Genomic DNA, 60,562 nt, shown 5'->3' with positions numbered 1-60,562 from the left:
AGTTATTTATGCGGAAAGATATTTTTAAAGTCTCACTACTAATTTGTTATAAATTACACAAAAATATACAGAAACTGATAACTGTCAAGTACCAAATATGATACCGTGGCATTTTATCTCACTGTGAATACAAGTCAACATCACTCTCAAAGGATCGGAGACAATGAAGATTCAAACACAAAACAAATTATTTGTGTTCACAATGAGAATTTTTTTACATTTTACGTGCGTGCGCGCTATTATACTCTCTGTAATTTTGTTAGTGTAATTTGTAGCAAAAAATGTTATACGAGACGTTAAGAAAAACATGGGACCTAATTGAAACTCTATGGTCACTCTAGTTTGTTAGTACCAGTGTAAATACATATAAGCTTATATTTAATAGGAGCTTCATACAGCAAAATATAGTCGCTCTAAATCACTAACAACGATAGTTCGCTATTAATCTGGTTTCAGACTTGATTTGTGAAACAATGGACCCAGCGTAACATTCCAAAGTTACAGCGCCCTCTACCCTAAACATAAGGCTTCAATAATTATAACGTGGTTTTTTGTGTGATTTTGAGGGTTTTTCTTGTTTTTATGCGCTTTTTAGTTCCGATGTTTAACTGAATGCAACGCTACAATCCCTGTAACATTAACACAAACAGATGGAAGCAATTCAGATCTGAATCACAGAGTGGGGGTGGAATTTTTCTGTTAAATTACACTTTACATGCCAAAAATCGGACATTTTCTAACTCCAACATTAATTACAGAGCCTTCAAGACCCAAGAAATGGCTGACTTCGACTACAACACATTGATCATACTATTTATATTGCTGATGCGTTTTATACATATATACATGTAGACAACGAGTTATTTATATTTATAGCTCAGTAGAAGGGGTACCGGTATTGTTGAGAGGGACACAATATTTGTCACAAATACAGACACTCTCTCACTCTCACTCTGCTACCCATACCATTATTTACATACACGAAAACAACTACTGGATCTATCAATTTAACAAATCATTGAAAATGACATACTCCCCGCTATGATTGGGTTTTAAGGAACTGGCAGTTTATGTTGCCATTTTCAAACCTGGTTAATGTTGTTTGGCCTCATATGGTTGTTTTTGATATCACTACTCTGCTCAAGTTATGGCTTTGGACAGGGAAAATTTGCAAACAAAATGGCTGCCAGACAGTCATATCGGATTGTATCATGACGAAAATGGATATGCACATGTATGTCATAGAACATTGTGCTAGTACCAACTTTGAATGAGATCTGTTCAAGCATGTCTGAGTTATGGCTTTGGACAGGGAAAATTCACAAACAAAATGGCTGCCAGGCAGCCATATTGGATCGTATAACAACGAAAATCTATATGCACATGTATGTCATAGAACAATGTGCTAATACCAACTTTGAATGTGATCTGTTCAAGCATGTCTGAGTTATGGCTTTGGACAGGGAAAATTTGCAAACAAAATGGCTGCCAGGCAGCCATATTGGATTGTATCATGACGAAAATCGATATGCACATGTATGTCACAGAACACTGTACTAATGCCAACTTTGAATGAGATCTGTTCAAGCATGTCTGAGTTATGGCTTTGGACATGGAAAATTCGCAAACAAAATGGCTGCCAGGCGGCCATATTGGATTGTATCACAACAACAAAGAATATGCACATGTATGTCATAGAACACTGCTAATACCAACTTTGAATGAGATCTGTTCAAGTATGTCCGAGTTATGGCTTTGGACAGGGAAAATTCGCCATCAAAAGGGCTGCTAGGCAGCCATATTGGATTGTATCATAAAACAAATTGACGTGCATATGTATGCCATAGTATGTTGCCCCTGTACCAAGTTTGAAAAATACCGCCAATGGCGTTGTAGCACAACTGCACATTTTTTAAAAACGTTTATCCATATGGTAGTCCATGCTAACAAGAAGTGTTCATTTGTTGAATGACTATCCAGTTGCCTATCCAAACATGTTGCTATCTTTACTATATATGCTATCATTTGGCTGTTGCTATGGGCGTCGTCATGTTGTTAGATATATTTGCATACATTTTTGTATGTTTTTGTTCACTTGTGTATGAATTCCTGATATTATCTTTGCAATATGCGTGATCATATGGCTGTTGATATGGGCGTGGTCTTTTGCTAGGCATATTTACATACATTTTGAATGTTTATTCAATTGTCTATTAATCCGTTGTTATCATTGCACTATATGTGACCATTTGGCTGTTGCTATGGGCGTGGTCTTATTACTAGGCACATTTGCATACATTTTTGAATGTTTAGTCATTTGTCTTTCTATTCCTGTTATCTTTGCAATATACGTGATTATTTGGCTGTTGCTATGGGCGTGGTCTTGTTGCTAGGCAAATTTACATACATTTTTTGAATGTTTATTCAATTGTCTATTAATCCCTGTTATCTTTGTGAAATACACAACGGTTTGGCTGTTGCTATGGGCGTGCCATTGCTGCTAGGGTATTTGCATACATTTTTTGAACGTTTACTCATTTGCCTACCAGATGTTATTTGACCAAAATATACTGCCATTTGGTTGTTGCTAAGTGCGTGGTCATGGTCGCTAGGACCAATTTCCTCAAAATGTTTTGAAGAAAATCTGCAGAATTTTTTCGAAACATCTCACCAAGTTTGAGTCTCGGTGACCAAGTACTTTTTGAGATATAAGTTTTTGACCAAAAATCACATTTTTTGACCCAAATCACACCTGTGACGCGATCATTTTGATTTGAACAATTTTCCAACTAGACACCCAAGGTAATGGACCCACCAAATATCATGGTAATCAGTTCAGCGGTTTTTGACTTTAAGTTGTTTACACACACACACACACACACACACACACAGACAGACAGACAGACGCCGGGCAATCCCTATAGCACTACTGGTCCTCAGTTCAGTTGAGCTAAAAAAATCAGTCCAGGCATCTCCAAGAAATGGCTCTGATTGGACAGACGGACACACAGAACCCAATCCATAAGTCCCCGTCCGGCTAATTATCAGGGTGTAGAATATCAAAATAATTATGTATTTCTTCTACAGCACATATTCCAGAATTGGGTGCCAAGTGAACCTAACCATATTTTATAATGGGGGTCGAGATGACAAGTGTTTGGACAAGACTTTTCCAAACCAGTCTAAGCAACACCTTGATGTAATGTTCGATTGCCTTAATTATCTGGATGAATAATGAGCAATGAAACTTTTCTGGTTTATTTCTATTACAGAAATTTATTTACAATAAAAAAGGGGGAAATAACCCAACTAGTACATTAAGTCACCAAGGCTGTTTTTTCTTTAGCTTGCGTTCACAAATGACTTTTTCAATGATCATTTTTTGAAATATTTAGTTGTCATAGTAATAGTCCACATGACCATTTACGACACTTTTAAATCACATTAATGTATAGAATAAGTGACATCCCCCTTCCCCGCCGCACACACATCATCCACTCCCCTCATAGAGGTGTCTTTCTGTAAAAACAAGGTCACCTCTACAATCCGAACAAGTACAAATTTCTTTAGTAAAAATGTGCACTGGTGTAATACATGTACATGATCAGGAATGTCACACTGCAACTTGAATGAAAATGACCCTGCACGTTACAAACAAGCCGAAACAGTCTATTAACATAATGACCTAATAAATAAATGTAAAATACAGCCACTTTTGTACCATCTATATGACAATGCTTGACCTACGGCGTCATTTCCATTTCCGATGTGATTGTTAAGGGACCAAGATTTGTCAACTTCGTTACACTATCCAAAATTTAGTGAGAATACATTTGACGACCTGTGAATCTTCGATTTCAGATTTGAAGCCACAGGTAAAAAAATCTCAATTGAAAGAGCTAGTGACAGTAGTATTTAAAATCATAAAGTAAGACAAACGATTCTTTCTAGGCCTCTGCACTAGTTTGATTGTCATTAAATTCTAATTTGACCGTGTCATTGATGTTGACAGCCGGTGAAGTTGAATAGAGTGTATTATCAAATCCCACAGGTCCTGGAAGGTCACTGTTGCTGGTTTTTGGTGGCATGGAGTCTTTTCTAAAGAAGAACAAGGCGTAAATCACGGCTAGTACAGCTACAATGGCTACCAGTATGCCAATTATGATTCCAGCAATGCCACCTCCACTGATCCCTGTAATTTTAAAAAAAGTCAATGATTTATCATGATGTCATTACATTAGTTCATTTCCAATTCAATGTTCGTAATATATGATAAGAGTATGTACAGATGCAAGGACCACACGAGTATCAATTTGATAATATTTGATATAGAATATGAAATGCAGGGCTTAGAGGAATAAGTGACATGATACCTAGAAGTCTCTTGTCAAAATAATGCATTGTAAATAAATATACATTGTAAGAAGTTGTTAAATGTATAGTAAGACCCCAGCAGAAACATTTTGACTAGAGGCCATCTTTACAATTAGATTATTCTATTTAATTACACATGATGAGATCTGCTCGTTTGACTCTCACGAGACGTGGGAAAACATGGATTGTTATAGCATTTACTATACATCTAACCTCTCTTACATCCTTAAGTCAACTGCCACTGTTAGTTTAATGTAGAGAGAGAGAGAGAGAGAGAGAGAGGGAGAGAGAGAGAGAGAGAGAGGAGAGAGAGAGAGAGAGAGAGAGAGAGAGAGAGAGAGAGAGAGAGAGAGAGAGAGAGAGAGAGAGAGAGAGAGAGAGAGAGAGAGAGATTGAGAGATTGAAATTGAAACTCTATAGTCACTCTGGATTGGTAGTATACCTCTCTTGGTCATAAGCAATTACAGTTACTGACCTGATGATTGTTCCTCAGGTTGTCCATCGTCAGGTAGAGTAACCGCTCCATTTCCTAAATGTGAAATGTACAATTTATCCCATTTACATTATATAATTATATATGCATAACATATCAACTGTTTATGAATTCATGAGAACTGTAACTCATATGCATGTCTAAAGGTTTTTCCAACATTTCAGTACATGATATTGGTATGCATAGTTATAATCATGTGTTATCAGTTACTCTTGGTAGAATACTTCGATATATCACATTGCATTACAGTATATAAAATTACATTAAATTACATTATATTTCAATACATTTCATTGCATTGTCTTTTAATTATATGTATATTTGTTTTGGGATCCACATTTATAGGTCTTCGTTACCTGACTTTTGTCAAAGTTAAATAAATTAAAAAAAAAAAATTTTAAATTGCATTACAGTACACTGATTACATTTCATTATGATACATAAAATTACATTATTGCATTACATAACATTGCATCATATTATGTTGAAGTGCACACATACATCACATTCAAATCATTACATTACATAACTCCACACTACATTACCTTACACAGCTTCACACTAAGTTGACATTACATCATATTTCAATACATTACATTACACTGCATTGCATTACATTACATTACAGTACAGTACAGTGAAAATTACAATGCCTTTACATAACATTATTGTATTTTATATTAAAGTGCACAACTTTACACACCATTACAATATTTCTCTGGATGTATTGTATATAATTAGGTATTATCAGATACGATCAATAGAACACTTAAAGTTAGATACATTAAACAATCTTTACATAATATCACATTCAAAGCATTGAGGTAGGACAAGTTTCAACTCACCTTTCTGTCTTTTACATATGTAGCCAGACGTAGTATAGCAATCATTGTCGTTCCACTCACTGGAGCTATGATACATCTCACCACAGTCTTCTCCGTCGTTAGCGTTATTAGGTTCACCTGGTGCCCAGCGTGTGTAGTCTAGTGCCATACCATCAACCCATCGGAATCCACCTGTAAAAGTATACAGAAATAACTATAAAAGCATGGATGCCAGCGTGGCATGGAATCATCTCAAGATTTGATGAAGGTAGCACTAGACTTAAAGACAGGCTAGGTTAATAGTTAAGTCGGGACTCAATTCCGACATTGTCCCTCACGTCAGTATCGCGTCCCATACAGCGTCTGCAAAGACTACACCAGACCATGGTGTAAGGGGACTAGACTAAGAAATAACTGATTTACGGTAACGGGTTGATAATGGGTCCTCAGGCTTTTACTGCAGCTAATGACTTATTAACAACACATATGAATTCATTGTAACCGTGAGTCTGAACTCATGCAGACCCGGGGCCATGGCTTTGGTGCACTGTCAGACCACGTGGCGCTAGACTAAATTATGTAAGAATGCATTACGTTTGTCCTTCGCGGACCCATGTATTCAACATATGGTAACACAAGCGATTGTCTAAAAGAATTCTGTAAATATGTATTCGTTCTAACCACATGACTGTTGTTACTGCTTTCTCGTTGTGTGACCTTGACAAAAAGACGTTGTATGTCAAACTTGGGACCGTTGGGTCTCTGTGCACTCGATGAACGCGAGATCCTTTTGTTGACTCGAGCACTGGCACTGCCATTGTTGCAACGAAACTGATGTGAGAACCGAAATTGCAGTTGCTCGGTGTGGGTGGGCGCGGCGCTGGTCGAGGGTTTGCTCTCCTCCTTGGCTGGTGACAAGGTTGTCTGTCTGATGTGAGAGTGGCTGACTGGACGTGGAGCTAGTCTAGGATACTGATTATAGAGTTCATCTCAGACCATCCCGTATACAGTGGTGTATAAATAGCTCTTCGTGGAGAGGTTGAACCCATGCATCGCGAGCTCTGTACTGTGCTGTGCGAGAAATGACCTCGAGGCTGCACATACATGACGTATATATGTTCATGAATATTTATGATTTAACACGAGTGGAATATTCCTGAGCCGCTTGGGTACATACCCCGGCACCACAGGCACTCGAATCAATGTTTATGATTTAAAAATACGTATGTAAATAATACACTCGGCACGATACATGTAACTGTAAATGTACAAGCTAATAACACGACGTCAGGAATTGTTCACTATATATACTGATATTAATTTTTATAATGATGATAATCCTGCTATAACAGTAGATCTAGAATACACTTAGAGACGAACCGGTCATCATAGTTCATTTACATATAACTTCTAACCATTCAGCATGCATGGAGCATCGATCACATGATCAATGAATATTTTCCTATGCCAAGTATTTAGCGATGGATTGTTTTCTGATATTTCTACAGTATTGTCTCATGATTTCGTGCGGTTGACCGGGAGTAACATTTGAAGTCGGCTAGGCTACGCGGTAACCTTCAGACATCATAGTAGATAAGTCACATGGGGTTTATTTTCCCGCTATTCCCAAATATGGAATACGATCGACCTCGACACGTACAGAGCCTCGTAAATTTAGATGGGCAACGAGGGGATCCGCCCAAAGTATATGGTAGCTCTCTTTTGATTGGGTCAACTAGTATGTTCACATACTACTAGTATGTTGAATGAATATATTATCCATCAGAATAACAATTTAAATTTCTTTTAAATCTTCCTTATAGAAAATGAGGATTAAGACATGTAAGCTAGAAACTCGTTTCTATAATTAGGTATTGAGTACGTACGAGTAGAAACAACAGATAAACAGACTGAAAAATCAGCCGTTGTGGGCGCTCTTGTCATGCCGTTAATACGATAGTGGAAGGGTAGATAAGCACAAACCGACGACGTACCCAGTATTTACTTTAATACTGTCTAAAAATTATAAAACAATATACAGAGGCACTGCGCTGGTGGCATCAGCATATGTACAAGAATTACCTACCCCAGTGCATAGCAGTTCGTCCATGGCTAATTTGAATAATTTTAGTTATCTTAAAATTACAGAAGTCGCGCGATATGTAAGAGGTGATGAAAGTGACTTATGGTGACTAACAAGACATCAACTAAAGCAACTAGGATAAAACCAGCCTCGCCTTTGTTCCCCTTAACTATCGGAAAGGCCGTGCGACTTGAGAACAGACTTCAAACAGACTCCCCCTACCTTCATCATTACGCGTCAGTCCCAACCAAACGTTCGCCTTTTGATCAGATATGATTTTCTCCACGTAGTTGTTCTCATCTTCATCTCCAATTGTTATTAGGTAACCACCTATCTTGTCGCACTCAAAAGCCGCCTCAGCCCAACTCTTGGAATCCAATATACCATCAATGTTGTAGCAAGCTCTATGGTATTCAGTCCAACCACTGCTATTTCCGAAATAACAACTGCCTTCCACAGGAGCTGGTGTTGTTGGTTTATTTCCTAGTGTTAGAAGGACGAACAGGTAAGAAACAAAACCCATGGATTTGTTATATATTCCAAGGAACACAAAAGGGGACCAAGAGCTAATGACGCCACTTTTTGCATGTTCACAGAACACAATACGTAACGAAACAAGTTTTATGTATCATGTCATAAGCAATGGGTTTAAAGTGTTCATGTATCGCTTTATTATTAGCTTCGTCGTCGTCGTCGTCGTCGTCGTCGTCGTCGTTGTTGTTGTTGTTGTTGTTGTTGTTGTTGTTGTTGTTGTTGTTGTACAAAATTTCACAATATTAATACTCTGAATATTCACAGAGCGATCAAGGGCAAAATTTATACTCTCGCCTTATGTGATCAGTCAATTTTAGGTGATCATTATCAATATAGAACTCTCCTTCAAAGTTCCTAACACACTTTATATTTTTCATGCAAGAGAGCAACTCTATGTGCCTTGCTTCATTGCTTTAGAGGACATGGTTATGCGATAGAGCGCTTCTAAAAATGTCCTACGACCCTATACTTCCAAGCATGTTTTCACATTTCCTAGGTGATAAAACTATTATGTAAAATTTTACAATTTGGAAAAACAATGGAATTCAGTATTATGAGTTCTATCTGAGATCATGGCGATTTTGTAACCATAGAGACAGCTTACCAAGGTAGTATTTGCAGACAGCAGGTATCATATTACTACATTTGGTATCATCCCATCCACCGGTCATTGTCATCTGTACACATCCTTCACCTGTGCTATAACTAGGTTCACCAATAGCCCACTTGGTGTAAAAGACTGGAGATCCATCGGACCAACCGTATGTTCCTATTTGCTGAAAAACATAAACGAATACTATTTTACAAGCGACAATACTGTTTTTGCTTTTGCAATCGTTTCAAATGAAAAAAAAAACATGGGCAGATGTTATTTTAAGGAGTGCGACAAAAACTGTGACGTGGTTCATATTAGAAGAGAACAATTATTCGCACAAGATACATACCATCCTATCTCGATCCCCCGTCCCATCATTTTATTTATTTGTGTATATGATGAAATGCAATTTTTAGTATTGAAATTTTGACCTAAAAATTCGAGGCAAAGGTCGAACATAAATTTAAGTCATATTTGACAATACAGCGATAAATATTTTGATTAAGTGCGCCCGACTTTGTTTCTGAACTTTTGCACAAATGGTGGATTAATTAACTAAGTAAACCTATGGTCACCATTCAGTAAACAATATATATATATAAACAGAAACATGATGTATGTGTATTCCCTTTGTTCTGTACTACCTTTGAACAGAATTTGAAAGAAATTGGTCGCACAAGCACCACCCGAAAGGGGGGGGGTAAAATGCTGGAAAAGTAATCAAAATCATAATCATTTACCTCGAGGTCATTCAACCCGATCCATATCTGAGAATCAATTTCAAACATATGTGTTTCAATATAATACTGTTCATAGATATTTTCAATACTGACGAGATCAGACTCATCACTAACACAGGCTTCTTTAGCGCTATTCCATGTATAGGAACCAGTCAGTTTTTTATAACATGAATTATAGTAATATTCGTATCCCGCTCTACAAGGATTGACAGCTTGTGTCGGTGCTGGGTAGGATGGATCTGTAAAAAATCAATAATAACAATGAGAAATGTGAGAGACAGATAAACACAGTTGTCATCGTAGGCCACAAAAAGATCAAATATTTCTGTTTATGTAAATGTAACATTTAAAGCGTGTTTTTTTCTCTCCAAATTATTAATCACCAAGATACATTTGAACAGTTTCTCTGTGTTACCATGATGACCTCAATGTGCATGTAAAGACAACATTCCCTATTTAGTGATTTACAACTTCTTGTCAAGGACCCATTCGAGGATGAATATATATATATATATATATATATATATATATATATATATATATATATATATATATATATATATATATATATATATATATTGTTTAAGCCTTTGCTAGAGCGTCATCTCCTACCTTTGTAAGCTTGGCAAACATACCCACGAGGATAAGTACAGTCTATATCATTCCATTTTCCATCGTTGTCTTGAAAATACATCTCAACACAGTTTTCTCCCTGCAATCGATAACAAAAAGATAAAAAATATAAGGGGTGGGATCAATAGCTCTTGTAGGAGAATAAACTAAATTCGTTTAGATAGGCCTCAGACCACCACCACCACCCCCACCACCACCACCACCCCTCTCACCCCCTTCATTAACTAAAACTGAATTTTTTTTCAGAGGGCACAATCAGTTTCAAACCAGTATGTAGTAGTATGCAGTGCTATGTAGTGAGGAAATAGTTTTTTTGTTGTTGACAAGTTACTTTTAATTGTAATGCCATGCATTTACTATGCGCAAATTCTTCCCATTTCTCAATTTCAAGTTATCTTTTTAGAAACATATTTGTATATAGGGTCAGATCCATTAAAGTAAAATCGTTTTGTAGGATAAGAACTAGAATGGCTCAAATCTCCCTGCCCATCCCCACCCCCAAATTAAAAAAATATATGTAGTTTTATCTTGCATCTATTGATCTCGCCCCTAATATGAGATATTTAGTTAAACTGAGCACTAAGTAATAGACTAACACTTAGTCTTCCGTTAGGTTCTTCCGCTGCCCAGTTAGTGTAGTCAACCTCAGAGCCATCTTGCCAAAGGAATCTACTAGGAATGCTAATATCACTTAAACCAATCCATGAAGCGTGGTTAACTTCACGAAGATAACTGGATAAAAAGGCTTGAAGAGATAAAAAACAGACATTTGTTATTACTGCATGTCTACACAAAGTAATATTTAACTTGCACAAAGAGCAAGAGCAAGCCGGGTAGTGACGTCAGCATGACGAACGGACTGAAACACATTTAATGAATTAATTAAATAATCAGTCACATTACGTTCTATGCTGCGAATTGTTAAAGAACCGTGTTGCAGCCAATTAATTGTATACCAGTCCTGTGATTGCGTTATTTCTCATAAACAAGTTTGTGCATAAATGTTCTTGAACCCCTTATCTTTGAACTGAGTGTCTTTAGCTTGGCTAACAGTGATCAGAGGGAAAGGGAGTTATCATTGCACCATGTATATTTAAATTTACGAAATGATTCGATCCTGTCACTAAAAGCCAGATCATATTTTTCCTCCCTGGGTGAATCCGTGACGTTGCATTACTGGAAAGAGGATAGTGATTTACTACAATGGAAATAAACTTACATTGTATTTCTTGGCTGTGAATACTGACTAGATCACCCCCTGTAGCAATAGCTCCACACTGTAACCTTGCATCATTCCAGCCTAGCCTATCATCATAGTCTGCACCGTTGAAAGAATAACATTTGTTTTTATATTCCTTGAATCCCGGTGGGCAGTTTCCACTTGGGAGAACGGTTGGTTCTTTTGTCTTAGGTGCGGTGTCTGATGTTAATTTTTTGCAGACAAACCAAAAATTGGCACCACAGTTATTGTCGTTCCATTCGCCGTCTGTAGAATAATTGAAAAGAAATTATGTTATCAACGTATTCTCCATTAATGCTAGATGTAGATGCAAATGAAGAGAGAAAAAGTACAAAGACAAAACATAAATTGCTACTCATTTTCTTTATGTCTTTGGTAAATGTGTAGCAAATATAATTAAATAAATCTCTGCATAGATTATTTACAACGTTTGCATTTTTATGAGGTTCTGGACCACCAAAAAGTACTAAAATATGATAAACATTGCCAACAAACGAAACGCTGTAACTTAGTAAAAAAGAAGCCTTCAATCGAAGTTATTTTGCAAATTTGAATGGTGTCTTTAGATACAAAACTACATATTTATTGATCAATTTGCTATTTGACCTTGAATATGGGGGTCAAAGGTCAGGGTATAAAAAGAAAGCTGACCTTTACGGTATAGACATTTAAATTGAATCTTTGTGTATTCAACGTCTTGAGTTAGCATCAAAGGAAGAATTCGTTCATTTCACTTTGAAAATGTGTGTCAAGGTCAAGGGTTATGGACTCACGAGAAAGCTCATTATTGCTAACGGTATGGTAGACACTTGAATGGTGTCCATACATCTCAATATTTTGGAGATAAAAGGCAAATGTTCATTATTATAATCGTTGGGTTCGCCGTCATCCCAGGACATGAAGTTGACTGGTCCATCAGTCCATACAAAACCTAATGTGTACATAATACTCACAAATATGGCCATTATTTTGCTATACAGGTGAAGATCACAAAGTCAAGTGACTTGCATATGCCTCACAGTCATAACTAAGTGGTGATTAAAATATTACAACTTGAAATGTTTTATTCGAAGATGAAGATAGCCCAAATTTGCCTATTTGACCTTGAAGAAGACTTTCAAGGTCAATGGTCAAAGTCTTGAAAAGAACATCATCAACCAGAGCTCTGACATAAACAGTCAGAATGCGGACTATTCCATTTTCACATGGGGAGATGAACCTCTAGGTTAGCTGGTCGAAGCCAATTAACTGACACAGATCTTGTTCCAAAAGTATTCTTTTCCAGCATTTACCCCAAAATCTGTGTCCACTGCATGCCCAATTTCGTTTTTTAATTGAACCAGTCGCTTTCGAGAAATTGACAGACAGACAGACAGACAGACAGACACAACACAGCCACAACAAACCCCTCTACGAGAGGTAACAACTGTTACAAAACATGAGCAAAACCTGACATACACGTACCTGTTGCAACAAGTTCTACACATTGTTCCGATCCATATGCATCGTCTGGGTTTTGTTCGTCCCAGTTAACGTAGTCTACTGGTGTATTATCACTCCATCTGTGTGTGAAACATTAAAAAACATCAGTCATTTTTCAGGAGACTAAAGTGTACATTTTATACACACAAACCAAACTGACAGGAGAAATGTGAAAAGGTCATCGGTTATAAATCCTGTTTTACATTTACTGTCACTTCAACTACATTGTAAGCTAACTCACTAACAAGTACATTGAATCATTAACTTATTCTCTTCCTCATGACTAGCCATCAATAGTACTTCTCCAATCCGACCTACAAATCAATTAATTAATCAATCAATCAATCGATCGATCAATCAATCAATCTCTTATGTCATTAATGTAGGATGCTCCGCGGAGACGAATTTCTGTGAACATCAAAGTTCTAAACAAATTCTAAACTTTACCATATGAAATTCGTTCCTGGTCCTTACAAGAAATGTAGGGGTTCACCACCTTGTTGCCATGGTAATCGACCACCTTTTATTGGTCCAAAGAGTTAACACAGTATTTGGCATTATAACACAGAATGGACTCTAAACTGGATTAATGTTTAGTATCATTTTGATCTCGATTTAAAAGATTTGTAGAGCAGCCTCTGAATTATTTTCTTGTATTTAACCAAAATGGGCTGGAGCATGTGTCGAACAAAGTACTAGCAACCATTCTTGTTGAATATGATTGCATACACGTAATTAAATAAAAACTTCACTCACACATGAGTTCCACCAGCGGCATATTCACGTAAACCAATCCAAGCATAAAGAGAACGCAAGTCACGTAGCTGATGGATAAAGACAAGAATAAACCATTTATTGAAAGTCAATCCCATCTGAATTAGAGAATCCTAGCGTACAATAAGACTTTCCTAAACGGATGATAGAAATAACTCTATTGCCATATACGATTTGTCTTGTTTACGTACATTGAACAGATGTAAACAATTACCCATTTCTCACATATAGTATTGCCATGCACGCTTTTGAGGTTAGCTACACACCTCAAAAATAAGGTCATTCTTAAGAAAAAATAAAATAGGCTGAAATACTAAATATAACATAAGTATTAGCGACTCGAAAGTTGAAAAATCGAAAATCTTGACTTTACTTACAGTACTGAATATGAAGTCCTGTTCCAATCCAGAATGAATAGATGCCAGGTCACCAGCATGGTCCAGACAGAAGTCACGTGATGCATCCCATCCCTTCCTTGCCCCCGGCCCGTTACCATTACTGAAATAATAGCAAGCACCGATGGAGTAGACCCACTCTAAGTCAGTACCACAGTTAGCAGCTGTTCAAAGTAAAGGAACATCGTAAGTTAATTGTTGTGATTTCGGTAACCATAGCAACGATGCATGCAGGTGAACTATATGATAACCTGGCTTACATTAGGTTAACACGCTGGTTTGTAATCTAAGTCAAATACGATACTTAACTGCGTTAGCGCCCTCAATCGAGCAAAGGCCCAGTACTTTCGTTTTAGCAAGTGTTGTTCGGGGTAAATATTCAAGTCAACGTTAAACAATTCTAATATAGTTAAGTTAGCGGTTCTAACTGTACAACCTCGTAATTCAAGTAATGTAAATTGGTTTACACAATCTTATGCACCTATCTCATATTGACTTTTAAAAAAGAACAACACAAACTATAATTGATGTTTGAGTCTGTATATTCAAAGTATAAATGAAATGCTCTGACTGGAAAAGATATCAGTGGGAGTAATGAATATAAAAATAGGAAGGGAAAATATATAAATGATCAAAAGATGATAGATGATATTGAAGATTCATAGCCCTTTTTTAATTCTATTTATTTATGCTAAGTATTTTTGAGACAGTTTTAATATATTACAATCAGTTGCAAAACATTATTCGTATTATTTGTTAGACAACATTTTTGCGAAAGACATCACCCTGGCAAAAGTAAAGACCACATCAAAAGTGTACATACCATAGAAGACAGAATGAAGCAGACAATGGATATTAACGTTGTACAAAAGTTAAGATTTCTATCCCGACGACTTGCCTTTGAAAATGCACATCGTGCCGATCATTTACAAAAATCTCTCTGTCTCAACACCTTGAAATCATAGCTTAATACTTTTGCAAAGGTTGCAATAATATAGTATTTTGACGGGATTTTCAAAACTGTTTACTGGACAGCACGATTTACTCACTTATAGTGGGTGTAGCAGCAGCAACAGTAGAAGCAGGCATTACACCTTTAGGAATCTGACAAACCCAGTTCTTCTTCCTAGTACATTTACGATCATTCCATCCCTTCGGAGCAGCAAATGTCATTTCAACACAGTCTTCTTCATTATTATAATCGTTGGGTTCGTCGTCATCCCAGGATACGAAGTTGACCGGTGATCCATCGGTCCATACAAAACCTAATGTGTATATCATACTCAAATTATTTGACACGATTTATAACAATTGTATCGTCAATTTCCCTGCCAAAATTAGTTGACTATTTGAACTGCATACTTCAGTGAGTGAAAGAATAGCATTCACCGATATTTTCCCGCAAAAATTACTTAACGACAGTTCGTGTACTCAACAATGTATACCTAGTACTTTACTGGAAGAATAATGTTCTCTTTGTTTTAATCAATCTAAACGTTTTATGTCAAAATTGTTATTTTTTTTATCTGAAAAAAAAGATAATTTGTTATTAGTTGTCAAACCCTACATAAAATACGAACATTGAATTCATTGAATTTGTTGCCAAAGAGACATTCGCAGTTGATAATGATCTTCCAATGGAACCTACACAGCTTATGTGTGTAAATTCAGTTGCTTGTAGCTCGTCTGAGTATTTATAGAAATGCTAAAAGTACATCGTGTGATTAGTTCCAACCATAAAGTTGAGTGAAGGTACTATCGAAATACATTTTCTGATGCCAATTATAAATTTAATGTCATATTGCGATTGCGACTGACTACAACAAGGGAACATTCCCAGAAAGTAGTATGGCATAAAAATCACTACCCACCATTTTCTTCATCTTTGTCATTTAACCCAATCCAAAATTCGTCCACAAAGTTGCTGTAAGGTAGTATAAAACATTATGTCATGATGCAGTTAGAACAAACACAGTGACGTCATGAGGTAGCACAAATCGACTAGTGACGAAAGTAGGTAGTACAGTAACTACACAAAGATAGTGATGTCATGATTTAGCATAAACAGTGACATCATGAGACACAGGTACAAAAGGTAGAATAAAACAAACAGTGATATCATGAGACACATGTACAATAGGTACTATAAAACAAAGAGTGACGTCATGAGGATATAGAACAAAACTATCGAGTCGTGAGGTAACAAAACCAACGTAGCAGCGACATCATAAAATAGCATAAAACTAACAGTGACGTCATGAGATAACATAAAGCAACTACAGTGACGTCAGCAGGTTGCAACCCAAAAACACAGTGACATCATGACAGACAATATCAACATCCATATCAGTAAATTTATTTTGATAATTAGTCACTAGACCTGCAAGTCCAGGCATTCGGAATGACATTTCTACATCAGTCATTTCCCTTATAGTAGGATGCTTTTGGCATGATTCTAAGGTCACGGCGAATTAACTAATTTTTTTACCTCATGTCCATGCTTTATTCCTTGCCTATACACCAGGATCATTGTGTCATGACTCTATTTTACATGTGACTTTTGGTTTACGCATTCAACATCTGTTAAATCAATTTCATCTCTAGCTTCTAACATAGTTGAGAAATTAGCAATTCTAAATTACTCTAATTATCAAACATTTGTATCTACTAGGTTAATGTCTTGAAAAGTTTCATCAATGTTTTAATATCGTTATGTATTAATAGCCTCATGAACTTACAGGACTTTGGAATTTGTCTTGACATATCTGAGTTCATCATCACTATGGAAACTAGCAAGATCACCACCTCTACCTCTGCAGTCTAACAAAGCATCGTCCCAGTTAAGTCTGTTATCAGAGGACACTGAGGAAATGGCCTGAGAAAAAGAAGATGTACAAAGTCAAATAGATGAATGCCCAGAAGGTTTTGGCCTACTGGTCTAAGTAATAAACACTACAGGTTTTGACTTTTCACAATTATTTGATATTCGTCGTCTTTTATTTTCGCTGCCGTTTAGACAGAAGGTTTGGACAGGATTGTTCGACACTGCCTCATTATTTACTGTCGGTCGAAATGTACGCTCATGCCGGCGTACAACTAAATCTCAGAAAGAACAGATGCGTATATGACGAAATTTGGCCGGGCATTGGTTTGGTGTTAAAATACACTTTGATCAAAGACTTGTTACTGTATCACAGTGTAGTCATGTTTTGATTCAAACAGAGCTGTTGTGCCCATGTTGTTACACTTCATTGATTCCTAGTTCAAAACAGAAACAACATACGAAACAGGCCAAAATAAAGAGAAATGAGATCAATTAGAGACAACTTACTATGGTTAGATTGACAGCATATTGACAGCATGTCAAGTGAAGTGACAAGCCTGAAAATGCAAATTTAAATAGAGAAAGAAAAAACATCATCTTACAAGGAAGCATTTGCTGCCATAACCAAGCCATCCACCAGCACAACCTTCATCCGATGGATTTGTAGGATATGCTGCTGTGACGGGTGGTTTGGTAAAACCAAGTCTTGTCTTTTCACAAATATACGGCATGGAGTCGGTACACTGTGTTGCTGTCCATAAACCAGCATTGGTACCAGTACTGACACCTACACAATCACCTTGGCTGTTATCTGAAATTTAACACAGAAATACGATCTAAGGAATGCACACGGCACAGGAGTTTGAGCATGGTGAAAAGAAGAGAAGAGAAGAGAAGAGAAGAGAAGAGAAGAGAAGAGAAGAGAAGAGAAGAGAAGAGAAGAGAAGGGGAGGGGAGGGGAGGGGAGAGGAGAGGAGAAGAAGAGATTGGAGGGGAAGAGAAGGGACAGAACAGAACCAAACAGAACAGAGCAGAACAGAACAACGTGAAGGGAAGGGAAGAGATTGGCGTGTACCTGGTTGTCCAGCATCCCAGTTTGTATAAGTAACAGGATCACCATCTGACCACGTGAATTGTCCAGCTTGACTCAAATCAGTTAAACCAATCCAATACCAACTACCACCAGTGAAAGAACCTAATTTACTGCTTACGAAAGATTGCTCGATGCTGTAAATACAATACACTCAGGTTACAATGTGATATAAATGTGTTTTTATCTAAACTTCGTATTAGCTGTCGTTACACAGCATTCTTTAGTCTTGTAAGAATGTTTTATTTAACTGTCAACAAGGTCTCCTGTTTAATAAAAGATAGTGTTGATGTAGGCCATACTCTTTTCACCAGATATTGATGTCGCGTCATGTCACAGTTTCTTGAGGTACCAATGACTTCGAAACTAAACTCTCGTTTCCCAATCCCCCTGTACATATCCAGCAACGTCACGTGACTAATATTGCATTGTATCAAGTTATAGTGCATATCATGTAGTTTTATATTTTGTACACGGATATATTAGTTACAGACGTAGTTACAGACAGGGTTACAGACTAATATCACATTAATATACAACTACAAGCTTTTCAGTCCAATCCAATAGTGTAGTTTCGACAGGAAGATCTAGAAGAACTTACTTGTCATTAATAGCCATCAAACTACCACCATATGATTTACACTGAGCCTCTGCAGTACTCCACGTGGCACCGTTAGACACAAACCTATAACAGGAGTGGGATTGAGTGTACCATCCCTGAAAACAGAGAACCGAAGTGTTACTTCAAAGTATTAATTCAAGTATGAGTAGGCCCAGTTAATACCTTGAAATATTTACAATTTCATATAATATTTTTTTGATTACAAGAGTTAAGAGTCATCATGTTATATAATAGACGTAAATATGGATTTCGATGACTTATCTCTAAGTGTACATCCACTTTGATAAAATGTGTTTTTAGAAAGGGGTGTATTTTTATGAAATATTTTGATAACATACAAATTTGTACATTATTATTGAATTTCTAGATTTATAGAAATGGTTCTTGATTTAGGCAAAATCTATAGACCAAATAAATGCCTGTACGCACGTGCATGCCTTGAGTAAGGCATTTATGTGTATGCGTTTAAAATGTTATGTATTTGTATTTGTTGTCTTGGCGAAGAGCTCCATAGATACCTCGGTTTCACGTACTATTATATTTGCTTTCGTAAAATCTTGTTGGTTTCATCAGAAAAGCCTAGCTCCTTATTACTTTGATACGTAGTGTACAACTCTTTTTTTAAGTCAACCAACTTCCATTGTATACTTACTGATCCACAATCTCCAGCTGACTCTGTCGTTGGTGACAAAACCTGTTTGGCCTTCTTACATACAGACATGTACGCAGCACTGCATTTATCGTCATTCCAGTAACCGGCTAAACTACCCTGCAATCAATATCCGTGTATAATTGTTACTATAGAATTGCTTTATACTTACTTTGAAATATACTTTAGTCAGAAAACAAATATGGAACAAAAACATGTGAATATGCACTCCTTTACTCAGAGATAGAGGTTTTTATATGTACATTTTTCTTAATTCCCTTTTGTACCACTCCATAAGGCTACTGGTATGATATTGACTAAACTGACGAGAAAAATCTAGATCAGAACATATCTAAGGTCAACGTAGTCTACTTCAGTATGGGCGTGGCTAAATTGACAGGCATGTCAACAACTTTGCACATGTATATTATAAATATAGTAAGAGTAATACCTCGAAAATAATACCCATATACATTGTATAATTCTCAGTAATATGTTTTAGTTAGAAAACAGATGACGTATTGGGATCATAGCTAAAACCCAACAACGTACAAATGCATTACAAATATGTTGGTATCAAAAGCCACCATTCAACAAAGTAACTGCATTTTACAGGATTGATATTTTTCGACAAACTGTAGGTGAGTGTGGCAAAGTAGAGAACATGCGTGTATCTTGCCTTCCAGTGTAAAGGAAGACAGCAATTAATGTAAAACCACGTTTACTTACAGACACATATGAATGGATACAGTCCTCATCACCACTGTTATTAGGTTCACCATTATTCCAACGAGTGTATCTAACCTCAGTTAGATCACTCCATTCATACGTCATCTCTGTACGTAAATCGCTCATACCAATCCAAACAAAGTCACTGTCTGTAGAACATAAACAACCAAAATACAAATGTTCAAAAAATTAATAAATACTAATAAAACCTAGCATATTTTCATTTTTTTTTTTTTTTTTTGAATTTCATTATATATTCGGATGACATATGTGGAATTTGATACATTTACACTACTCGTTCTCCGAAATTAATTTCGTAGCATGTACAGTGCTAGAAATTTTTGAAACCAATTTCGCACTATCACTATTTCAGCATTAAGGCGCTACGAACCATAGCCTCATTCACTCTATCCACCAGATGTCGTAATGCGTTGACAGATGCTAAATTTCACATGATGTATGTCAACTCACCTGAATAGTCTGTACACAGTATAAAGTCCCCAGAACTTCCATACCCAGTAGTATAGCCAACATAATTGACTGTAACAGGATCGGGATCAGTCCACTCCATAAATGCCGGCTCTCTATCTTTTCCAACAGATATCTTCCCATTCACGAATGTTATCCAGAATGCTCTGAACTCAGTGGAGGACAGTATGTCGATCGTACTAACAGACACTTCCAAATCACACATTGCACACCGTCGGATTGCAGACTGAGTGTTACTCCAACCACCGATGACAACTTCGTACATTGGATCGATAATTGTGTCATTAGGCGATAGGGCAATATGGACATCACTGACGGCCTTGACTTCAAATGTCACCCTACTGTTTTGCACGGGTGTGGATACGAAACGGTAATCGTATTGGTCAGATGTGGAATCCGTATGGAAGGCATCGCACACTATAGGAACACAGCAAAGTAGCAAGTTTGAAATATACATGATATATAAGAAAAGTGGATATATTTCAAGTTTAAATAGTTTAAATACACATACATACAGGCACAACGACACACACACACATACATACATACATACATACATACATACATACATACATACATACATACATGTACATACATGTACATACATACACACATACATACACACATACGCACATACATACATACATACATACATACATACATACATACATACATACATACATACATACATACATACATACATGCATACATGCATACATACATAAATCACAATTTAGCCCCCTCCACCTGAAATTGTACCGTTTGTTATACACGTGTACACTTGAGACTTAGAATAGAATATATAGTCAATTTGTCAACGAATTGAGCGTCGCTTACATATTTGGTCTTTTTAGAGTGTAAAACTTCAAAAAACCATTATTCTCATTAGAACGGACATTTCCATAAACTAAAACTAACTTACTCGTCTGCATCAAAGTCATAATAAACTGGTTTTCATTACTATCGTGGATAGAAACCAGGTCAGCGCCCTCTTTGCGACACAGATCTCTAGAATCCAGCCATGACATCTTGACCGTCTGAGCAAAATAACAATAACTTCCGTAAGATGACCATCCGTACTCACAACGAGAGTTAGGTGCTAAGGTAGTGATGACATCGACTGGTGGGAATGATACTGTGAAATGAAAGAAAACAGTGATCATATGCTGTGATAAAAGTATCAAATTTTGTATTGGAGTCCACTTAAATACTAACAAGTGCTGTACGCTATAACTTATTCAGCTGTACATTTAGGGATTGACAAAAAAATAAAAATTAAAAAAAATTAAAAGGTTCTTGGGGACTTGATTTTCAAAGTAATTGTCGTCGCGAGGTAAAAAGATTAGCTCTCAGGGTTGATGTTCTAACCTTCCAAACATAAACTGTATACCTAGGCAATAACGTGTACTCACCAACTTGGTAATGGTCATAGCTTGAGTCATCCTTTAAACCTCCCGCCATGTCTTTAGAATAACTACTCAGATCACACGCCATATTGGTCTTGTCGTAATCAAAGGAGTAACAGAAGAAGGAAGTTTCTGACAAACATCGTTGTGCACAGTCTTCTGGGTAAACATTGTCTATATGCAACGTGTCATATCCATCTAAGACGTAGTTACGATACACGTTGTAGTAGTCTACAATATCACCTGTTGTAACAAAATGACGAAGATACGTCAGTAACAGAGAAAGTATGCCTTCCGTTGTATATACTACCGATAATTAGATAGTATCCCCGATATTTTGCTTCGTTCAGCTGAGGAAAATACGAGTGACATACGGGCCCTGTCACTACGAATCGAATACGAGAAGCGAGAAAAGCCTGACTTCACTAGTATTTTCCGGCTCAGTGGCTTAAATGTTGTGCCCGGCTCAGTGGCTTAAATGTTCTGCACAAACACAGTTTAAACAAAATGGAGCAAATGACGGTGATCTGAACGTGCATGTTGAGTTATCGGATCGAATTTATAGTGACTGAAGTTGTATCGCCTGATCGCTTGTTATGATTTCACATAAAAGTGATAACTCTGTTCATGCAAATTTGCCCAATCTAAGGGACCGGACAGAATTTACGGCAGAGGGGGGGCCTGGGGAGAAATTGGGGGGGCCATGAAAAAAACGGGAGGCTTGAAGGGGGGGCCATGAAAATTCTCATGGTTTGAAAGGGGGGGCCGCGAAATATTTTGTCATTGAAAAAAATTAATATGTTAGAAAATTTAGCATTGCATGAGATAGCACTTGATATATATATATATATATATATATATATATATATATATATATATATATATATATATATATATATATATATATATATATATATATATATATATATATATATATATAGTTTTGGTAGTACTGGAACTCTTTCTTGGGTGTAACTCGGAGTTTCACGCATATTGCGATCATCAGACACTCATCATCATCAGAGTGTCTGATGATCGCAATATGCGTGAAACTCCGAGTTACACCCAAGAAAGAGTTCCAGTACTACCAAAACTATTACGCTCTGCCACTGCGGTATAGAGCACTGTCTTAGCAGATTGATACTCACCGAGTTATATATATATATATATATATATATATATATATATATATATATATATACAGGTTTTGAAAATTTGAACCAAATTATATGCTATAGACCCTACAGAACTGTTTCGTGAGGTGCGTAGTCCTCACTCATCAGGGGTAGAATGGAATAACATAAAATTATTCCATTCTACCCCAATCTGATTAAAATCCGATGTAGATGTCGGCTAATCGTGCATTGCTATCTTACCATCGTTATTTAGCTTGAATTGACCTTCGTAGTAGATGTTTACGTTTTTAGCCTGATCGCCTCCTCTATTTAGAGGAGGCGATCAGGCTAAAAACGTAAACATCTACTACGAAGGTCAATTCAAGCTAAATAACGATGGTAAGATAGCAATGCACGATTAGCCGACATCTACATCGGATTTTAATCAGATTGATTCTACCCCTGATGAGTGAGGACTACGCACCTCACGAAACAGTTCTGTAGGGTCTATAGCATATAATTTGGTTCAAATTTTCAAAACCTGTATATAATTCGCTCTACTACCCGTATTGAGCACTTTTATGTGGTTTTATCTACATCCAGTCAATTATATATATATATATATATATATATATATATATATATATATATATATATATATATATATATATATATATATATATATATATATATATATATATATATAGGAAGTCAGTGGTAAGATTTGTCCGTAGTACAGTGCTCGATACGTCTGCACGCAGAGCGGATATATATATATATATATATATATATATATATATATATATATATATATATATATATATATATATATATATATATACTAGCATAGGACCTGATTTAGATAGGTGTTTTATTTCTTTCCTTGACACTATTCTTGAGTTTCACTCTCAGACTCACTAGAGTCTGAAGATGTGAGGCAAGACTTGTCTTTCTTTCTATCTAAAACCAGTGAAATTAAACTATTTCCCTCCTCAGAATCATCAAATGCATCTATCTGTACTAAATATTGTAAAGCATTTAGATGTCTGCGTGGTGTTAAGTGTTTTTTCATCAGTGACTTTGCACTAACTTTGGTAGTTGCCTTCTGGCCGTATATACTCATCTGATCACTGTACAGTGTATTGAATACAATTCTGAATTTGCTGTCCCCATCATGAAGTCACAAATGCCTGACACTATAGGTTTAAATATGTATGGTTTTGGAACTGAAAGCATATTGATTACATCTAAGTATTCCACAACATTCTGAATTTCTTTGCACTTTCATGAAGTCACAAATGTCTTACATTTACATGTGTATTGGTAATGCATTTGGTGTAGGAAAGTGAAAGCTATATTTGTCAGACCTCAGTGTGCATAAAATCCTTAGTTTGCTAGCACTTCATGACATCACAAATGTCTGACATTAGATAGTTATTGTGTTATGAGTATAAATAGATATTTGAATACACTATGTAGGTGATGTGATGTCCTTAGATACTCCCCACAAATGTCCCCACTACAGTTTTTCAGAAATCACGCATGTGAATGTGTGTTTACTCTGTGTCTGTGTTTCTGTGTATGTATCAGTGAATGACGGTTAAAACCACCACATCAAATGCCTAGGTATTAAGTGATGACTACGTATGGTGTCTAGTTGGGAAATAAACAAGATTATACCACATGTGTATGATTACATGTATGGTCAAAATGTTTTATTTTGTTTTGTTTTCTAAAAAACTTCCTCTACAACTACTAAGTTGTTTGGGCTGAAATAGTAACATAATAGTAGTACCAAAAGAAATATTACAGTTGTGCTACAGTAACAAAAAAATTTGTACTCTTTTTAGTTATTGTAGGGGGCAGGATATTGTGCACTTTTTTTCTTTTTTTTTCTTTTTTTTCTTTTTTTTTTGGGGGGGGGGGCCATGAAATTTTTATACTTTTGAAAGGGGGGGCTGTGAAATTTTGGTCACAGTGGATGGGGGGGCCAGGAAAAAAAACAAGTCAGAGATAATTTCTCCCCAGGCCCCCCCCCTGCCGTAAATTCTGTCCGGTCCCTAATTTTGAATTGTGTGTCTCGAGGAATTCCTCTATATGTTGCAAAATATATATAAATATAAAGACGAAAGGAATCGAATGGTATTACCTTTATTTTCACAGATATATTCAACGTATTTATCACAGCTGTTGTCATTCCATAGACCGCTGCCGACAATCACCTCGACACAATCTTCACCAACATAGCCATCAAAATAGTCGTTTGGTTCGCCTGAAAGGAGCACCACAATGTAAGGTACCAGGTTATGGTCATGTATGATTGGGTAATGTCCATATCACAGACACATGCAGACATTAGATTTAGACGCACACGCACGCACACACACACACACACACACACACACACACACACACACACACACACACACACACACACACACACACACACACATACACACACACACACATACATACATACATACACCTATTAGTAATCAACGATACAAGCATAGTGAGGTGTAGATACTATATTTTTACATATTAGTATGTATCAAGTATGTCTGTATGATTGATTGATTGATTGATTGATTGATTGATTGATTGATTGATTGATTGATTGATTGATTATATTGATTGATTGATCACTCAACTTCCCAATGATACAATGCATAGAATGTGACGTCATCCTACATACTTACCGACATTCCAGTTGAGGTATGCAAATGGTGTTCCATCACTCCATTCCCAGCCACCTTCTAGTGTTCTGTCATTAGCTCCAATCCAGAATATAGGGGATGTCAAACCGTACATACGCGCTAAAAGGAGAAAACATGAATACTTATTCACTTGATCACAAAACAGAACACATTTTTATAATGTTTAATACCAAACCAGAAAGACTATAGGGGTTTAATTCAGAAGTATGATGTTTTTACTTTTCACATTATGCTTTTAATTTTTTTATTTAAATTTTGTTACGAATTACTGAAACAAAATAGGAGAACTGAAGGTGTGCATGCACATGAAATGTTACATTTCATCTTAATGTAAACATAAATAACAATATTGTACTTGACAATACCTTGTTTCATCGGACAGTGATGTTGATTTGTGTTAACAGTGAGATAAAATATATCATATTATATGCTTGCTCTCATGTCTGTATTGTTGGTTTTATGTAATTTGATACAAAAAAACAACAATTTTGTGCTGCTTAATTGAAAGTCTATAGTAACTCTAGTCCGGTAGTATTTACGTCTTGCATAAAGAATCATATATGATATCGGGAAACCTGAATGCACAGTTTGGCTATCAAATTACTTTATTAACAAACAAAAGGCGAACAAATTTAAAGGTAAAGTAAAACAAAAAAACAACAAATTTTATGGTAAATGTAAACTAAGAAAAATATATATAATTCGTGTATTTCTTGTAACTGAATTGTCATACACATTGGTCAGAATAAACTAAACTGTACAGTCTTGGTATATCAAGTACCCTAGCAATCCACTACATATTATACAAAAAAGTTTTATGGTCGCAGTTTAAATGAACATATGTCCATGCTCTACTTCACGTTGAAGGGTCGTATAGATACAAATTGTTTAAACCACTTTAGCATAAACCACTTAGCTTACCATTGATAAATATTTGTTCTTTGTCGTCCTTTATACTAAGTAAATGACCACCACTCTTCCTACAGGTTTCCTCAGCAGTTACCCAGTTCAAAAAGTCGCCTTGGGCAAACTTATAACACGTGTTGCTTGACGAATCAAATTCATAGCCTGCACCACACTTTGGATCTGCAACAGCTGTTATCATTGGACAACATAAATTATGTTAATTAGCAAGTACACGAATGCTCTCGACAACGTATGTATCTTACTGCGCGCGCTGCCTGAACTCGATTTATCTACCAGTACTAGGCCTATAGTTTCTGTCACCATAGTAACGATCAAAGAAGATTGATTGAAACAATGGTAATGTTTACCATTATATCCAGTATTTCATGATCAATATTAGTTATAGTAGTATGCAATCGTCACCAACATCTACGAACAACATATGTGTTATTCAAAACGTGTTGTTGGTCAGAGATTTCACAATGTGTTCGTTATTCAATTTGTACAAGTTGTTGAAAGGGTGTTGTATACAAAAAATGGGAATACAGTAACTAAACATTGACAACAAATAAGGGGTATCCCCATTCGTTCACAGCTAAAAGCAAGCCAACATCAGTGAGATGACTCTGACGAGACACTTTTTCGTCAAACTCACCAGGCCATGGCTAGTTCGCATGGGAATGTAAACCTAACCAGACAACATTGGCTGCGTTTTATGCTTCTGTCGCTTTATCGTATTGAAGTTGTAATTTCAATAATATCAAATATAATTTTGTCTCTGAATCTGATAAACATTTTCCTAGGCTCTGTCAAATAGTTCTGAACAGGCTTAAAAAAATCGTCAACATTTGGAATAATAATGTCTTGATGTCTTGTAATGATATGACCACCTTCCACTTTGGAATACTTACGTGTTGGTTGCGGTGCTTGGGTGACAATAGTTCCATCGTTGACTGAAAAAAATGACGTAAAATCGGTTTACATTTTATTAAGGGTGAATAAGTTAAAATGTGCCATAAGCAGGGCATGCCTTTTGAGGCGAGCGATCGCTCCGCTCGCCTACCACTCGCGCAAACTAAAATCCACGAGAGCGATTTTCCACTCGCCTGGGCCCCAACGAACCTGTACAACAGCCTGATGTTATTTTATATCATTTTTCAATATGTGGTTACCATAAAAATCAACGTTTATTCGGTAAAATTACGTGGTAGGAGCGTGGAACACTTCCATGTTCATAATCGTCGATCTCCAGCTGAAGTCAGCGCTGTCATTCATGACCTATATATGTATCTGAAATTTGCATTGCACTACCCTTATATGGGGAAAATAGTGACGTATTCGAAGCGGGACATGCATGATGTCATGGCATATCATGAATATTGATCAGCTCAGTATGCGTGGAGATTTCAACTTTCGCATCATTGCAAATTGTGCAATTACGATTGATACGATGACTATTTGTAGTTCTCATTTTCAGCAATCCATCGATGAGTTTTTAGTTTTAAATTCCGATCGCCCTAGTTTTGTTAGAACGGGGTTTTTGGAGACCATCCGGCATCCTACGTGAATGTCTCCTCCGGAACATGAACAACAACTGCGATTTATAGTCGCTACACAAAGTACATGCCCAGAGTTCCGACAATAGCTTGGCGATGTTTTGGAGGGCATTGAAAAAATGACAATAAAATAAGATCGATTATTTTACAAAATAAAAATAAAAATAAGCTGTCGATATTTTTCCCACCTTATCTTATTATTCTCGTGCAGTTTTCAGAGAAATTCCCGGGTTTTTATTTCATAATCTCCAACACGCAGTTTCATTGTTTTTGTCCGATGATCTATTCAACTGCCGACCACGTCTGTTTTACCTCCATGACTTTATCGACTGCTGTAACATATAAAATATTTGCTCGAATTTTCGCCTTGTGATTTCTAAAACAAAGTAGGTCTGCTGCTTAGACGTGAACGGATCTCGCTACTTTAGTCGGCGACACCAGTCGTCGGATCCGTGTGCAGGTACTAGGTGGGGTTACGTGTTTTATTGTCTCGGATCGAGTGAATGATTACAAATTAGCAAGCAATTTAACGTCAATGTCAAAGCTCAACATCAGGAGGCATTTGTCATCTCTGGGGTACGTTAGTTTTTGTCAATTCATTGTAGTTTTGAACAATCTCAAGTTTGAATTAGCTGCATTAATTAAGCGAAATAGAAGTGGTGGTTTCTACAATGCCCTCCAAAACATGTACTTTGTAGCGACTATAAATTGTTCCGGAGGAGATATTCAGGTAGGATGTTATTATAAAAACGTTCTAAGAAAACAAGACCAGTTAGAATTTGTAATTAAAAAAATATTTTTGTATTGTACTACTTGTAGTCACAACAAAAAACTTAATATTTTTTCAAGATTTTGATGTGCACAGACTTAACAAAATTGTTGCAATAATAATTGTTGTACAAATAACCAAACGAACTGTTACTTATAAATATATTTTTGCATACATTTTTTAAATGTGTGTGTTTTTTTATTCTATTTTATTTATTTGGAGCTGACTGGCCAAAATACAAATAGAAATGAAAATGAATTTTTTTTCTTCACTCGCCTGACTATTTTCAGGAGAGGTATTAAATCACTCGCCTACCACTCGCCTGGATGGTTTCAGGAGAGTGATTTTTAGCTCTCCTGCCATTTTCAAAAGACATGCCCTGCATAAGCGTAACTCTATATTTGTTAGCGTTGATTTATTTGCAAAAATCAATACGTGAGTCTGTCTGTCTGTCTGTCTGTCTGTCTGTCTGTATGTATGTATGTATGTATGTATGTTTGTCTGTATGTATGTATGTATGTATGTATGTATGTATGTATGTATGTATGTATGTATGTATGTATGTATGTATGTCTGTATCCATGTATCCATGTATGTATATATGTATGTATGTATGTATGTATGTATGTATGTATGTATGTATGTATGTATGTATGTATGTATGTATATATGTATGTATGTATGTATGTATGTATGTATGTATGTATGTATGTATGTATGTATGTGTGTATGTATGTGTGTGTATGTATGTATGTATGTATGTATGTATGTATGTATGTATGTATTTATGTATTTATGTATGTATGTATGTATGTATGTATGTATGTATGTATGTATGTATGTATGTATGTATGTATGTATGTATGTATGTATGTGTGTATGTGAATGATTACCTTTTGGAGCTTTACAGATGAATCCATGATACTGTCCACAACTTCTATCATTCCATGTACCAATTTTAGATTGTTCATATTCAAGGTGCACACAGTCTTCTTGTGAGACATCATTTGGTTCGTTAGGAGCCCAATTCTGGAAACTGAACTGTAAAAAAGACATGATATATTTTGAAGTCGACGTTTACAAACATGGCAAACGTTAATATGAGAATATGAATAATAACTCCGGAACACCGTGACAGTTGCTGTTAAAACTCAACACAAGTGAAATTGTGTTAAAACAAATAAGCTAACAAAACAAACAAACAAACAAACAAACAAACAAACAAACAAACAGACAGACAGACAGACAGACAGACAGACAGACAGACAGACAGGAAGACAGACAGACAGACAGACAGACAGACAGACAGACAGACAGACAGACAGACAGACAGACAGACAGACAAGAAAGGAATAGGCCTTTGGTGTGTCAAACATGGACAATAGAGGGCGACATATCCAATCTCTTTTATTGTCTAATTTAATGTTACTAAGAACAAAATAGAGAATTGTTATCAGGTCAGCACGCTTCGGTCTGTTCTGTGTTTGTCCAGCCCATGCAGTTTGCAGATCTACGGGAAAACACAAAAATTACCCTCCCTACTTCAGTGAAAGACAACGGCAGAGCCAATCATGAACAAATAAATGACATCTGCCCCCACATACACTCTTGCTTTAAAGTATTAAATAAAAAGAACAGAAACTGCCATAAATAGTAGGCTTAGTAACAGGTTTGTTGAAAATTTCCAGAAGAAAATCGAGTTGTCACAAGATTTTTTCTCTCTTATTTGGCCTAGAAGTTTCACCACACTTGTTGTTTGGTTGGTTAACCATCCTGTTACATTACTTACTGTTGTCCCGTCAACCCATTCCCAGCCTCCTTCAGTACCACGGTCATGTAACCCAATCCACAGCAAAGCTTGTACATTAACGATACGACCTACAAAGGTCAAATCAAAGACAGGAGTGTGAGTAAATATATGCCTACAACATATCCTCTGTTCGATCTACGTCATTGTGGGATAGTAATCATGCACAGACACACATACAGACAGGCAGGCACAATGACACGCACACACACACACACACACACACACACACACACACACACACAGACAGACAGACAGACAGACAGACAGACAGACAGACAGACAGACATGCATGCACACACACACACACATACATACATACATACATACATACATACATACATACATACATGCATGCATGCATGCATGCATGCATGCATACATACATACATACATACATACATACATACATACATACATACATACATACATACATACAACTCTGACGTTTAGAAACACACTTCTGTGTGTTTTCTGTCTCTGTGTGTTTTCACATAGATACATTATATCGAATCCATTGTTCATGTAATTGCCTGCGACAAATATAACATGGCATACAATATAACGCTATATAATACATAACACATACATTGGATTTAGCACAGTTTGCGTCCAATGAGAGATGAGATTACTCCGTCTATGTATAATAACATCATACCTGATATAAAACTCTGTTCTGCAGAATCTGCAATACTGGTCAAAGTACCGCCATAAGATTCACAACCAGTTTCGGCAGTTTCAAAACTCACTTCACTTGTTTGGAAGAGATAACAGAAGTCACCATGTAATGACCAACCATCAAGGCAGCTACCGATTTCTAGATGTGGTGAAAACAAGAAACAACTGTTCACTGATGCAAAGTTATATTTTCTAAGACTGCAACTATTGGTACTTTCGTAACCTTTAGTTCGTGCCTTGTCACTTGAGGGCCACCGTACTTTAGTACTGCCTTGTAATATTCACATATTGATCGACAATGTTCATCCATATTTAAACATTCCATGTTGTTATGCTTTGGTTGATCAACTCACGTTACTGATGTAAAATTAAATGTTTTGAAAGAGGGTGTACCTGATGATTTCGATTCGAATGAACGCTACTACAAGAATATTCTCACCTCATATCACGATGCAACATCGGTTATTCGTTGGCTGTTATACAACATCAGAATGTCCCCAAAAATCGTTATGCAATTTTGATAACCATTAATGGAAGCACCAGCTTAGAATCATAGCTACCCTGTCTTTCAGCAGACGGTATAATCTCAAGATTTGACTCCTCTGGAAGACTCTGTTGCAAACATTCTCGACACGTGTAATTATTTATCCTGTATTTCAGACATCGAATCTAGTTAGTAGTAGCTTCATAAGCTATACCTAACAAAAAAATATTTATTTATGACTTATAAACCCATTGACAGATATCGTATTGGTAAGAAAACAATTGTACATACCAACCGTACGGTCCAGAGGAACAACAGGTTGTCCTGAAGAATGAAAACAAAGGCTGTTATAATTCTGTACGTATAAATTATATTGTCTGTTTTCTACACGAAGGTGTATTATGACGTTTTCAATAATGACAACGTAAAAAAGTGATGAATACAAAATCTATTTGTTTGATAACGAACTTCGATCGTGATGATAATTTTGAAAATTGTAATATTGTGAGACTGTATTTAGCAGATTACAGTATCCAGACATGAAATTGTAGAGGTCCAATCAACAAAGTGAAACTAACAATACAATACAATACAATACAATACAATACAATACAATACAATACAATACAATACAATACAATACAATACAATACAATACAATACAATACAATACAATACAATGCAATATACTTACCAACTCGGATTTCACATACATATGCATTAAGTAGATAGCAGTTGTGTAGTTCCCAATATCCATCGTCATTCCCTGAAACACAGAATTGAGCAGTAAAATCAATCAATAATGTTCAATAAACAATAAAATAGATAATTCAACCAATCAAGAAAATAAACACAGAGATCAAATTAATGGACAACCAACAAGGTCAATTAAATTGAATAATCGATTCACATATTCGTTCGTTCGTTCGTTCGTTCACTCACTCATTCATCCATTCAATCATTAATTCATTCACTCCTTCACAAACTCATTCATTTATTCATTCATTCATTCATTCATTCATTCACATCCATTCATTCATTATTCATCCATTCGTTCATTCATTCTTCATCCATCCATCCATCCATTCATTCATTCGTTCGTTCGTTTGTTCATTTTTAATCCATTCATTCATTCATTCATTCATTCATTCAATCAATCAATCAATCATAATTCATTCATTCATTCATTCATTCGCTCACTCACTCACTCACTCACTCACTCACTCATTTATTCATTCATCAACAGTTATCCGTTTACCGGCCACTTACCAACATCAATACCACCGCAATCATCCTGTGCAGGAGTTTCTTTAGGTTCTCCACTATCCCAATTCTGATATACAATTGGCCCTTCACTACCATCAGCCCATTGATAATCGCCATCACGTACAGTATCTGAAAAAAGATATTAGAAGAACTTGTTCTTCATCTAGACGTTGGATGGTCCTGTCACATACAATCAAACATGAACAGTATCGTTTCAATGCGATGGAAAAGTTTCTGTACATAAACTAAGAGTTGTGACTGGACAAAAACTACATAATCCTTGTTGACGGAGCACGGATTAATACACACAGAGTGCGATAGAGGTAATGTGACTGTATCATGAGATAATGTAGGCATTCCATGTGATTTGAAGAATATGAAAGCAGAGAAACACATCACAATTTGTCAAGTTCATCATGACCGAGTCCCCTTTCAGTGTACTAAACATTACCTGATATTCCAATCCATACTTCTGATATGCCAGCACTTCTCATGTTATCAAATTTCGACACAAGGTATTCATTTTCTTCTTGACTGTGGATCAAAGATATAATCTTTAAGTTAATAATTCTAAAAATGATAATAATATAATTCTATCTACATTGATGCTCAACATTAAGATTTGACTTGCTCCAGTCTCGAGGGATGTCACTCTTTTTTGACCACCACATGTGTGTTAATGTGTGTGAAACAGTGACCTGGGTGGGTCATTGCAAAACAGATGGGTGAAGGACGAGTAACTGGTAAAAAATTAGGACATTTTCCTTGTCAAAACAAAAATAAATAACAAACTCAAGTGATTTGAAGAATGTGAGACTTAAAAAAAATCTTGCATGGTATGAAATACAGATAAAATAAATATATATCCCAAATATTACAGTTGATCTTCAAGACCTGGTTATCATTTCATATATTTAGTTCATCTTTTGAACATCATCAACCAGCCAGAGGGCGCTGTTTCTTAATTATGATCTCTTTTTTTCAAAATCAATGTCTATCGTCATTCAAAAGCGAAACGTAAAGAGATTAGATAAGTTCAATATCATCAATATTTGAAGAATGAAAAATTAATCGTGAATCCTTAAGTTTTGATATATGGGTTCTTTTGCTTTAAATATTTGCATAAAACCATAGATTATTCACTCTATTGATTATAATGATAAAATGTCATCACTTATTGGAATGTAAAATTGGACGTGTCATTTTTTCTATGGTATAGTCCCTACTCAATAAATATAAATGTTATAATATATCCCTCACTTGTTTATTGTCATCAAATGGCCACCATTTCTTTCCATGGTATAGTCCCTACTTAATATAAGTATATGTTACAATATATCACTCACTTGTTTATTGTCATCAAATGGCCACCCTGTGCATCACATGTATGTTTGGCATCCGTCCAGGTTGATGAAAAGTACGTATTGAATTGATAACAGGAGCCTTTATACATTTGCCAGCCGGGATCACAACTACCTATATGATGATACCAAAATGACACGAATTGAAGATATCTGATATGTACGGTGGCCGATAAGTACAAAAAATATCACAATGTAATTATACCTACAATGCACCGTAGATATGTGATAATATGACAGAAACCCTTCTCCTCTGTACATTTGCCCTCGTCTTTATCTGTGTTCCTGACCTACCTCTTTGCAATAGTGAATACTGTTGTCTTTCATTGAACAAGTATGTATTTATTTCCTGGTTCAAATTCGGAAATGATGATAGAAAATCAAAAATTAAAACCACAAAATGGTTTTAAAATATAATTTGAAGATCATTAAGCCACCCTTCATTGAGAAAACTTTGGAAAGATGTTTTTCAATTGTAAAATTATTTTATATTTATCAGTTGTCATAATTTACATACACAGTAATATATCAAACTGTACCTTCTGGTTTCCCACAGATGAAACCTTGAGCAATATTGCAGCTCATAGTTGACCACTTTCCATTGTTACCAAAGACCACCTCAACACAGTTAGGATTGTACCTAATGGAGAATAGTTAAGGATTAAGAAATACGATTTTTTTATACTAGTATGTGTACTGTGTACTTTCCTTTCCTTTAATATATACTGAGTTGGTCTCTTTGTTAATACGTTTGCCATAATGACGAATTCAAATACAGTACAGTCTTGGAATTTGACTATAAAACTTGGCATGGATTGAAGAAACATGGAATATTGTTGAGGTGTTGCTGTAACAGACATATATACCAACACAATAAAATATGCCCGCTATCCTTCCTAAGCAGATTCCATACATTCTTTCCTCACTGTCATACCTTTTTTTATTTGGAGACTTACATGTAAATTCTAAAATATTTCTGAAAGCTGTTTTGCTAGATATGACTTACTCGTAATATTGTTCACCATGAGATACATTGAATCCCCTGTGGGTAAACATATTTGTGTAGCAGTGCACACAGTATAGTGCAATATATTCCGATCAAATTGAATTTTTGGGTCCGCACCCATAAATCAATGTCCCCCAATGAATCATGATTTCAACTTATTACTGTACTACCTATTGATTACATATACCTCTAATTGACATCTACCAATGTCTAATCGTTGATATTTTAATTTTTAGTATGTATATATTCGGTTGACTATCCCAATCACTAATAGCCCAGTCAAAAATGCCGCTGCAACGTTGTCATATCAATCCATTATTTAGACCACTACACTGACAGATAGCAAGGTGATATAGATAAAATAAAGACAATAATCTTACGATGATGATGGTTCCCCAGTGTTCCAGTTGGTGTATGTCAGCGTACTGCCATCGGTCCACGAGTAGGAGCCAGTTGAACCCGTTATCTACGACGACAGGAAAAAAAGTTCAGTCAATGTTTACTGCTATGAAGTTAAAGAAAAAACTTCAATCAGACTTATTATCTGCCTTTAGTACACTGACGGTGATTTTTGCTATCAATTTAAATATATTTTGGGTGTTGAAATAACACTGATAACATGTTTGAAAGTCTATCTACGCTCTCAAGTGTTCTACCATTTTGAGGCATTTTGTAAGGCATTCTGGGAAAGACTGCTTAACCTCACTCTGAGTACTATAAACTCTTTGACTTATAAGAGGTGGGAAGTGTTTTCCTGCAATGAATATTAATACAATGGGCGTTCGACGTCATGACAGCGCAAGTTGGCACTCAGAGTCAGACCACCAAACGTGGTCTGAGGTTTCCATTATGACGGTCACTGGTTCTGCTGTGCTCGAAATAGAAGTCAAAAAAGTACAGAATCGCCAACTTTTTTCCAATTATGACTTAAATTAATCATTAATCATAATTACATTATTCTCAAATATTCTTCTTTATTCAGCTAGAAAATACTGAGACATATTGGGTGTTTGCAGTAACTACATGTCAAGGGCGGCCATATGCCACGAGTATTTTCCTTGGTTGAACAGCGTGCAGTCATTACCTTATCCGAAGCGCCAATCCAAATGTTCTGGCGTCGATGACCAGAAATAACATCAACGTAATCTTGTACATCTTGGTCTACCACTGTTATCAGTTCTGCATCCATTAGTTGACAGTAAGCATGAGCATCAGCCCAATTTTTAGTATCGCTTACAAACTTGTAGCACAAAGAATTAACTGCATCCCATCCATTGCCCTCGTCGCAATTAGTAGGAATGTCTACACAAGGGAGACAGACAGACAGACAGACAGACAGACAGACAGACAGACAGACAGACAGACAGACAGACAGACAGACAGACAGGCAGGCAGGCAGACAGACAGACAGACAGACAGACAGACAGAGATTATTAATACATATACCACTATTGATTTCGTAATTTTGCTTGTCAACTATCCCTTTTGAATGTCCAATGATTATTTGTAATTTGGTAAAACCAATAACGGATATTTATAAGGAATAGCTGCATTTTAAGACTTCAAACATAACACAATGTAAACTATAATCTAAATTATCCTTGTGTATGGTTATCTCCGTGAACTTAACGAAAAACCTTCTGCATGTTTGCAACAATATACCAACGATACAAAATGAATATCTCCACTTTACAATAACGTATGCACGAACGCACGCACACACACACACACACACACACACACACACACACACACACACACACGCATGCGCACTCACCCACATACATACATACATACATACATACATACATACATACATACATACATACATACATACATACATACATACATACATACATACATACATACATACATACATACATAGTTACCTTTCGGCCGTTGACATATGAAACCATAGTTGCCTGTGTAACTACACTTTCTGTCATTCCAAGTTCCATCTACACTATTCATTTCTGCACAATCCTCCTCATCGTTGTAGTTATTTGGTTCGTCGGCGCCCCAGACACTGCAGTTAATGGTTAACGTCAGAAAATATTACACCTAACAACTACGTCACGAAACAGGACATTCATTTACCAATAGCCTATGCAATGAAGAGGTTGATCTAGAAACGTCTATTGGAGGTTGATAAGTGAAAACTACTTGTATTATATACAAACTGGAAAGTTGTTAACAGAGGGGAAAATTTCGTACACATATTTGCAGAGTGTGACAACGTTCAAACCATGTGTGTAATAGCTTCATTTCTCGGTGAGAGGTCCCACATAACATTACAACAAAACAATTCATTTTAAGAGACAGTTTTTTCGATCGTTACTGTTAAACCATTTAATAATTATTGCGAACAAATCTATTTATGGTTGTAAATTTAAAAGGGCACTTTCTTTCTTTAATTTATTAATTGTAAATATTAGAACTGTAAAGCAATCTGAGCATTTTATTTGTAAAAAGAACAATTATTTATTAAGAATTACAAAAATTTACAAACAAATGGAATAACGTTGAACTTTCCGTTTTCCTTTTCTTTAATTTTGCTTTTAACTTGCAATAAACAAATTCCAAAACAAAGAAAGTTGGTAAAATATAAGTTAATTATTGATAACATTATACAAGTGTCTGATATGATACGTACGCTTGGTTGGCGTCATATTTTGTCCCATCTACCCAGATGAAGTTTCCCTCTGTTCCAATGTCATGTAAACCGATCCAATACGTGTTGTAGGTTACGGTAGTGAATAGAAGGGTCTGCAAGATTAAAAAAATTATACTTATCTGAGAAGTATCAGGTCTGTACTACAAATTCAGATAGACTAACTTTAAAACAAAAAAGATAAAGCAACACACAGACACACATATAAGGAGGGAAGAGAGATGGGGGGTAGTGGAATGTCATGTTTGAGACCTTGCTTTGGTCGATCTATCTATGCTTTCTCCCACACCTCCGTTGTCTGTCTTTCTGTCTTTCTTTACGCCTCTGTCTCTTGTATTCCCTTGACTGACTGATTGCTGGACTTTGTCTGTTTCTTCGTCTGTCCTTTCGTCTGCCTGTGTTTCTCTCTCTATCCCTCCATATATTAATATCCTCTCTCTCTCTCTCTCTCTCTCTCTCTCTCTCTCTCTCTCTCTCTCTCTCTCTCTCTCTCTCTCTCTCTCTCTCTCCCTCTCTCCTATTTGCCGAAAGACTTACGTTGAGATCCTTTGAATCTATCACAGCAAGATTACCTCCATAGCCTTCACATAAATTTTGTGCTTCGTAGTAATCAACGCCGCATATATTAATATCCTCTCTCTCTCTCTCTCTCTCTCTCTCTCTCTCTCTCTCTCTCTCTCTCTCTCTCTCTCTCTCTCTCTCTCTCTCTCTCTCTCTCTCTCTCTCTCTCTCTCTCTCTCTCTCTCTCTCCCTCTCTCTCTCTCTCTCCCTCTCTCCTATTTGCCGAAAGACTTACGTTGAGATCCTTTGAATCTATCACAGCAAGATTACCTCCATAGCCTTCACATAAATTTTGTGCTTCGTAGTAATCAACGCCGCTTGTGTAATCAACAGCTTTGAAGCACCTTTCTTCAAACGTCTGCCATCCTGACGGGCAGGTCTGAGCAAATACTATAGAATGGGTTTTAAAACAAATACTGTGTTCATTAGCGTCAGTACAAAACAATGACTAAGAATTGGAGAAATTTTGAAAATGTACATGAACTGAAAAATGTTTTGAAAAGAAAATTCAACTACCTCTCACTCATACATTGATAAACACGATATAGAACATGATCTACTTATCAAAATTAGACCTTGATGTCGAGGATGCAAGATCATCATTTTAGTTTCGTTATAGCCAAAAAGGGGGTCCGGTTCTAAATTAGTTGTATTTACGAACAAAAAGGAAAAGAAACCAATGAACAAGTCAACAAAAAGTACAATTATCATAAACACTTTACAGACATGAATATCATTGGAAATAAATATTGATATGAACGTATATTTGCGACACAAATTACAATACATTTTTTACACCGTATAAATAGTTGCACAGTTATTTTATATTTACTACCAAACTAGAGCGACTATAGAGTTTCAATTAGGCAGCACAACGATTTTTGTAACAATTTGAAATGAAACAAAATACAGACAGACACTGATAGAGTGCAAGCATATACTATGATACACTTTGTCTCACTCTGATGAACAAAAATCAACAACATTATCGGATAATACAGGGAGGATGCAAGCCCTTATTTTTCGGTTCACAGTGAGTGAAAATGTAACTTTTCATGTGCGTGCGCGCTATCAGTACCTTACCTGTATCTTGATTGTGTAATTGCTAACAGAAAACGCTGTGCGAGATGTAAAAAAACGACGTGCCAACTAATTGTAACGCTATAGTCTCTCTGTGGTTTGGTTGTGTATTCAGGAATTGTTTATGGTCATTTTTGTCACATAGATATGTTGATATTGATATCTAACAATTACTTCGTTGTTTAAGTCTGTCAAGCTGGTTTAGAGTATTCAGATATTATGTCTCTGTTGCTGTGTCTTTCTTTGTCTGTTTGTTTGTTGTTCATTTTCGTTCGCGTAACCGATTAAGTCCGCTAACCCCAAACCGAATCCCTGGTACTATGTGTATTACGGTAGGCATTTGAATATAAATTTAAAATTCTGGACAACACTAATACAAATAAAGTGAACATATCAGACTGAGTTGAACTTAAACCTTGTTGCCATGGTAATGCGATTACATATATGTATAATCAGTCTTACTCACGTTGAGATACACGCTGAAGTTTGCCATCGTCGTTTTAAGTTTATATGTATACATTGATTTGTGTAATCAAATTCTGCCTTGCTTTCAGAAATCAGATCAACGCAAAACAGTAGTAAAATAAATAGAACCAACGACAGGCTTGCTAACATACATTGATATTATCTTGTAATAAATGGGTCATGTGCTAGAGGACTCTAAGAACAAAATAACTATATTCCTAAATAGTGTGTAGCGATCGCACTTGATTTAAGTGTGCTTACTGGTTCATGCTAGACTGGACGTTTACGTAAGCAACGACCCCTGCCTAGATATTCGCGTTGAGCATCACAAAACGAAAAGTCTATACTTTTTGCAAAACAGTGAGCAACAATTCAATTATATTTACCCATATGTTAGTTTAGTCTCACTCGCTGAAATGTCCCGGCATCGATCATCGAACTCGAAAGAAGTTATTGGGTGTTTTTTTCATTAAATATATTTAGATCATGTGATTGTCACTTCTTTTTGCTTTAAAAGTATGTAAGTTGTTGTAAAACGTCAAATTGTCAAATATTAGCATATTTTTGCTACTTTGGCGTTATACTTTATTAATTATAAACATTGACCATCTATCGTTAGGGTTGGATTACACTACAACGCCCATCTTTGTAAAGATTAAAAACACACATTGAATGAAATTGTAACATTAGAAGTTGAAAAATTAATATTACATTAAAACTTACCTGAAGAACAGAAAAAGAGAAAAACGATACTTCTAAGTAAGCCCGCCATGGTGAAAATTGTTGGTTCTAACACTATCACCATCCACAACGACGAGCCAGCAGACAGGACAATTAAAAAGATCACAGCGGGACGTCCTTACCTTACTCACAAACGGAGACACCGCCCTCTATTTTAATCTCCTATCGTTCATCTTTTACTTACCGTTATCTCTCCAAAGAAGTTTACACTTAGCATTACACTCAAATTTGGAATATTCCATTACTTTTAACAGGTGTAGCAGCGTGTAAATTCATTATTTTTATTTAAAAAAGTGGTATTTCACGATATTTTGTATTCATCGACATCATAAAGTGTGGAGATAGGATAAACATTTTATCTTAAAATGTATCCGGTTCGTTATATTCAATGGAAACATTTAAAAATATTTGATTTTTTTCCAATTTCGTAAATTAGCTTGGTGTCCTGATTACAAATAACCTTGAAATCTACTTATGTGATTGACAGATTAGGATAGTCACGTGAGACACACAGACACCCATGTACGTTTTAATTATAGTAACGACAAATTAAATATTTTTTTTCAGAAGATGTCCGATCAAAAGCTTTGTCGTAAAACATCAGCCTCTTTTACGGCATCATTCAAGACTCACAGTGCTTGAGTAGAACAATCGTATTCTTGTGAGAATGGATATATGTATATGTAAGTGGTACACGTAAGACTATAAGATGTGTCGATTTTTATCAGTAAATGAAATTGATAAAGTAAACACACTAAAGTAAATAAAGTAAATACACTCTCATGACTAGGTTAGATTGTTGCAAAATTTTCATGATTTTTTTTAAAGTTGCGTGATTTTTTCAACTTTTCATCATCCGATTTAAATTCTTTTATTTGTATGTAATTACATGCATTGACATTATCCACTCCTGGACTATGGTTGGCGTCAAGTATGTAACTGTCCCAGTGACGTGTATTAATAAGTCGCACAATCGTTATCTGTAGATGAGATAACATTCCAAAGACATAAAATTACAATGCAGATTGGAAACCTCAACTCAGACAGTTGAATGAGTTAAGCGAATGAAAACAAGTCATGACAAAAACATCTACGGCTAAATGATATGAGATTTCTGGGAAAAAGATATTGTATTTATTAATACCACTGACTTTGAACGATAAATCACACGACGGCGTGTGAGTACAGTTATTTTCCGCGCTATCAATTTGTTTAATGTCATAACGAGGCTCTATCTATAGATATATAAGTATGAAATCGTCAATCTGACTGTGTTGCTTAATAAGAAAAGTCAACTACCATGGTCTGCAACGTGACATGATGGCCAGATTTCAACCTTTGACCTTTCAGCTTCTTCTGTATCAGCTTATCTACCGTGACGTCACGCCAACTTAACGTTTGATCTTTGTAGATGACACTGCAAGGTACCGTTATGTATAGTAACACTCTGTAGTTGAATAGTTTCCATATCACAAAAAACATGTCTCAAGGTGACTTCTCACGTTTTCACCATGATACCAAATCATAATGTAAGTATCAAAATAAACACTAAATCCATATCACACAACTGGGACGTAACTTTTGCTCCGTTGCTGAAGAAAACAATTATACTATATATCTTGAAAAAATATTTCTAATTTCTCATGTATACCTAGTTTCCATACACTTCAAAAGTGGATAAACACTCATGAATTGGATCGATCATGAATGTCTGATTGAGATTACATTTTAGTAGATTTTGTATCATTTCAAGCGTGGAACAGCGTCAGCTTCATTCCTTGTCCTTTTTCACGGTGAGTGGGGACGAGGAAGAGGTTGAGGGCGCTCGGTAGAACTAACTCATAAATAATTAATAAGGTAGCCATAGCAAAGCTGCCAAGTTTATTACACAACAAAAAGACAGTTAAAATTGATTTAGAAAAAGGCACGTGCACATCACCAGCTTTTCAAATCATTACTTTATTCCAAGCACCTTGTAGAGAGAAGATATTTTTAAAAAAGCAAAAAAAAAATTTTGTATCAAATATGGCCAATCCCAAGCCCCTGAGTTCAAGGTAAATAATTTATAAATTTCACTTTTCATTTACTCACATTTTGAGTTCACAAGATGTTGTGTTTCTAAGTAATGTTTATAACTCCCAAAGTTCATTACGTCACTCCTGCAGTGCATAGAGACTTTGATCAATAGACAAAATATGATTGTCACAATATAATATTTTGGCACGATATTTTATTTCAACATTTAAATGAAACCCTTATAAATGCATATCTCTATAATATTTTAAAATTTACAAATGTACATCAAACTGTGTGTTGAAAGCTTTGGAAATATCAATGTTGTAAAACTTAGCCACTTATGGGTTATTATTGTTAATCACGTGACTATATGCCCTGATTGATAGTTGAAAGTAACCGTGGTTTATTTGAGTTTGTCTTAAATTCCAAAGATGTGATCTCAGAATTTTCAACCTTTTCGATTTTTGATGAAAATTAAAAGAGAGCAAAAAAATGGATAGAAAGTTTGGGTAAATGTTATCACTTGAAATTCTGGAATCTGCCTTAAATCAAGACAATATTCAAAATTCATCAACGTGGTTCACTACTGAAAAAATACGGAGTTTATTAACATACATTTGGCGGTAATATTCCTGACAGTGAAATTTGTTCAAACGGTAGTGATCTGCTATTCCGAGTTCTTCGATACATCAATGAAGTTCAACACCATTATATTTCTCAGTAATCTTTCAAAAATCCTCTTTTGGTATGCAAAGGAAAGTAATAAAACATCAAGAATGTTGTTCATCCAATTTTGGAGGGAAAGGGGTCTATCGGTTGAATTACTAAGAACCAATCAAATTGAATGTTTCAAGCGTTGGTAGCGTTTCCGACGTCAACTTGGATTTGGCCAGTAGTGGCGGTACCTGGGGAGTATAGATTGTTTTCGAATCCTAAAGAAGAATCGTCCAAACCTCCCGTCGAGTTGTTGGTAAATGGCGACGCAGGTTTTGGAACATGGAGACGACCCTGATAGATAAGTAGTAATGCGTAAGCTAGACCAATGACAACGACCAACCCAACCAGTGTACCAACGACGGTTCCAGCAATAGCGCCACCACTCATACCTGTAAAACGAATTTTCTATTTTAGTTACGAGGAAACACATAAATTTAAATATTATTTTCAAAGGGGACCACCACTCTAGGAAATACATGCGTTTTCGAAAACGTTTGGACTGGAATCATTTCATGATTTTACATCACCTTCAAAAATTATGCGCAGTTAATGTGAAACACCCAGTTGAAACCCTTTGGTCATTCATTGTTCAGTGGAAAGTGGGCTAAATAGTTAGTAGCACCAAATGTATGAACCGCAGAAGCAGCGGTGACCAGAACAGCAGCCGTAATTGACGAGAAAAATGTAAACCTTGATTGTTAAAATCCATTATATGGAGGAAAACAAGATAAAAAAAACATTTGGGGGAAACAATTATGTTTGTATCAATATCAATTGGCGGGATTTCCAGAATTTGTTTTTATCTATTCTTCTTATATCATGAAATCTGCCGACAAAATTTGATATACATACCTTGTGCATCTGGCATTGGAACTGCGTTGTAATCTGTGGATTGAATATGGAAAATTTGCATTACTTTATTTTTTTATTATGATAATCAGTGACCAATTCTTTGAGACACATTCAGATTCTTTACATTAAACATGTGCGGTCCCTATTGTTTAGATCTGTTTTAAGGTTAAAAGTACAATGTTCCTAGACATATATATTGATTTACGAGGTTTGTGTCTTCATCGGGATTCATTTGAGTCATTTTGACAGTTACCTTTGTCTCTTTTGCACACGTAACCAATCGTCCAGTAACAATCTACATCGTTCCAATCGCCAGAATTGAGATACATTTCAACACAGTTCTCACCACTCTCATGCCCATTGGGTTCACCATCAGCCCAATGGGTATACAATACAGGTGAATCGTCTATCCAACCAAATCCACCTGAAAAGGGTCATGCGAAACTCATTAACATAATTATCCTGTCCGGTGAACTTTCCCTCCAAAATCGTGTAAACAAATGTTGTGGTTTAATTGTAACTTTACGACACATTTCAAATTACTTTTTAGACTAAATCACGTAAAAAATTATTACGTATGAATTATGGAATTCGAAAATGACGCCTCGACATATTCTCTATCGTGGCTGACAGACATGAATTTCGTTGCTGTTAAAATGCACAATGCAAACTCGGGATTGTTATATTTTCGGTTATCGTATACCGAATCAGATGTAAAAGATACTAAAATTAGCATGATTTTCAATTAACACATTCATTTGATGAATTAATACCTTAAGAATACGCAATAAAATGGGCAGAATTCTAAACAGATGTTACTGGACTGTCTTGATCGGAATTGCATTATTGTCATCACGTCGAACTTTACCCAAGAACGTATGTAAGGGATGAAACAATTTTTTTTTCGGATTTGTCTATATTCATCTGAACAAAGATATGCTTCATCTATACATAACTTGACGATAGGATCCATTGTGGGTTTCAGTCAGGTGCGCCCTCTAGCAACGGAGGTAGGGAAAAACGTTGGAGGGAGAGTTCCCAGACACATTCAAGTTTCGTGATGACATCAAAACATGTCGAATAATCTAGTCTCTAAATCAATATGACAGCGGTACACCTGATTTGTTGATATGTGCCTGGGCGTAGTATCAGAGACAACTTATATTTTTGACAAGATGAATTCGACATCATTGATGACAGTGTCATCATTGTAACGGGTGATGTGTACAAAAAGTATATCTACATACCCAATTCATTACGCTCCAAACCGATCCATACATTCCTATTGCTATCAATAATGATCTTTTGGATGTAGTCATTTTCTTCCTGACTACCGATAGTGACTAGATATCCACCGAGTTTATCACATTCATACAGCGACTCTGGCCAGTTCTTGTTCTCTTGAATACCCTCAAAATTGTAACAGTATTTGCCATGGGACATCCAGGAACCGTCTGTAGGACATGAACCAGAACCAGGTTCCGGAGTTGTTTCGCGAGGACCTGTAGTAGAGAGAGTTTATCATGTTACACAAAAAGGGTGTGTTTAATTTGTAAAAAAAAAATATGGCAAATTAGTACAATAGCTTATCTTGGTACGAAGAGATAGGCCAATTATAATAACTGTTAATAAGATTGTATAAAAATGATACAATATGGGTTGCATAGAAGACGAATTACGTTTATCTGAGATTGTCGACGGATTCGGTATGTCGAAAGAGAAATGTATTGCGTGAATGCGGGTTTCAAATCAGACAGACAGACAGACAGACAGACAGACAGACAGACAGACATACAGACAGACAGACAGAGTTATCTTTCAGTAACTAGCAGTAACTAATATTTCGTTTTAACCTTCATATACCCACAGAAGGTCTGGTTGTGTTACAAATTTTATTCCCGATCAATGTGTAGAGCCGGGAACACCTTTAAGTTATTGAGAGTTATAAAGCGTTTACATTCACATAGGAGAATTTCAGAAAGAGAAGTGACTTCTCCTCACTTCCGAAAAAAAACCAGATTCTATTTAGTTCCATTTATGTGTAAGACTGGAGATATTACTAAAGATAATTCTACTGTCTCGAAAAATGAAACACCAACATACCAATCCAGTATTTGCATACTGTGGGTTTGGTTGTTGAACATGACGTGTCATTCCATCCTCCACTGAGTGACATCTCCACACATCCTTCCCCTACACCTTTGCTGGGTTCACCGTCTCCCCAGTTTGTGTAGAGAACAGGTGCTTCATCAGTCCATCTGTACACACCTGCAGTCTATAAGGAAACAGAATTGACAGGCGTGGTTATTTGAATGATGCAAAAATAAAGCAATTGTGTAATTAGACTGAAAGGTAAGTCGTTGCGGGCGCTTTTCTCGTCCGTTTCCACAAATAATAATAAGATGATTTGTAATGAGATGATTTGTAATAAGATGATTTGTAAATGACTGACCACGAACTGTATCATTGTTGTTCTGCGAAAGAGGGGACTATATGGATGCTTGCAGGGATGTATTTCACAGTATATTGCATAACCTGATCAGCAGTATTCATTGTAAAAAAAATTAAACAAAACGAACATTTCTAACTCACTATTCACTAAATAAGTAATTCCCTACCGAGTATTCTTGTTTCATAATGCTTGATTTCATACATAACGAGCGATCAGTTCATGTGACAGCGAATGGGCCAGCAAAAAAGGGAATGGGACAGCTTGTTTTAGCCTTGCATAAAGCTTTACATTGTGTTTCCATTTTGGGTCGGGATCAGTATTGTTTTTTGAGCACCACATTCGATCAAATTCGAATAAGGGCCCACCCTCGATTTTGACTAGGTCAAAGGAAAAGCGCTCTGGGCTCTAACATAGTCAAGCAGTAAACATTCACAATGCATGAAATTGTTACCTTTTCATCATGAAGCCCAATCCACATGGCTTTATTTGCTTGTAATACTTTTGCCTCTACGTAGGCCTGTTCGTATATGTCTTCAATGCTGACCAGATTGGCACCTTCACTGCTACATAGTGATTTAGCATCATTAAAGTTGCGTTCTTCAGTCTTGACTTTATAACAACCTTTCCAGTATGGTTCGTAGTCGTTCTTACAAACGTTTATGGGTGGTATTGGGGCTGGGTTGCTTGTAGCTGAAAAAAAAGACATGTTTAAAATTTGCTGGGAACATTAGTTGACTCATTGGTTAAATATTTGCTGGGTCATTATATTTGCCATACATTCAGAGAAATTTGATTTTGCCACAAAATCACAACTACTGTCGATAATCAAAAGTGATGATGACGACTACTTTCATCATATTACCTATGCCCAAGTCTGATTTTCAACTATTTCCTTCATTTTCATTCTGTAAATTTATCAAATTGTCTCCACATTAAGATGATTCACCATGTGAGTGTTGCAACCAGATATCCAATCCCACCGACAATGCGCTCTATACTTTAAAATAAAATTGTCATACAGCTCAAAATAACTCCAGTTGTTGCCTTTAAACTATTGAAGTTATGGTCTGCGTACATTGTGGTTCCTATCTTTATCTATCGATAATTTTTTTATGATCATACGTTTACGTCCCTCTTTTCTCCAAATAACGATATCAAGAAGTTGACTAAATGATGTCATATTTTCCTCTCGTCGGCGATTGATGTCTATTAGCCTGCCTAGTATGGGCATGAACGTCCACAACAAAAGTGTTATAAAAAGAGCATACACTTTATACTTGGTTTATCATGTTCACTGAGAAAAAAATATATGTTTCATAAAAACAGGCGGGAAACTCTCTAGTCACTACTTACATTTACTAGCCTGGCAGACGTACCCAGCAACAGAATCACAACTAACATCGTTCCAGTAGCCACCATAGCCACGTACGTGCATCTCCACACAGTTCTCCTGTAATTCCATGCAAGAACAAGAGTAGGCTTTTGTAATCATAAATGAACAGAAATGCTGGTATGACGTGTCAATCTCAACATTTAAAGTAGAATCCACCACAATGACCAATTTCCCTTTCAAAATTAAAATTATTCAAATCTCCGAATTCTGTCTGACATATAAAAACGTTTTCCTAGTCCCTTTGAAAGACCAAACAAATTTGGGGTTCACCAACTTGTTTTCGAGTAAACTGGCTATTATTTTTCCAGTATAGTTAACACGGTATTCAGCGGCCATATTGGATTCTAAGATGGCTTAATTTTATATATCATTTTGGTGTCTTCACCAAACAAATGGTACGGCAACCAATGTTTTTTCCTTGATTTTAACTTAGGTTTCGAGTTATCCTGAACCAAGTAACAACACAACTTCCAGAGTGCAAACTATATTAACATTGGAACAGTCAAATTGCAAGGGAGTGTACTGAAAATTGAAACATCATGAACGTACATCGTTTTGACCATTGGGTTCTCCATTACCCCAGTTGTAGTAATCTACACTGGTTCCGTCTGTCCATCGATATTTGCCATCTTCAATTGTATCACTCAAACCAATCCACATAGGGTATCTAATGTCACGTAGATTACTGGTCAGGAAAGCTAAATAAGGTAATGAAAGAAAAGTACAAAGAGTCATCCATACATCTATTCATCCATCCATCCATCCATCCATCCATCCATCCATCCACCCACCCACCCATCCTTCCATCCATCCATCCATCCATCCATCCAACCAACCAGCCAACCAACCAACCAACCATACAGAGACACAACCAATCATCCATCCACTCAACCATACAACCATGCCCCACCCATTCTGCCATCCATCCATCCATCCACCCACCTACCTACCTACCTACCAACCTATCCATCAATCCAACCACCCATCAACCCACCTACCTACCTACACATATATCTATCCAGCCAGCCAGCCGACAAACGATCCATCCATCCGTTCAATAATATATCAATTCACCATAATTGATCGATTATTATTGCAGTAAGATTTCACAGTGTTCTTATTTCGCCCTTACCTTGTACTTCCTGACTATGAATAGTTGCAAGATCACCACCGGCATTTCTACACCGATCTCTCGCTTCAAACCAGTCCACCGCATCGCCATTTTCCTGTCCGTTGAAGGCATAACACCTGCCTCTATGTTCCATGAAACCCAGGGGACAGTTACCAAGGGGTTCCGGTGTTACTACAGGTGGCCGCGTAGGAGAACCCACAAACATTTTACAGACGTATCCAACCTGGTCACCGCAGTTAAGATCATTCCATAAACCGTCTGAAAATATAACGATTATTTAACTTCACATTTGCAAAAAAGAGAAACAATTGAATTTATTTTCAAAACCTTGTACTAGAAATATTTGCAACATGAATACATTCTCTGACAGATACAACTAAAATATTCTAAATATTTCTTCTTTGATATTACTATAATGCGGATTTCATATTACCTCCATTTCTCAACTCGGCACATTTCTCTTCACCGTTATAATCATTCGGTTCACCATTCGCCCAACTTTGATAATCTAAGGGAGTCCCATCTGACCACCTAAATTAGTGCAAAGAATCTTACTGACATTGCTTCAATGCCATCGTCAAATAACAGTACACATTCTAATTGCACACACAAAGCATACGCTCTTATTATAAACACAGTTACACTTGTCCTTAGGACAAAATTTATTAAACATTTACAAAAAGCATAACGTAATTTTTCTTCTTCTACATAATGACGTCATCGATTCATTTACACACACTATTTCAATTGTCAGTTTAGAATCATACAGTGCTGATGTAAGCACAAAGCTGTGATCAGAATCGGAAGGAAGGTTTTCGATATCAAGTACTGAAGTAACCAAGTAAAACATTCTACCAAAGCAGAGTGACTATAGAGTTTCCATTAGGCATTACAATGTCTTTTTTTAAACCTCACACAAGATTTTTTATACACAAAACAAAATACAGTCAATGATAGCGCGCAAGCATATAAAATGATACATTTTATCTCACTGTAGGCACAAATCAACATCACTCTCAGATGAAACAAGGAGGATTCAAACATAAAACTTTATTTCATGTGCGTGCGCGCAATCAGGGCTAGTATTTTATTAATGTATTATTAGTAGCAAAAATATATTGTGTGGGATGTAAAAAAAACCATCGTGCCGCCTAATTCAAACTCTATATTCACTCTAGTTTGGTAGTAAAACATTGAAATTGTCCTTGTTTGCACATGAGTCATACTTACGAATAGGTTGAACCAATTCCATATTCACGAAGACCAATCCAAACAGCTCCTTTATCGATAATCTGTGTGAAGGACAAATAATCATTGATAATGGTCAGTAATGATTTCTAGTCGAACACCGTACACGTCTCTTACACCCTACCCCATCACCCGGAATACGTCCAATTTCTCACCTTAGAAAAACAATACATGTAACTAAATCAAAGTCTTGGCCATATCGAGTATCTATCCAGTTATTTGATATATTAAATACTTTTAACTTTATACAACCATATGGTATTTCTACCACTAGTACCCGTTATGTGTTAGTTCCAAATGACATTTAAAAATTTAGTATTTGTATCCATGAGCTATTTATAGAGTAAAAGGGGTGTAATTTACAAATAGGGAAAGCTCAGACTACATTTTACTAAAAAGGGAACCATTGTCTATGCTTTAAGCCACTAGCTATCCGGGGTTGAGTAAAGAAACTTCAAACAAATTAACCGGTCACTTTCAAGCAAGATGGCTCATCCTACCAGACTCACTTCAACAAATTAAAATAGAATTGTAGACATCTTTGGACATTGAAACAACTTTTAGTGTAGATTTTGAAGTGAACAAGAAAGTCCAAAAGGTTGACAGTTGTCAATTCTCGGTATCTGCAATAACATTTTACCTCATGCTAAAGGGTGAAAATAGAACAAGAAGGTTGTATTATTCTCGCGCGCGCGCCTATAGTAACGCATGTGAAGCGCGTATAGCATGTACAGCTGATTTTAAAATGTCTCAGAGAAACAACACATAAGAAACAATAAATCGTTAAATTCTCGGTACCTGTAATAAAATATTACTGCGTAGGGGCATCACTAAAAATAACGAACATTCGAGTTCTTGGTCGACACCATAATTTCAGCTTGGCGTGCGCAATACACTAATAAAAGTTAGACCCTTAGCTTTTGTGAGAAATGACGGTCCCAGAATAATGTGAATTTTGCCAGTCATACCATTGAATGGACGAATCTCTGTTCGTCCAAGCTGTGGATTGAGACCAGGTTACCACCACGTGTATGACAATCATTGCGAGCGTCATCCCAACCTGTACGTCCTTCTTGCAACGACGAGTCACTGAAGAAGTAGCAAAAGTTCTGGTACAAATACCAACCTTCTTTTCCGCGGCACAGAGGAGCTTCAATATAAAGTAGACATTTACAAATAGAAATTATATTCATTCTAATATCATGGCAAGTAGCTAGAAGTAAAGTGGGTAATATTTGTCCAAGAAAAGGGTAAATAGTGGCTTTTTAAAGACAATTGTCAATACGCCATGGCAACATGGTGGTAAAACAGGTGATATAAACCAATTATGATATTACATATTTACAATCAGACGGTTTAGGGACTAAAAAAATTGTTTTTTTGTTTTGTGTTTTGTGCCCCGTGGACAACTGCCCTTCACATGTGAGCAACTACTCCCCTCTTGCAACCACCGGCCCTCCCGATATCTGTCCCTCGAGACATATGTACAGTTATCCCGGACAACTGTCTCCGTATTTCTACTGTAGTCGTACTGGTACCGAGATAATGTATATCAAATCGACCAGAGTCGGAGAAGAAACACACAACGTTATGTAATCTACATGCATGACTGTCACCAATTACAAATTATCAAAAGAAGTACTCAAAGCGCTACAAGACCAGATGTCAATGTTCTCGAATGGGTTTAGGATGAAATCCCTCAGGGACTGCACTTTGTGTGATTTTGTACACAACTTACATTGCGTTGCAGTTGGAGGTGTTACTGTTGTACCAGGTGTCACGTCTGTAGAATAAGACAGCAATTGATAGGGATGAATTATATTTAACACATAATACACGCACACGCACACGCACGCACACACACACACACACACACACACACACACACACACTTACATACATACATACATACATACATACATACATACACACACACACACACACACACACACACACATACATACATACATGCATGCATACATACATACATACATACATACATACATACATACATACATACATACATACATACATACATACATACATACATACATACATACATACATTTAAACACAATCGAAAGGGAAAACCTGAATAATTCAACAATGGTAAGGAAACATATATGAAGTTAGTGTGATATATGTAAACATAATTGTAGCATTGGTATTGATACACGGATGTATTCGTAAAAGTATCAAACAAAATCTGTATGGATCACTTAGGCTCAAGTAAACACAATACGTACATTTTGGGTTTTTACACATCCAGTTTTGTTTTGATTCACAGTCCATATCATTCCAGCCTCTGTCATCCGTAAAGAACATCTCAACACAGTTTTCATTGCCATCTTGGTTATTAGGTTCATTTTCTCCCCAATTAGTATAGCTCACACCTGAACCATCACTCCACAAATAACCTATCACGTACAAAACATACATGTCGATTGTATTGGTAGGCTATCTGTTTGATTGTAAGACACGTCAAAAATATCAATGCGTTGGGACGGACAGTGTTAGTGAAAACAATCTAAGAAAAAGAAGGTAGTTACTTCCAATGTTCTGAGAGCTTAGAGACTCGTGGCCGCCCAGTACGCATGTCTGGATTGAGCATTGCTTGTTGACGAACACAAGTAAATAATTATAAATTCTTTCTTATCCCAAGTTTTGACCAGCTCATTGGGTTTGGCTAATTGCATGGCATAGAGTTCACATTAAATTAAACTGAGCTCCTAGAAGGCGAGTTGGGTTTCGTAGCATGGGACCCCTATTGCTATTGAAGCGGGGTGCGTGAATCGGCCGGGCGACATATGCTTTAAAATCCCAACATTTGAAATATGCTGTCTTTGATTAGTCCAATCTTATCAATGTAGCTATGGGTAATAAATTGGATCTTTCTGTTCAGAACAATTCTTTCTTCACCTCAGATCAGCCAGACAACTGTTTTTCACACCTAAATCTTAATCCTAATATAGCAGGGGTGTAAGTGAGTGTGTAGTGTTGTACTGTGCATGTTAACAATAGTAAGATGACAGTAACATATATAATACCACGTTACCCCTGACAACCTCGCCATATACCCTTTACTAATCGTTGTAACATAACTGAATTGCAATGTATTACATACCACTTTCCTCCTCACGGTCGTTCAAACCAATCCAGAAACCGTCCCAATAATTACTGTGAAAGATGAAATTAGTTGTGCGTACAATAAAAAAGGGAAAAGAAACAGATTAATAAAATGTAGAATTTATGAAAATGTAAAACGGTAAAACGGTAATATTAAGGAAATGAGTAGAATTTACGGTGGGAAGGGGCTGAGGAGAAATTCTGCATATGCAAGCGTAATGAGTGCGGGGGGGGGGGGGGGGGTTCGAGCGCCCCTCTCACCCCGCTGTAAATTCTGCCCATTCCGTAAATAAATATATATACGCTTTTCACCGTCACACAGCCACAAATGGAAAAAAACGACCGGAAAATCAAGTTTTGGATTTTCTTCTACATTTCATCACTTATATACGAATAATCATATCGGCATCAGAATTCAACATGAAACTTAATGTCTATTTCTTTCATTTCATGATGGTGTAGTATTGATGTCTACCTGTCAGTAAAAACTGTGTTGGGAATTCCTGCATGAAATGCTAGGGCTAAAACACTACTTAAAATATATGTTAATATACCTGGTGTTTAATTAACATTCACATACTTTATGACATAAAATAATACGATTAAAATCTGATCATGGAGACTTAAAATACAGTCATTAAAGTATTAAAATCGAGACTTTTTCCCTTACACAGCTGCAGATTGGACACATTCAAAATAATCTAGGTTTAATACCCATACTCCACTGCGGGCTCTGACTTCTGTGGGACAGCTTAAGTCAGCTCGCAGTAGAGTAACAGAAACTAAAATGAAAGCGATGAATGGTTTAAATTATCTTACTCGACTCCTGAGTTCGAAATGACGTAATTTTCTTCCTCGACACTGTGGAAACTAGCGAGATTCCCACCGTTGCTTTGACAATGAACTACAGCCTCGCTCCATGTTTTCTTGTCGTAACCACCCATCTTTAAATTTGGCTGAAAAGAAAAGGACATTACAAAGATAGGTAACAGTCGTCTTCATTTCTCCTGTACTATGAGTTCCATGCAGATGATTCAATTCGAAGTTGTCTGATTTATCAATGTGATGCCCATACCTGATAACAGTAATTGCCATAACCGGTCCACCCAGTAGAACAACCATTACTAGATGGCTGAGTGACTATACTTGGATACGTTGGGACAGTCACTCCGTCTTTCAATCTTTCACACACATAGGATTCAGTCTTAGCACAGTCTACTGCGTTCCATAGACCTGCCCCTGTACCACCGTTTACAGCAACACAGTCGCCTGTACGTTGGTCTAAGGATATACAAGGAGAGTATTACCGTAAGGTTGACACTGGTTTTTTTCTGTTTCTCATTACCCACCGACCCAAATTTTCAGCTCCGAAAATATTTATTTTTTAATAAATTTTTACCCGCCCTTAATATTTTGCGAAACAGCACCCTCTCTGGTGAGAATAAACAAGTGTCTGGACTGGCCGGGCAACATCATCTACAGTTGCATAGAAACATTTTTTTAAAATAGGGTTAACCTAATTAGTTTTGGAAAAGTATAAATTTCTTGTTCCTAATCCTTCCCCTTGCCCCATACTTAAGTACGCTCTATTGTAGATGTAATATGTAACGATAGTTTCAATTATATGTGTGGATTGTGACCCCTTTAATCAACTCGGATCTCGCGGTTGGAATGCCATGTATTTTATCTGAATATCGATTTAGTAGTCCGTAGAGCCTTGGACAGTGATTGGGTCAATCAAAGTTCAAAGATTACAAATCAAGGACACGTGAATACATGCAGACTTAACATGCGTCATGGAAAGAACATGTTTGCCTTGGAAAGTCACACATATATATAATGATAAGAGTTAGCGTATAGCCTGTATGGTAGAGATCCCAACCTAAGGGTGCAAATAGTCTGGATATCATCAACACAGTTACGAGTATCAATTGGTACGTATATGTCGTACATACACATGACACTAACCCGGATGTACCTGAGTACGATATTCGTGGTATGTGTCAGGATGGCCGAGCGGTCTAAGGCGCTGCGTTCAGGTCGCAGTCTACTCTTGTAGGCGTGGGTTCGAATCCCACTTCTGACAAATAAACTTTTTTGATATGTTTTTGTGTTTTTTCATGTCCCCTAATTTCAATTTCATTCTGTGCCATCACTCAACTGTGAGAAAAAATTTGGGATTTCTTGTTCGAAATATGCAAATTGAATATCTTAGAGATCAAATATGAGCGATCAGAAAGATACATGTATCTCAATGTAACAATAAATCCCCCCCCCCCCCCGCGGTTGAACAAAATAGATGAAACATAGTAGTGCATACCATGTACACTTTTGCTTTAAGTTATAATAGCAATATCATGGGGGGGGGCTGGATGAGGACGGGAGAAAAAAAACAACAGAATTAGGCAAACCTGGCTGGTTTCTGTCCCAATTAGTATACACAACTGGTTGACCATCGACCCACTTGTAAGTACCCGGATTATCCGAATCAGTTAATCCAATCCAGTAGGTATCATCATCAGTTGATCCAAGCTTACTTGATAGAAATGCTTGCTCTAAGCTAAATCACAACAGGCAAAAGTGTTGTAGAGAACTGTTTTAAAATCATCTTAATAACACGTGGTACGAACATGACACAGTCTAATTGCTTGTATTGATTGATTGATTGATCAATTGTAATCTTAGACTGACAGATCGGCCGTTGTGGGCGCTGTCTAAGCTCCCTTTTCCCAAACTATTAGGACTGGCTGATAAGCCCGGACTGATGACGTCACTACATACAGTGTAATCTTTGACTATAACGTTTACACGTGACGTTGATGTACAGCTTTGATATTTGAGTTCATACTTCTTTAAATCTTCAATTAAACTTCATTTTGATCAAATAGTATCAATTTGAATGTCTTATTGGCTATTGGTGTCGAGCACTCTTGCAAACATTTAAAACTAAGTCATCGTGAGATTTTTATATGAAAATTATTAATGTTCATTTTAATATAATTATCTAATAATTTTTCTGTTTGCCCTAATAATAATGAACGGTAGCTGGGTTACTGATTCAACCATAGTACTAAGTAATGTTAGAGTAATTCATCCACAAATTTGTAATATATATATATATATATATATATATATATATATATATATATATAATATTTAATTAGCGACAAAATTCATGGACAGCTGTATTAAATACATACTTGTCATTGACTGTGACCAAATTACCGCCTAAATCAATACACTTCTGCCGAGCTGTATCCCAGTTCTGTTTAAAACCGTACACGAAATTGTAACAGGTTGTATGATATGAAGTCCATCCCTGTCAAATACAATATAGTAATAACGTTATTCCTATGTATAGTACGTATGTACTAACAGTTCAACTACAGCGAATTTCAAAATAGCGTACAGCCATGGACACAGCAGCTAATAAGAAACTACACATAACACACAGCAAGATTGAATAAATACAGTTTTTTGCAACATTGTGTCTAAATGAAATGAACTGATGCATGATGTGCCACCATGCAGACGTCAACACATTGGTGCCAGCATGTCTGCCTCTTGTTGCACTACATTCATTTACATGTAAATGGTATTTTTCATTTAGACAAAATGTAATCTTATAATCTTGGTATTAAAGTGTAGCATGTGTAGTTTCTTATCTGTGTGGTTGTATCAAACAGACAATTGAACGGTATTTTGAAATCCACTGTAATTGAGTATAACATTAATTATCCTTACAACACAAGGAAAGCATTACTTTCACTTTTATAATCAGATAAACAGATGTCACCCGGTTTGCACGCTCAGGTGGCGTATTTTCCATTTTTATGGTTATCTCTACGTATTTTCTTATCCATCCTAAGTTACGACCACCGTGTTGAATTTAGATTATTTGCATGAGGTTGGAGTTCACTTTGGGGAAAATTCTACTCACTGTCTTAGTTACAAACTAGGTGAGGTAGCATAGCATTCCAGAGATGCTAGATCCGAGATATTGTGAAAACAAATTAAGATATTAAGTGTTCTTGGTCCAGTAAGTTTAAATTTAATTAAAATGTTTTGGTTTTTTGTTCATTTTGCGACACATTAATTAAATACACCTGTTCACGAATATCCTTTCTGTATTGTCAAGGAAATTTGTCGTATTCACAAAAAACTCATTTGACAGTTTCAAAATCATGACTGTTACATCAGTGACAATAAGGGGGTGGGGCGTTTGATTGGTACGTAGCTACAGCAAACGAAACACATAAAAAATTGCATAAAGGGAAAAGGTACCATGTGACTTACAAGTGGACATTTACCGAGGCCTGTCGTAGTTGGCGGTAACACCTCTTTTCTCTTCTTACAGACCGACGGCCATATTTTACTACATCGGTTATTTATCCGCCCATCGTCCAATCACGTCTCCCTGAGAAGAAAATAATTCCGAGATGTGTCAGTGATGTGTAAAGTTAACAAATTAAAATACTTCATCTTTCCACAAATTTAAAGTAGTGTGTAGTTGTTGAAAGAAAAAGAAGGAATGCATACTTCGTTAACCATATAGACACAGTCGTGATATTCTTGCGTTACGTCATACCAGTAGTTATCAGGCTGCCATTTGTCCCAATATGTAAACGTTACTTCGGATTTATCGGTCCATTCGAATGTCATCTCATTATCGCGATCATGCATTCCGAGCCATGCTTTGACTGCAAGACGAAACAAAGACGAAGGAAAATGGGATAAGACAGGAGCAGTGCAAAACGTAGTTATTTTGTTTGCAAACAAAGGCACGTGACTACTTGGTTACCAAATCTGCAACTACTTTTTGAAAGAAACGCCGTGCGAGCGGGTGCTGTATCGTAGAAAATTAGGGTTATCATTTCTATGGAAACAGCTCGAAGATAGTAATGCTAAATACTTTATGAACTTTGATAAAATATACATCAAACGATAACGGGTCCTTTTTTCAAAACATGTTGCAGATACCTTATTGCCCTTCGTGTATGACTAGAAATATGATGAAGTACTAAATAATATTTATATAACTTAATTATATACTAGTCACTTAGTTATAAACTTCTTGAAATGTCACAGACACTTTTTAAAAAAATAAATGCTTTCCACTAGTACTATTCGTTGAATATTAAACGCGCTTGTATTTGTAGGACTCTAGTGGTAGCTTGTGCAATGTTGAACACCCAAATTTACCGACAGACAGGTTATACACATGCAATGACGAATTATAACATATCTCCCAACGCTAACGTTCCCAATTTATAAGTACTAGGTTGCCCTATTTTTTATGTTTCTCATTACTTTTTCATGGCAACTATGGGTCAGTCGGTCGGTCGGTCGATTTAAAAAAAAATTAAAACAAATCATCTTCACGTTTCTCTGCCTCTCCTTTTCCTCCTCTCTTTCTCTTCTTTTTATTTGATTGTTGGTAAGAAGCCCTTTCCCAGCTTCTCTACACAATTGGCATGTTCCCAGCCCCTAAACTTGAATAACTTCCATCATGAAAAGAAATGCTCTGTTCATGAACAAGTGTCGTTTACCGCCGCCATGACTGTAGATGACATAAACCGTCCAGACACTTGCTTATTCTTGCCAGGGAGGGTGATGTTCAGCAAAATATTAAGGGCAGGCGAATTTCTTTTTATTTTGATGTCTGACCTGAAAATTTGGGTCGGTTGCGTAATGAGAAACATAAAAAAATAGTCACCCTCACTTAAAATGGTAAGACTGGCAACCTAGTTTAATGACCGGAGATATTTTGATGATACTTACAAATATCCTCTACACAAATTCTGAACTCTCCGTGACTTCCCCAACCAGTTGTATACCCTACGTAATTGACCGGTAAAGGGTTTGGATCTAGCCATTCCAAGAACGGTGGCTCTCCTTGTTTCCCCACCTTAATTACACCACCTTCCAACCTGATCTCGAATTGAGTCCATGAATTTTCATTGACGATGCCTGGTGTGTCTGCTTCGACCAATGAATCACACTGCGCACATCTTCGTATTACAGACTTAGTATTACTCCAACCCCCAATAACTATTTCATACATGTCTGGCATATCGTTAGGTTCTTCTGAGAGTGCTATATGGACATCATTGATTGCTTTTACTTCGAATAATATTCCACTGCTCTGCACCGGCCATTGTAAATAACGGTAGATATACTCATCATTTGTAGAGGCGACATGCCATGTCTCGCAGTCTATAAAAAAACATATACCGTCAGTAGCACTGATCGATGACATTCCCCTTCCCCTCCCCCTCCCCCTCCTCCCCCTCTCTCTCTCTCTCTCTCTCTCTCTCTCTCTCTTCTCTCTCTCTCTCTCTCTCTCTCTCTCTCTCTCTCTCTCTCTCTCTCTCTCTCTCTCTCTCTCTCTCTCTCTCTCTCTCTCTCTCTCTCTAAGTGTATGACATGATATATATAACGTACACACTAAAACAATGGCAGATTTGG

The 60,562-nt window shown here is 36.5% G+C and overlaps 2 protein-coding genes and 1 non-coding gene across 3 annotated transcripts; 1 reads left to right on the top strand and 2 right to left on the bottom strand.

Moving 5' to 3' along the window:
* Window positions 1-3,311: 3,311 nt before the first annotated feature.
* On the bottom strand, window positions 3,312-6,757 carry LOC144447754 (uncharacterized). Its single transcript, XM_078137837.1, has 4 exons — window positions 6,373-6,757; window positions 5,713-5,883; window positions 4,850-4,903; window positions 3,312-4,192 (listed from the first exon to the last, which is right to left on the bottom strand). Exons 2-4 carry the CDS (start codon window positions 5,858-5,860, stop codon window positions 3,948-3,950), a joined length of 447 nt encoding a protein of 148 aa, XP_077993963.1. The 5' UTR covers window positions 5,861-5,883; window positions 6,373-6,757; the 3' UTR covers window positions 3,312-3,947.
* A 1,186-nt stretch (window positions 6,758-7,943) lies between these two features.
* On the bottom strand, window positions 7,944-41,190 carry LOC144447100 (macrophage mannose receptor 1-like). Its single transcript, XM_078137007.1, has 38 exons — window positions 41,142-41,190; window positions 39,109-39,263; window positions 38,295-38,407; window positions 37,531-37,667; window positions 36,726-36,820; window positions 36,022-36,107; window positions 35,175-35,275; window positions 34,621-34,750; window positions 33,726-33,808; window positions 33,278-33,403; window positions 32,703-32,774; window positions 31,505-31,663; window positions 30,829-30,917; window positions 29,933-30,080; window positions 27,626-27,667; window positions 26,730-26,903; window positions 25,791-25,907; window positions 25,241-25,363; window positions 21,983-22,219; window positions 21,493-21,705; window positions 20,553-20,987; window positions 20,082-20,230; window positions 19,356-19,472; window positions 18,683-18,798; window positions 18,067-18,218; window positions 17,594-17,802; window positions 16,906-17,042; window positions 16,039-16,091; window positions 15,217-15,432; window positions 14,150-14,331; window positions 13,755-13,822; window positions 12,981-13,078; window positions 11,496-11,762; window positions 10,873-11,021; window positions 10,256-10,355; window positions 9,644-9,882; window positions 8,913-9,084; window positions 7,944-8,257 (listed from the first exon to the last, which is right to left on the bottom strand). Exons 1-38 carry the CDS (start codon window positions 41,188-41,190, stop codon window positions 7,944-7,946), a joined length of 5,622 nt encoding a protein of 1,873 aa, XP_077993133.1.
* A 14,906-nt stretch (window positions 41,191-56,096) lies between these two features.
* On the top strand, window positions 56,097-56,180 carry Trnal-cag (transfer RNA leucine (anticodon CAG)). The gene has a single exon. It is a non-coding gene; the product is annotated as a tRNA-Leu (tRNA).
* The last annotated feature ends 4,382 nt before the right edge of the window (window positions 56,181-60,562 follow it).

The sequence above is a fragment of the Glandiceps talaboti genome, chromosome 16, assembly GCF_964340395.1.
Source record: "Glandiceps talaboti chromosome 16, keGlaTala1.1, whole genome shotgun sequence".
In the NCBI taxonomy this organism is placed as follows: domain Eukaryota; kingdom Metazoa; phylum Hemichordata; class Enteropneusta; family Spengelidae; genus Glandiceps; species Glandiceps talaboti.
This window is presented reverse-complemented; position numbering and strand designations above follow the sequence as displayed.

Coding starts and splice junctions, on each gene's coding strand:
- LOC144447754 (XM_078137837.1), bottom strand. CDS start 5,860: ATGGCACTAGACTACACACGCTGGGCACCAGGTGAACCTAATAACGCT. Junction 4,904..5,712: donor CATATGTAAAAGACAGAAAG/GTGAGTTGAAAC, acceptor TTTCACATTTAG/GAAATGGAGCGGTTACTCTA. Junction 4,193..4,849: donor ACCTGAGGAACAATCATCAG/GTCAGTAACTGT, acceptor TTAAAATTACAG/GGATCAGTGGAGGTGGCATT.
- LOC144447100 (XM_078137007.1), bottom strand. CDS start 41,190: ATGGCGGGCTTACTTAGAAGTATCGTTTTTCTCTTTTTCTGTTCTTCA. Junction 25,908..26,729: donor AGAACAAATATTTATCAATG/GTAAGCTAAGTG, acceptor TTCTCCTTTTAG/CGCGTATGTACGGTTTGACA. Junction 18,799..19,355: donor CAGCTGGAGATTGTGGATCA/GTAAGTATACAA, acceptor CTCTGTTTTCAG/GGATGGTACACTCAATCCCA.